Genomic DNA, 71,335 nt, shown 5'->3' with positions numbered 1-71,335 from the left:
CCTTGCCTCCAGAGCTACAGCTGAATGGAGATATGGACAGGGAAGAAGGAGGACCCCATCAAGTCTTGGATCCATGTGAAACCAAGCTCTATGGAATTCCAGCAAAATCCAAGAGAGACTATGACAGAATCTGCTAGTGCCTTGAGGCATGGAAGAGAGAGGGAGCTGGAGGGGAGCTGGACCATTACAAGCCACCTCAGCATTCCTGTGGGGCAGATGTGCCTTCTTTGACTCCAGAACTGCAGCTGAATGGAGAGATGGACCCCAGGTAGAAGGAGTGTGGCATTTCTATTTGGATCAATGTGGACCCCAGCTCCATGGAATTCCAGCAAGATACAAGAGAGAGTTTGGAAGATATCTCCTAGTGCCTTGAGGCATGGCAGAGAGATGGAGATGGAGGGGAGCTGGACCATTACAAGCCACCTTAGTAGTCTCAAGGGGCAGATGTGCCTTCCTTTCCCACTGCGCTGCAGCTGAATGGAGAGATGGTTCCCAGTCAGAAGGAGGACGGCATCATCTCTTGGATCCATGTGCACCCCAGCTCTATGGAATTCCAGCAAAATGCAAGAGAGAGTATGAAAGAATCTCCTAGCCCTTTGAGGAATTCAGTAGAGAGGGACCTGGAGGGGAGCTGGACCATTACAAGCCACCTCAGCATTCCTGTGGGGCAGATGAGCCTTCCTTGACTCCAGAACTGCAGCTGAATCGAGAGATGGACCTCAGGTAGAAGGAGGACGGCATTGTCATTTGGATCCATGTGCACCCCGGCTCCATGGAATTCTAACAAGATCCAAGAGCGAGTATGGAAGAAATCTCCTAGTGCCTTGAGGCATGGAAGAGAGAGGGAGCTGGAGGGGAGCTGGACCATTACCAGCCACCTCAGCATTCCTGTGGGGAAGATGTGCCTTCCTTGACTCCAGTACTGCAGCTGAATCGAGAGATGGCCCCCAGGTAGAAGGAGGACGGCATTGTCATTTGGATCAATGTGGACCCCAGCTCCATGGAATTCCAGCAAGATACCAGAGAGAGTTTGGAAGATATCTCCTAGTGCCTTGAGGCATGGCAGAGAGACGGAGCTGGAGGGGAGCTGGACCATTACCAGCCACCTCAGCATTCCTGTGGGGAAGATGTGCCTTCCTTGACTCCAGTACTGCAGCTGACTGGAGAGATGGACCCCAGGTAGAAGGAGGATGGCATTTCTATTTTGATCCATGTGGACCCCAGCTCCATGGAATTCCAGAAATATACCAGAGAGAGTATGAAAGAATGGCGTAGCGCCTTGAGGCATGCAGTATATAGGGAGATGGAGATGGACCATTAGGAGCCACCTCAGCACTCCTTTGGGCAGAGGTGCCTTCCTTGCCTCCAGAACTGGAGCTGAATGGAGAGATGGACCCCAGGTAGGAGGAGGATGGCATTGTCATTTGGATCCATGTGCACCCCAGCTCTACAGAATTCCAGCAAACTCTAGTAGAGACTATTCAAAGAATCTCCTAGTGCCTTGAGGGATGGAAGAGAGGGAGCTGGAGGGGAGCTGGACCATTAGAAGCCACCTCAGCATTCCTGTGGGGCAGATGTGCCTTCCTTTACTCCAGTACTGCAGCTGAATGGAGAGATGGACCCCAGGTAGAAGGAGGACGGCATTGTCATTTGGATCCATTTGTACCCCGGCTCCATGGAATTCTAACAAGATCCAAGAGCGAGTATGGAAGAAATCTCCTAGTGCTTTGAGGCATGGAAGAGAGAGGGAGCTGGATGGGAGCTGGAGCATGACGAGCCACCTCAGCACTCCTGTGGGGCCGATGTACCTTCCTTGCATCCACGGTTGCAGCAGAACGTAGAGATGGACGCCAGGTGGAAGGAGGACAGCATCATGATTTGGATCCATGGAGACCCCAGCTCGAAGCCACCTCAGCATTCCTGTGGGGCAGATGTGCCTTCCTTGACTCCAGAACTGCAGATGAATGGAGAGATAGACACCAGGTAGAAGGAGGACGGCATTGTCATTTGGATCCATTTGTACCCCAGCTCCATGGAATTCCAGCAAGATCCAAGACAGAATATGAAAAAATCTCCTAGCACCTTGAGGCATGCAGGAGATAGGGAGCTGGAGGGGAGTTGGACCCTGACAAGCCAACTCAGAATTCCTGTGGGGCAGATGAGCCGTCTTTGACTCCAGAACTGAAGCTGAATGGAGAGATGTACCCCAGGTAGAAGGAGGATGGCATTGTCATTTGCATCCATGTGGACCCCATCTCCATGGGTTTCCAGCTAGATCCAAGAGCAAGTATGGAAGAAATCCCCTAGTGCCTTGAGGCATGGAAGAGAGAAGGAGCTGGAGGGGAGCTGGACCATTACGAGCCACCTCAGCACTTCTTTGGGCAGATGTGCCTTCCTTCCTCCAGAACCGCTGATGAATGGAGTGAAGGACCCCAGGAAGAAGGAGGACGGCATTGTCATTTGTATCCGTGTGCAACCCAGCTCCATAGAATTCCAGCAAACTCCAGTAGAGACTATGAAAAGAATCCTCTAGTGCCTTGAGGGATGGAAGAGAGAGGGAGCTGGAGGGGAGCTGGACCATGACGAGCCACCTCAGCACTCCTGTGGGGCCCATGTTCCTTCCTTGCATCCACGGTTGCAGCAGAACGTAGAGATGGACGCCAGGTGGAAGGAGGACAGCATCATGATTTGGATCCATGGAGACCCCAGCTCAATGCCATTCCAGAAAATTGAAAGAGAGAGTATGAAAGAATCTCCTAGAACCTTGAGGGGTAGAAGAGACAGAGAGCTGGAGGGGAGCTGGAACATTACAAGCTACCTCAGCATTTCTGTGGTGCAGATGTTCCTTCCTTGCCTCCAGAGCTACAGCTGAATGGAGACATGGACAGGTAAGAAGGAGGACCCCATCAAGTCTTGGATCCATGTGCACCCCAGCTCTATGGAATTCCAGCAAACTCCAATAGAGAGTATGCAAAGAATCTCCAGTGCCTTGAGGCATGGAAGAGAGAGGGAGCTGGAGGGGAGCTGGACCATTACAAGCCACCTCAGCATTCCTGTGGGGCAGATGTGCCTTCTTTGACTCCAGAACTGCAGCTGAATGGAGAGATGGAGCCCAGGTAGAAGGAGTGTGGCATTTCTATTTGGATCAATATGGACCCCAGCTCCATGGAATTCCAGCAAGATACAAGAGAGAGTTTGGAAGATATCTCCTAGTGCCTTGAGGCATGGAAGAGAGAGGGAGCTGGAGGGGAGCTGGACCATTACAAGCCACCTCAGCACTCCTTTGGGCAGATGTGCCTTCCTTGCCTCCAGAACTGAAGGTGAATGGAGAGATGTACCCCAGGTAGAAGGAGGACGGCATTGTCATTTGGATCCATGTGCACCCCAGCTCCTAGATTTCCAGCAAACTGCAGTAGAGATTATGCAAAGAATCTGCTAGTGCCTTGAGGCATGGAAGAGAGAGGGAGCTGGAGGGGAGCTGGACCATTACAAGCCACCTCAGCATTCCTGTGGGGCAGATGAGCCTTCCTTGACTCCAGAACTGCAGCTGAATCGAGAGATGGACCTCAGGTAGAAGGAGGACGGCATTGTCATTTGGATCCATGTGCACCCCAGCTCCATGGAATTCTAACAAGATCCAAGAGCGAGTATGGAAGAAATCTCCTAGTGCCTTGAGGCATGGAAGAGAGAGGGAGCTGGAGGGGAGCTGGACCATTACAAGCCACCTCAGCATTCCTGTGGGGAAGATGTGCCTTCCTTGACTCCAGTACTGCAGCTGACTGGAGAGATGGACCCCAGGTAGAAGGAGGACAGCATTGTCATTTGGATCCATTTGTACCCCAGCTCCATGGAATTCCAGCAATATCCAAGAGAGAATATGAAAAAATCTCCTAGCACCTTGAGGCATGCAGGAGATAGGGAGCTGGAGGGGAGTTGGACCCTTACAAGCCACCTCAGCATTCCTGTGGGGCAGATGAGCCGTCTTTGACTCCTGAACTGCAGCTGAATGGAGAGATGGACCCCAGATAGAAGGAGTGTGGCATTTTTATTTGGATCAATGTGGACCCCAGCTCCATGGAATTCCAGCAAGATACAAGAGAGAGTATGGAAGATATCTCCTAGTGCCTTGAGGCATGGAAGAGTGACGGAGCTGGAGGGGAGCTGGACCATTACGAGCCACCTCAGCACTCTTGTAGGGCAGATGTGCCTTCCTTGCCTCCAGAACTGCAGCTGAATGGAGAGATGGACCCCAGATAGAAGGAGGTCGGCATTATCTCTAGGATCCATGTGCACCTCAGCTCTGTAGAATTCCAGCAAACTCCAGTAGAGGGTATGCAAAGAATCTCCTAGTGCATTGAGGCATGGAAGAGAGAGGGAGCTGGAGGGGAGCTGGATCATTACAAGCCACCACAGCATTCCTGTGGGGCAGATGTGCCTTCTTTACTCCAGAACTGCAGCTGAATGGAGAGATGGACCCCAGATAGAAGGAGTGTGGCATTTCTATTTGGATCAATGTGGACCCCATCTCCATGGGTTTCCAGCTAGATCCAAGAGCAAGTATGGAAGATATCTCCTAGTGCCTTGAGGCATGGAAGAGTGACGGAGCTGGAGGGGAGCTGGACCATTACAAGCCACCTTAGTAGTCCCGTGGGGCAGATGTGCCTTCCTTTCCCCCAGCGCTGCAGCTGAATGGAGAGATGGTTCCCAGGCAGAAGGAGGTCAGCATTATCTCTAGGATCCATGTGCACCCCAGCTCTATGGAATTCCCGTAAAATCCAAGAGAGAGTATGAAAGAATCTCCTAGCACCTTGAGGCATGCAGTAGAGAGGGAGCTGGAGATGGACCATTTGGAGCCACCTTAGCACTCGTTTGGGCAGATGTGCCTTCCTTGCCTCCAGAACTGCAGCTGAATGGAGAGATGGACCCCAGGTAGGAGGAGGACGGCATTGTCATTTGGATCCATGTGCACCCCAGCTCCATAGAATTCCAGCAAACTCCAGTAGAGACTATTCAAAGAATCTCCTAGTGCCTTGAGGCATGAAAGAGAGAGGGAGCTGGAGGGGAGCTGGACCATTACGAGCCACCTCAGCACTTTTGTAGGGCAGATGTGCCTTCCTTGCCTCCAGAACTGCAGCCGACCGGAGAGATGGATCCAAAGCAGAAGGATGACAGCATTGTGATTTGGATCCAGGTGGACCCTAGCTCCATGGAATTCCAGGAAAGTCCAAGAGAGTATGGAAGAAATCTCCTAGTGCCTTGAGGCATGGAAGAGAGAGGGATCTGGAGGGGATCTGGACCATTACGAGCCACCTCAGCATTCCTGTGGGGCAGATGTGCCTTCTTTGACTCCAGAACTGCACCTGAATGGAGAGATGGACCCCAGGTAGAAGGAGGATGGCATTGTCGTTTGGATCCATGTGGACCCCAGCTCCATGAAATTCCTGCAAGATCCAAGAGAGAGTATGGAAGAAATCTCCTAGTGCCTTGAGGCATGGAAGAGAGAGGGAGCTGGAGGGGAGCTGGACCATTACAAGCCACCTCAGCACTCTTGTAGGGCAGATGTGACTTCCTTGCCTCCAGAACTGCAGCTGAATGGAGCAAAGGACCCCAGGTAGAAGGAGGACGGCATTGTCATTTGGATCCATGTGAACCCCAGCTCTATAGAATTCCAGAAAACTCCAGTAGAAAGTATGCAAAGAATCTCCTAGTGTCTTGAGGGATGGAAGAGAGAGGGAGCCGGAGGGGAGCGGGACCATTACAAGCCACCTCAGCATTCCTGTGGGGCAGATGTGCCTTCCTTGACTCCAGAACTGCAGATGAATGGAGAGATGGACCCCAGGTAGAAGGAGGACGGCATTGTCATTTGGATCCATGTGGAACCCAGCTCCATGGAATTCCAGCAATATCCAAGAGAGAATATGCAAAAATCTCCTAGCACCTTGAGGTATGCAGGAGATAGGGAGCTGGAGGGGATTTGGACCCGTACAAGCCACCTCAGCATTCCTGTGGGGCAGATGAGCCGTCTTTGACTCCAGAACTGCAGCTGAATGGAGAGATGGACCCCAGGTAGAAGGAGGATGGCATTGTCATTTGGATCCATGTGGAACCCAGCTCCATGGGATTCTAGCAAGATCCAAGAGAGAGTATGGAAGAAACCTCCTAGTGCCTTGAGGCATGTAAGAGAGAGGAAGCTGGAGGGGAGCTGGACCATTACGAGCCACCTCAGCACTCTTGTAGGGCAGATGCGCCTTCCTTGCCTCCAGAACTGCAGATGAATGGAGATATAGACCCCAGGTAGAAGGAGGACGGCATTGTCATTTGGATCCATGTGGACCCTGGCTCCATAGAATTCTAGCAAGATGCAAGAGAGAGTATGGAAGAAATCTCCTAGTTCCTGGAGGCATGGAAGAGAGAGGGAGCTGGAGGGGAGATGGACCATTATGAGCCACCTCAGCATTCCTGTGGGGCAGATTTGCCTTCTTTGACTCCAGAACTGCAGCTGAATGGAGAGATGGACCCCAGGTAGTCGGAGGACGGCATTGTCATTTGGATCCATGTGCTCCCCAGCTCTATAGAATTCCAGCAAACTCCACTAGAGACTCTTCAAAGAATCTCCTAGTGCCTTGAGGCATGGAAGAGAGAGGCAGCTGGAGGGGAGCTGGACCATTACAAGCCACCTCAGCACTCTTGTAGGGCAGATGTGACTTTCTTGCCTCCAGAACTGCAGCTGAATGGAGCAAAGGACCCCAGGTAGAAGGAGGACGGCATTGTCATTTGGATCCATGTGAACCCCAGCTCTATAGAATTCCAGAAAACTCCAGTAGAAAGTATGCAAAGAATCTCCTAGTGTCTTGAGGGATGGAAGAGAGAGGGAGCTGGAGGGGAGCGGGACCATTACAAGCCACCTCAGCATTCCTGTGGGGCAGATGTGCCTTCCTTGACTCCAGTACTGCAGATGAATGGAGAGATGGACCCCAGGTAGAAGGAGAACGGCATTGTCTTTTGGATCCATGTGGAACCCAGCTCCATGGAATTCCAGCAATATCCAAGAGAGAATATGCAAAAATCTCCTAGCACCTTGAGGCATGCAGGAGATAGGGAGCTGGAGGGGATTTGGACCCGTACAAGCCACCTCAGCATTCCTGTGGGGCAGATGAGCCGTCTTTGACTCCAGAACTGCAGCTGAATGGAGAGATGGACCCCAGGTAGAAGGAGGATGGCATTGTCATTTGGATCCATGTGGAACCCAGCTCCATGGGATTCTAGCAAGATCCAAGAGAGAGTATGGAAGAAACCTCCTAGTGCCTTGAGGCATGTAAGAGAGAGGAAGCTGGAGGGGAGCTGGACCATTACGAGCCACCTCAGCACTCTTGTAGGGCAGATGCGCCTTCCTTGCCTCCAGAACTGCAGATGAATGGAGATATAGACCCCAGGTAGAAGGAGGACGGCATTGTCATTTGGATCCATGTGGACCCTGGCTCCATAGAATTCTAGCAAGATGCAAGAGAGAGTATGGAAGAAAGCTCCTAGTTCCTGGAGGCATGGAAGAGAGAGGGAGCTGGAGGGGAGATGGACCATTATGAGCCACCTCAGCATTCCTGTGGGGCAGATTTGCCTTCTTTGACTCCAGAACTGCAGCTGAATGGAGAGATGGACCCCAGGTAGAAGGAGGACGGCATTGTCATTTGGATCCATGTGCTCCCCAGCTCTATAGAATTCCAGCAAACTCCACTAGAGACTCTTCAAAGAATCTCCTAGTGCCTTGAGGCATGGAAGAGAGAGGCAGCTGGAGGGGAGCTGGAACATTACAAGCCACCTCAGCATTCCTGTGGGGCAGATGTGCCTTCCTTAACTCCAGAACTGCAGATGAATGGAGAGATAGACACCAGGTAGAAGGAGGACGGAATTGTCGTTTGGATCCATGTGGACCCCAGCTCCATGGAATTCTAACAAGATCCAAGAGAGAGTATGGAAGAAATCTCCTAGTGCTTTGAGGCATGGAAGAGAGAGGGAGCTGGAGGGGAGCTGGACCATTACGAGCCACCTCAGCACTCTTGTAGGGCATATGTGCCTTCCTTGCCTCCAGAACTGCAGCTGAATGGAGCGAAGGACCCCAGGTAGAAGGAGGACGGCATTGTCATTTGGATCCATGTGCACCCCAGCTCCATGGAATTCCAGCAAGATCCAAGACAGAATATGAAAAAATCTCCTAGCACCTTGAGGCATGCAGGAGATAGGGAGCTGGAGGGGAGTTGGACCCTGACAAGCCAACTCAGAATTCCTGTGGGGCAGATGAGCCGTCTTTGACTCCAGAACTGAAGCTGAATGGAGAGATGGACCCCAGGTAGAAGGAGGATGGCATTGTCATTTGCATCCATGTGGACCCCATCTCCATGGGTTTCCAGCTAGATCCAAGAGCGAGTATGGAAGAAATCCCCTAGTGCCTTGAGGCATGGAAGAGAGAAGGAGCTGGAGGGGAGCTGGACCATTACGAGCCACCTCAGCACTTCTTTGGGCAGATGTGCCTTCCTTCCTCCAGAACCGCAGCTGAATGGAGTGAAGGACCCCAGGAAGAAGGAGGACGGCATTGTCATTTGTATCCGTGTGCAACCCAGCTCCATAGAATTCCAGCAAACTGCAGTAGAGACTATGAAAAGAATCCTCTAGTGTCTTGAGGGATGGAAGAGAGAGGGAGCTGGAGGGGGGCTGGACCATGACGAGCCACCTCAGCTCTCCTGTGGGGCCGATGTTCCTTCCTTGCATCCACGGTTGCAGTAGAACGTAGAGATGGACGCCAGGTGGAAGGAGGACAGCATCATGATTTGGATCCATGGAGACCCCAGCTTGATGCCATTCCAGAAAATTGAAAGAGAGAGTATGAAAGAATCTCCTAGAACCTTGAGGCGTAGAAGAGACAGAGAGCTGGAGGGGAGCTGGAACATTACAAGCTACCTCAGCATTTCTGTGGTGCAGATGTTCCTTCCTTGCCTCCAGAGCTACAGCTGAATGGAGACATGGACAGGGAAGAAGGAGGACCCCATCAAGTCTTGGATCCATGTGCACCCCAGCCCCTAGATTTCCAGCAAACTCCAGTAGAGACTGTTCAAAGAATCTGCTAGTGCCTTGAGGCATGGAAGAGAGAGGGAGCTGGAGGGGAGCTGGACCATTACAAGCCACCTCAGCATTCCTGTGGGGAAGATGTGCCTTCCTTGACTCCAGTACTGCAGCTGACTGGAGAGATGGATCCCAGGTAGAAGGAGGACGGCATTGTCATTTGGATCCATTTGTACCCCAGCTCCATGGAATTCCAGCAATATCCAAGAGAGAATATGAAAAAATCTCCTAGCACCTTGAGGCATGCAGGAGATAGGGAGCTGGAGGGGAGTTGGACCCTTACAAGCTACCTCAGCATTCCTGTGGGGCAGATGAGCCGTCTTTGACTCCAGAACTGCAGCTGACTGGAGAGATGGACCCCAGGTAGAAGGAGGACGGCATTGTCATTTGGATCCATGTGGACCCCGTCTCCATGGAATTCTGGCAAGATCCAAGAGAGAGTATGGAAGAAATCTCCTAGTGCCTTGAGGCATGGAAGAGTGACGGAGCTGGAGGGGAGCTGGACCATTACGAGCCACCTCAGCACTCTTGTAGGGCAGATGTGCCTTCCTTGCCTCCAGAACTGCAGCTGAATGGAGAGATGGACCCCAGATAGAAGGAGGTCGGCATTATCTCTAGGATCCATGTGCACCTCAGCTCTGTAGAATTCCAGCAAACTCCAGTAGAGGGTATGCAAAGAATCTCCTAGTGCATTGAGGCATGGAAGAGAGAGGGAGCTGGAGGGGAGCTGGATCATTACAAGCCACCACAGCATTCCTGTGGGGCAGATGTGCCTTCTTTACTCCAGAACTGCAGCTGAATGGAGAGATGGACCCCAGATAGAAGGAGTGTGGCATTTCTATTTGGATCAATGTGGACCCCATCTCCATGGGTTTCCAGCTAGATCCAAGAGCAAGTATGGAAGATATCTCCTAGTGCCTTGAGGCATGGAAGAGTGACGGAGCTGGAGGGGAGCTGGACCATTACAAGCCACCTTAGTAGTCCCGTGGGGCAGATGTGCCTTCCTTTCCCCCAGCGCTGCAGCTGAATGGAGAGATGGTTCCCAGGCAGAAGGAGGTCAGCATTATCTCTAGGATCCATGTGCACCCCAGCTCTATGGAATTCCCGTAAAATCCAAGAGAGAGTATGAAAGAATCTCCTAGCACCTTGAGGCATGCAGTAGAGAGGGAGCTGGAGATGGACCATTTGGAGCCACCTTAGCACTCGTTTGGGCAGATGTGCCTTCCTTGCCTCCAGAACTGCAGCTGAATGGAGAGATGGACCCCAGGTAGGAGGAGGACGGCATTGTCATTTGGATCCATGTGCACCCCAGCTCCATAGAATTCCAGCAAACTCCAGTAGAGACTATTCAAAGAATCTCCTAGTGCCTTGAGGCATGAAAGAGAGAGGGAGCTGGAGGGGAGCTGGACCATTACGAGCCACCTCAGCACTTTTATAGGGCAGATGTGCCTTCCTTGCCTCCAGAACTGCAGCCGACCGGAGAGATGGATCCAAAGCAGAAGGATGACAGCATTGTGATTTGGATCCAGGTGGACCCTAGCTCCATGGAATTCCAGGAAAGTCCAAGAGAGTATGGAAGAAATCTCCTAGTGCCTTGAGGCATGGAAGAGAGAGGGAGCTGGAGGGGAGATGGACCATTACGAGCCACCTCAGCATTCCTGTGGGGCAGATGTGCCTTCTTTGACTCCAGAACTGCACCTGAATGGAGAGATGGACCCCAGGTAGAAGGAGGATGGCATTGTCGTTTGGATCCATGTGGACCCCAGCTCCATGAAATTCCTGCAAGATCCAAGAGAGAGTATGGAAGAAATCTCCTAGTGCCTTGAGGCATGGAAGAGAGAGGGAGCTGGAGGGGAGCTGGACCATTACAAGCCACCTCAGCACTCTTGTAGGGCAGATGTGACTTCCTTGCCTCAAGAACTGCAGCTGAATGGAGCAAAGGACCCCAGGTAGAAGGAGGACGGCATTGTCATTTGGATCCATGTGAACCCCAGCTCTATAGAATTCCAGAAAACTCCAGTAGAAAGTATGCAAAGAATCTCCTAGTGTCTTGAGGGATGGAAGAGAGAGGGAGCCGGAGGGGAGCGGGACCATTACAAGCCACCTCAGCATTCCTGTGGGGCAGATGTGCCTTCCTTGACTCCAGTACTGCAGATGAATGGAGAGATGGACCCCAGGTAGAAGGAGGACGGCATTGTCATTTGGATCCATGTGGAACCCAGCTCCATGGAATTCCAGCAATATCCAAGAGAGAATATGCAAAAATCTCCTAGCACCTTGAGGTATGCAGGAGATAGGGAGCTGGAGGGGATTTGGACCCGTACAACCCACCTCAGCATTCCTGTGGGGCAGATGAGCCGTCTTTGACTCCAGAACTGCAGCTGAATGGAGAGATGGACCCCAGGTAGAAGGAGGATGGCATTGTCATTTGGATCCATGTGGAACCCAGCTCCATGGGATTCTAGCAAGATCCAAGAGAGAGTATGGAAGAAACCTCCTAGTGCCTTGAGGCATGTAAGAGAGAGGAAGCTGGAGGGGAGCTGGACCATTACGAGCCACCTCAGCACTCTTGTAGGGCAGATGCGCCTTCCTTGCCTCCAGAACTGCAGATGAATGGAGATATAGACCCCAGGTAGAAGGAGGACGGCATTGTCATTTGGATCCATGTGGACCCTGGCTCCATAGAATTCTAGCAAGATGCAAGAGAGAGTATGGAAGAAATCTCCTAGTTCCTGGAGGCATGGAAGAGAGAGGGAGCTGGAGGGGAGATGGACCATTATGAGCCACCTCAGCATTCCTGTGGGGCAGATTTGCCTTCTTTGACTCCAGAACTGCAGCTGAATGGAGAGATGGACCCCAGGTAGTCGGAGGACGGCATTGTCATTTGGATCCATGTGCTCCCCAGCTCTATAGAATTCCAGCAAACTCCACTAGAGACTCTTCAAAGAATCTCCTAGTGCCTTGAGGCATGGAAGAGAGAGGCAGCTGGAGGGGAGCTGGACCATTACAAGCCACCTCAGCACTCTTGTAGGGCAGATGTGACTTTCTTGCCTCCAGAACTGCAGCTGAATGGAGCAAAGGACCCCAGGTAGAAGGAGGACGGCATTGTCATTTGGATCCATGTGAACCCCAGCTCTATAGAATTCCAGAAAACTCCAGTAGAAAGTATGCAAAGAATCTCCTAGTGTCTTGAGGGATGGAAGAGAGAGGGAGCTGGAGGGGAGCGGGACCATTACAAGCCACCTCAGCATTCCTGTGGGGCAGATGTGCCTTCCTTGACTCCAGTACTGCAGATGAATGGAGAGATGGACCCCAGGTAGAAGGAGAACGGCATTGTCTTTTGGATCCATGTGGAACCCAGCTCCATGGAATTCCAGCAATATCCAAGAGAGAATATGCAAAAATCTCCTAGCACCTTGAGGCATGCAGGAGATAGGGAGCTGGAGGGGATTTGGACCCGTACAAGCCACCTCAGCATTCCTGTGGGGCAGATGAGCCGTCTTTGACTCCAGAACTGCAGCTGAATGGAGAGATGGACCCCAGGTAGAAGGAGGATGGCATTGTCATTTGGATCCATGTGGAACCCAGCTCCATGGGATTCTAGCAAGATCCAAGAGAGAGTATGGAAGAAACCTCCTAGTGCCTTGAGGCATGTAAGAGAGAGGAAGCTGGAGGGGAGCTGGACCATTACGAGCCACCTCAGCACTCTTGTAGGGCAGATGCGCCTTCCTTGCCTCCAGAACTGCAGATGAATGGAGATATAGACCCCAGGTAGAAGGAGGACGGCATTGTCATTTGGATCCATGTGGACCCTGGCTCCATAGAATTCTAGCAAGATGCAAGAGAGAGTATGGAAGAAAGCTCCTAGTTCCTGGAGGCATGGAAGAGAGAGGGAGCTGGAGGGGAGATGGACCATTATGAGCCACCTCAGCATTCCTGTGGGGCAGATTTGCCTTCTTTGACTCCAGAACTGCAGCTGAATGGAGAGATGGACCCCAGGTAGAAGGAGGACGGCATTGTCATTTGGATCCATGTGCTCCCCAGCTCTATAGAATTCCAGCAAACTCCACTAGAGACTCTTCAAAGAATCTCCTAGTGCCTTGAGGCATGGAAGAGAGAGGCAGCTGGAGGGGAGCTGGAACATTACAAGCCACCTCAGCATTCCTGTGGGGCAGATGTGCCTTCCTTAACTCCAGAACTGCAGATGAATGGAGAGATAGACACCAGGTAGAAGGAGGACGGAATTGTCGTTTGGATCCATGTGGACCCCAGCTCCATGGAATTCTAACAAGATCCAAGAGAGAGTATGGAAGAAATCTCCTAGTGCTTTGAGGCATGGAAGAGAGAGGGAGCTGGAGGGGAGCTGGACCATTACGAGCCACCTCAGCACTCTTGTAGGGCATATGTGCCTTCCTTGCCTCCAGAACTGCAGCTGAATGGAGCGAAGGACCCCAGGTAGAAGGAGGACGGCATTGTCATTTGGATCCATGTGCACCCCAGCTCCATGGAATTCCAGCAAGATCCAAGACAGAATATGAAAAAATCTCCTAGCACCTTGAGGCATGCAGGAGATAGGGAGCTGGAGGGGAGTTGGACCCTGACAAGCCAACTCAGAATTCCTGTGGGGCAGATGAGCCGTCTTTGACTCCAGAACTGAAGCTGAATGGAGAGATGGACCCCAGGTAGAAGGAGGATGGCATTGTCATTTGCATCCATGTGGACCCCATCTCCATGGGTTTCCAGCTAGATCCAAGAGCGAGTATGGAAGAAATCCCCTAGTGCCTTGAGGCATGGAAGAGAGAAGGAGCTGGAGGGGAGCTGGACCATTACGAGCCACCTCAGCACTTCTTTGGGCAGATGTGCCTTCCTTCCTCCAGAACCGCAGCTGAATGGAGTGAAGGACCCCAGGAAGAAGGAGGACGGCATTGTCATTTGTATCCGTGTGCAACCCAGCTCCATAGAATTCCAGCAAACTGCAGTAGAGACTATGAAAAGAATCCTCTAGTGCCTTGAGGGATGGAAGAGAGAGGGAGCTGGAGGGGGGCTGGACCATGACGAGCCACCTCAGCTCTCCTGTGGGGCCGATGTTCCTTCCTTGCATCCACGGTTGCAGTAGAACGTAGAGATGGACGCCAGGTGGAAGGAGGACAGCATCATGATTTGGATCCATGGAGACCCCAGCTTGATGCCATTCCAGAAAATTGAAAGAGAGAGTATGAAAGAATCTCCTAGAACCTTGAGGCGTAGAAGAGACAGAGAGCTGGAGGGGAGCTGGAACATTACAAGCTACCTCAGCATTTCTGTGGTGCAGATGTTCCTTCCTTGCCTCCAGAGCTACAGCTGAATGGAGACATGGACAGGGAAGAAGGAGGACCCCATCAAGTCTTGGATCCATGTGCACCCCAGCCCCTAGATTTCCAGCAAACTCCAGTAGAGACTGTTCAAAGAATCTGCTAGTGCCTTGAGGCATGGAAGAGAGAGGGAGCTGGAGGGGAGCTGGACCATTACAAGCCACCTCAGCATTCCTGTGGGGAAGATGTGCCTTCCTTGACTCCAGTACTGCAGCTGACTGGAGAGATGGATCCCAGGTAGAAGGAGGACGGCATTGTCATTTGGATCCATTTGTACCCCAGCTCCATGGAATTCTAACAAGATCCAAGAGCGAGTATGGAAGAAATCTCCTAGTGCCTTGAGGCATGGAAGAGAGAGGGAGCTGGAGGGGAGCTGGACCATTACAAGCCACCTCAGCATTCCTGTGGGGAAGATGTGCCTTCCTTGACTCCAGTACTGCAGCTGACTGGAGAGATGGATCCCAGGTAGAAGGAGGACGGCATTGTCATTTGGATCCATTTGTACCCCAGCTCCATGGAATTCCAGCAATATCCAAGAGAGAATATGAAAAAATCTCCTAGCACCTTGAGGCATGCAGGAGATAGGGAGCTGGAGGGGAGTTGGACCCTTACAAGCTACCTCAGCATTCCTGTGGGGCAGATGAGCCGTCTTTGACTCCAGAACTGCAGCTGACTGGAGAGATGGACCCCAGGTAGAAGGAGGACGGCATTGTCATTTGGATCCATGTGGACCCCGTCTCCATGGAATTCTGGCAAGATCCAAGAGAGAGTATGGAAGAAATCTCCTAGTGCCTTGAGTCATGGAAGAGAGAGGGAGCTGGAGGGGAGATGGACCATTACGAGCCACCTCAGCATTCCTGCGGGGCAGATGTGCCTTCTTTGACTCCAGAACTGCAGCTGAATGGAGAGATGGACCCCAGGTAGAAGGAGGATGGCATTGTCATTTGGATCCATGTGCACCTCAGCTCTGTAGAATTCCAGCAAACTCCAGTAGAGAGTATGCAAAGAATCTCCTAGTGCATTGAGGCATGGAAGAGAGAGGGAGCTGGAGGGGAGCTGGATCATTACAAGCCACCACAGCATTCCTGTGGGGCAGATGTGCCTTCTTTACTCCAGAACTGCAGCTGAATGGAGAGATGGACCCCAGGTAGAAGGAGTGTGGCATTTCTATTTGGATCAATGTGGACCCCAGCTCCATGGAATTCCAGCAAGATACAAGAGAGAGTATGGAAGATATCTCCTAGTGCCTTGAGGCATGGAAGAGTGACGGAGCTGGAGGGGAGCTGGACCATTACAAGCCACCTTAGTAGTCCCGTGGGGCAGATGTGCCTTCCTTTCCCCCAGCGCTGCAGCTGAATGGAGAGATGGTTCCCAGGCAGAAGGAGGTCGGCATTATCTCTAGGATCCATGTGCACCCCAGGTCTATGGAATTACCGTAAAATCCAAGAGAGAGTATGAAAGAATCTCCTAGCACCTTGAGGCATGCAGTAGAGAGGGAGCTGGAGATGGACCATTTGGAGCCACCTTAGCACTCGTTTGGGCAGATGTGCCTTCCTTGCCTCCAGAACTGCAGCTGAATGGAGAGATGGACCCCAGGTAGGAGGAGGACAGTATTGTCATTTGGATCCATGTGCACCCCAGCTCCATAGAATTCCAGCAAACTCCAGTAGAGACTATTCAAAGAATCTCCTAGTGCCTTGAGGCATGAAAGAGAGAGGGAGCTGGAGGGGAGCTGGACCATTACGAGCCACCTCAGCACTTTTGTAGGGCAGATGTGCCTTCCTTGCCTCCAGAACTGCAGCCGACCGGAGAGATGGATCCAAAGCAGAAGGAGGACAGCATTGTGATTAGGATCCAGGTGGACCCTAGCTCCATGGAATTCCAGGAAAGTCCAAGAGAGTATGGAAGAAATCTCCTAGTGCCTTGAGGCATGGAAGAGAGAGGGAGCTGGAGGGGAGCTGGAAGATTACGAGCCACCTCAGCACTCCTGTGGGGAGATGTGCCTTACTCGCCTCTACCATTGCAGCCTATTGGAGAGATGGACACCAGGTAGAAGGAGGACGGCATTGTTATTTGTATCCATGTGAACCCCAGCTCTATGGAATTCCAGCAAACACCAGTAGAGACTATTCAAAGAATCTCCTAGTGCCTTGAGGAATGGAAGCGAGAGGGAGCTGGAGGGAGCTGGACCATTACGAGCCACCTCAGCACTCTTGTAGGGCAGATGTGCCTTCCTTGCCTCCAGACCTGCAGCCGAACGTAGGGATGGATGCAAAGCAGAAGGAGGACGGCATTGTGATTTGGATCCAGGTGGACCCTAGCTCCATGGAATTCCAGAAAACTCCAAGAGAGAGTATGGAAGAAATGTCCTAGTGCCTTGAGGCATGGAAGAGAGAGGGAGCTGGAGGGGAATTGGACCATTTCAAGCCACCTCAGCATTCCTGTGGGGCAGATGTGCCTTCCTTGACTCCAGAACTGCAGCTGAATGGAGAGATGGACCCCAGGTAGAAGGAGGACGGCATTGTCATTTGGATCCATGTGGAACCCAGCTCCATCAAAATCCATCAAGATCCAAGAAGGAGCATGAAAGAATCCCCTAGTGCCTTGAGTCATGCAGTAGAGAGGGAGCTGGAGGGGAGATGGACCATTACAAGCCACCTCTCCATTCCTGTGGGGCAGATGTGCCTTCCTTGACTCCAGAACTGCAGCTGAATCGAGAGATGGACCCCAGGTAGAAGGAGGACGGCATTGTCATTTGTATCCATGTGCACCCCAGCTCCATAGAAATCCAGCAAACTCCAGTAGAGACTATTCAAAGAATCTCCTAGTGCCTTGAGGCATGGAAGAGAGAGGGAGCTGGAGGGGAGATGGACCATTACGAGCCACCTCAGCATTGCTGTGGGGCAGATGTGCCTTCTTTGACTCCAGAACTGCAGCTGAATGGAGAGATGGACACCAGGTAGAAGGAGGATGGCATTGTCATTTGGATCCATGTTCACCCCAGGTCTCTAGAATTCCAGCAAACTCCAGTAGAGAGTATGCAAAGAATCTCCTAGCGCCTTGAGGCATGGAAGAGAGAGGGAGCTGGAGGGGAATTGGACCATTACAAGCCACCTCAGCATTCCTGTGGGGCAGATGTGTCTTCCTTGACTCCAGAACTGCAGATGAATGTAGAGATAGACCCCAGGTAGAAGGAGGATGGCTTTGTCATTTGTATCCATGTGGACCCCAGCTCCATGAAATGCTAGCAAGATCCAAGAGAGAGTATAGAAGAAATCTCCTAGTGCCTTGAGGCATGGAAGCGAGAGGGAGCTGGAGGGGAGCTGGATCATTACAAGCCACCTCAGCACTCCTTTGGGCAGATGTGCCTTCCTTGCCTCCACAACTGCAGCTGAATAGAGTGAAGGACCCCAGGTAGAAGGAGGACAGCATTGTCATTTGTATCCATCTGCACCCCAGCTCCATAGAATTCCAGCAAACTGCAGTAGAGATTATGCAAAGAATCTCCAGTGCCTTGAGGCATGGAAGAGAGAGGGAGCTGGAGGGGAGCTGGACCATTACAAGCCACCTCAGCATTCCTGTGGGGCAGATGTGCCTTCTTTGACTCCAGAACTGCAGCTGAATGGAGAGATGGACCCCAGGTAGAAGGAGCGTGGCATTTCTATTTGGATCCATGTGGACTCCAGCTCCATGGAATTCCAGCAAGATACAGGAGAGAGTATGGAAGATATCTCCTAGTTTCTTGAGGCATGGAAGAGAGACGGAGCTGGAGGGGAGCTGGACCATTGCAAGCCACCTTAGTAGTCCCATGGGGCAGATGTTCCTTCCTTTCCCCCTGCACTGCAGCTTTATGTAGAGATGGTTCCCAGTCAAAAGGAGGACGGCATCATCTCTTGGATCCATGTGCACCCCAGCTCTTTGGAATTCCAGCAAAATCCAAGATATAGTATGAAAGAATCTTCTAGCCCTTTGAGGCATGCAGTATAGAGGGAGCTGGAGGGGAGCTGGACCAGTACGAGTTACCTCAGCACTCCTGTGGGGCAGATGTGCTTTCCTTGCCTTCAGAACTGCAGCTGAATGCAGTGATGGACAGGGAAGAAGGAGGATGGGATCGTCATTTGGATCCATGTGGACTCCAGCTCCAGGGAATTCTAGCTAGCTCCAAGAGACTATGGAAACAATCTCCTTGGCCTTTGAGGCATGGAAGAGACAGGGAGCTGGAGGGGAGATGGACCATTATGAGCCACCTCAGCACCATTGTAGGGCAGATGTGCCTTCCCTGCCTCCAGAACTGCAGCCGAATGGATAGATGGATCCAAAGCAGACAGAGGACGGCATTGTCATTTGGATCCATGTGGACCCCAGCTCCATGGAATTCCAGCAAACTCCAAGAGAGAGTATGGAATAAATCTCATAGTGCCTTGAGGCATGGAAGAGAGAGGGAGCCGAAGGGGAGCTGGACCATTATGAGCCACCTCAGCACTCCTTTGAGGCAGATGTGCCTTCTCTTCCTCCAGGGATACAGCTGAATGGAGAGATGGGGATGGGCGGACATGGACCACATCGTCATTCGTCCTTCCTTGCCTCCACCGCTGCACCCGAACGGAGAGATGGACGCCAGGTAGAAAGAGGACAGCGTCATGATTTGCATCCATGTGGACCCCAGCTCGATGCAATTCCAGCAAATTTAAAGACAGAGTATGAAAGAATCTCCTAGTGCCTTGAGGCGTTGAAGAGACAGAGGGCTGGAGGGGAGCTGGACCATTACGAACCACTTCAGTACTCCTGTGGGGCAGATGTGCCTCCCCTTTCTCCACCGCTGCAGCAGACTGGATAGATGGACCCCAGGCAGACGTAGGATTGTATTGTCTTTTAGATCCATGTGGACCACAGCTCCATGGAATTCCAGAAAACTCCAACAGAGAGTATGGAAAGAATCTCCCAGTGCCACGAGGCATGGAAGAGAGAGAGGGTATGGGGGGGGGGGAGATGGACCAGTATGAACCACCTCACCACTGCCTTGTTGGAAATGTTGTACTACAGACCTCTGAAAGGAAGGAGTTCTGAAAAAAGGAGGACATCATCACTTAGTTAGTCTTCCTTGTTGGAAGACAGACCCCTAAAGAGTGTATGGAAGCATTCTCCAACTGCCTCATGACATCGAAGAGAGAATGAACTGGAGCGGAGATGGATATGACTTAATCTTGTTATAAGGAAGAGAGTGCGTGGAACGCCATCCATGAATCATCACAGTGCGTGTTTCATTGCCTCAGCACACAAGCGGGTTAAGCATCCATGTGATGGGAAGGTATGTGTCATTTACGTATTTATGCATTAAGTCGGGGGTCGGACTCGATGGCCTTGTAGGCCCCTTCCAACCTTACTATTCTATGAAGTCCCAGAAGGGAAACCCTTTGCACACTCACATTTGGGAGCTAAATCTTAGGGGAACCCAGCAGTAACTTTGCATTCTTGCAGCCCTGCTCTTCCAGAGGTTCCTCAGTGGGTTGAAGACAACCTCAGCCATGTACTTCAATTAAACCCAAGTTTGGAAACCGGCATAGCTCTGTTCTGACTAGGGGCATTGTACAGAAATGGCTAGTGGAGGAAACTGCTTTTAAACAAAAAAAAAAGTGTAGACTGCCTTCTGTTTGGCCTCAGGTTTTATGTCCTATAGAGCATCTCAGAAGCTAAGTTCAGAAACAGGATCTTCCCAAGTTTGAGAGTTCAGCTTTTCATTTTGGTTAATACACACGCAATTCCCTTGTAAACCACATCCCTTCCCACTGTCTATTGTCCTCTCCGATGACCCATTGATTGTTGTCCTCTCCTTTACAAAGAACATCTCCACCCCCAGGGGTCTCACCTGACCTTCATCCCCACTCCCTGATAGCTGGTGACAACCAGTCGTTGAGCTGCATCCTCCCTTGCTTTTTACAGGAGGCCCTTTAATTGGACTGGCTGCAGGAGCAGTTGGGGTAAGCGACCTGGAGCCATATCAGAAGGCGGGCGGCAAAACGAGCCAGGTCTTGGGGTGCGTGGAGCCCCAGTGATGACACGTCTCAGCCCCAGTGATAAAGCATTGGCACGCAAGTGAGTTAAGCACCTGCAGAAGTAGAAGATAAGTGCTATTTACATATTTATGTATTAAATTACCACAGGGGATCATTTAAAACTCATTTGAACTCATAAGTCATCAGCTGCTACCAAAACAAGGTCACAGAAAAGGGAACTGAATTCCAGAAGGGAAACCCTTTACAAGCTAAATCGGGGGGGGGGGGGGAATCCGCCAGAAACTTAAGAGTTCTTGCAGCCCAACTCCAATAGAGATTCCTGAGTGGTTGAAGACTCGCAGCCCCAGTGACAAAGTAACAGCATACAAGCAAGTTAAGCACCCATGCGAGTTCAGCAATGGGGTGAGGAGGCCAGGGCAGTTGACTCTTTGGTGCCTTCTACTAGTAAGTAACTTTCAGGAAGTAACTTTAAAGAAAGTCTCCACCTTCTCCTAGCAAAGAACTTAGTTTTCCAGGTAAACAAACCAAACGACAACAACTTAAAAAACAGTTATGATGGTAGAAAGCTAGTAGGGACGTAGGTGCTAGCCAATGTGTTGCACTGAGTGCCACATGTATGGTTATATGCCAGCTGGACAGATGTTGAAGATTCGTGTAATGAGTTCTTGGCTCTCCGGGAACACGTTCATTCCCTTGAAGCCAAGACTGCTGACCTAGAGAAGCTGAGAGAGGCAGAGAGGTTGCTGGATGAGACCTTCGGGGACCTAATAGCAGAGTCCCAATCCCTGAGTGAGAGCTTCTCGGCTGTCACAGATAAATGGGATCTCGGGAAAGGAGGGAGTCATGCTGAGGATGAGGGAAATGATCCTTTAGAAGGGATCCATTCCTGGGGGAGGGGGGAATCATCTCATCCTGAAGATGTGCCTCCAGGGAGTGGGGGATCTATGGTAGTGGGAGATTCAATCATTAGACGCATAGACAGCTGGGACTGTGATGGGCATGAAGACTGCATGGTAAATTGCCTGCCTGATTGCAGGTATCACATGCCATCTAGGTAGCATTTGTAGTTAGTGCTGGGGTGGAGCCAGTGGTCGTGGTCCATGTTGATATCAGTGACATGGGGAAATGTAGTTGTGAGGTCCTGGAAGCCAAATTAGGTTCCTAGGTAGGAGGCTGAAATCAGTACCGCCAAGGTGGCTTTCCCTGAAATGCTGCCTGTTCCACTTGCAGGACCAGGCAGAAACTGTTTGGCAAGAAAAAACCAATGCAGGCGAGGATGAGTTCTAGGCAATGAAAGATGTTGCTACCAGCAATGCTTTTCTGCTGGTGTATCAGCTTATAAACAGGGGAGTGGTTGCTGTGTGGGATCAAAACCCAAGTACGTTACGAAGACCTGTGGACTCGCCAGGTATGCTGTCTCCCGGCAGGATGGATTAGAGACGGGACTGAAGGGTTGCCTGCACTCATAAAGCCCACTGACAGGTATCCCTTTCTTCTCATCCATGTGGGAACAAATGATACCACCAAGCAGAGCTACAAAGAAATCACATCAGACTTCAAAGCTTTGGGAAGGAAACTCAAGAACTTTGGGACCCAGATCGTTTTCTCATCCATTCTTCTAGTGGTTAGAAGAGGGATATAAAGGGAAAGAAAAATACTCCAGGTGAATGACTGGCTATGAAGGTGGTTCCAATGAGAGAGATCTAGTTTCTGGGACCACGGGCTATAGAGAGCCAGTGTGGTGTAGTGGCAAGAGTGTTGGACTAGGAGCTGGGAGATCCAGGTTCTAGTCCCCACTCGGCCATGGAAGCTCACTGGGTGACTTTGGGCCAGTCACAGACTCTCAGCCCAACCCACCTCACAGGGTTGTTGTTGTGAGAATAAAATGGAGAAGAGGAGGATAATGTAAGCCACCTTGGGTACCTTGCAAGAGGAAAAAAGGCAGGGTATAAATGCAATAAATAAATAAATAAATAAATAAATAAATAAATAAATAGCTCCTGGAAGATTTACTGTTGACAAGGGACAGGTTGCACCTCACAAAGGCTGGGAAGAATGTGCTTGGCCACAGCATGAAGAACTTCATCAGGAGGGCTTTAAATTGAATTCTACAGGGAAGGGAGACATAAAGTTGGGGGTAACAATGGACAAAGGCTCATGCACCACAACGGAGAGAACAGCTCTACTAGCGCCCAATAATAGTCTTCACAAACATATAGGAAGAAAGTCAGACCATGAAGCACATGGTCTTCGATGTCTGTATACTAATGCGCAGAGCCTGGGAAACAAACAGAATGAACTTGAACTCTTAATACAGGAGGGAAATTATGACTTGATAGGTGTAACTGAGACTTGGTGGGGTGACTCTCATGACGGGAATACAGCAACTGAAGGATATAACTTGTTCTAAAAGAACAGGAGGAACAAAAAGGGAGGTGGGGTTGCACTGTATGTGAAAAATACATATATCTTCACAGAAATACAGGAGGAGGAGCTTGGTAGCCCCATTGAGAGCATCTGGGTTAATTTTTTTATTTATTATTAAATTTATTAAAATAAATGCAGCAAAAAATAAAAGGAACCTGGTGGTCGGAGTCTACTACCGGCTGCCCAATCCAGGAGAAGACGAGGATGAAACTTTTGAAAAGCAAATAGCCAGTGTTTCAAGGAAGCATGATGTAGCAAGAATGGGGGACTTCAATTTCCCCAGTATTTGTTGGGAGACTATTTCTGCAAAACATGACCCCTCCAAGTAATTCTTGACTTGTGTTGCAGATAACTTCCTCCTACAGAAAGTAGAGGAAGGAACTAGAGGATCAGCTATCCTTGACTTGATCCTAACCAACAGAGATGACTTAGTGGATCAAGTAGCAGTTACAGGAACTCTGGGGGAAAGCGACCATGTTATACTTGAGTTCTTGGTTTTAAAGGAAGCATAAGCCGAGTGTAGCCAAACGTGTACTCTGGATTTTAGGAAAGACAATTTTAATAAGCTCAGAGCAATGATAAGTAAAGTCCCATGGCAAGCGAGTTTTAAAAAAAGGAAATTCCAAAGGCACAAGTAGAAACAATTTCAACAAGGAAAAAAGGTGGAAGGCAACCGAAGAAGCCAATGTGGCTTCACAAAAAGCTTAGAGATGACCTGAAAAAAAAAGGACACATACAGGAAGTGGAAGGAAGGCCAAGCAACAAAGGAAGAGTACAGACAGGTAGCACAGAGTGGCAGGGATGGCATCAGGAAGGCTAAAGCCCAGAATGAGCTGAGGTTAGCGAGGGATGCTAAAAGCAACAAAAAGGCTTTCTTCAGATACGTGCAGAGTAAAAGACAGAGGAAAGAAATGGTGGTTCAACTATTAAACAAGGCTGGCAAAATGATAACAGATGACAAAGAAAAGGCAGAGGTGCTCAATTCCTACTTTGGCTCAGTCTTCTCCCAAAAGAGGGTCTAGACCCCCCCCCCCCCGGCAAAGGCGAAGTACAGGCTGAAGGGGTAGGATTGCAGCTTGAGACTGATAGGCATATGATCAAGAAACTCCTAATGACTTCGAATGAGTTCAAATTTGCAGGGCCAGATGAACTGCAGCCTAGAGTAATAAAGGAACTGGCAGAAGAGCTCTCAGAACCGCTGTCTATTATCTTTGAGCAATCATCTGGTGAAGTGCCAGATGACTGGAGGAGGGCTAATGTTGTCCCTATCTTCAAGAAGGGTAAAAAGGAGGAACCTGGGAACTACAGACCAGTCAGTCTGGGAAAATCCTGGAGCAGATGATGAAGCAATCCATCTGGAAGCACCTTGCAAACAATGCAGTGATGACTCGAAGCCAACATGGATTTGTCAAGAACAAGTCCTGCCAGACGAATCTGATCTCATGTTGTGATCAGGTCACCTGCCTTGGGGACTGTGGGAACGCCGGTCATGACTCAGAAATCAGCTCATGGCCGAAACGCGGCTCTTTCGTACGGTCTACTTACTCTGCTGGATCTTATCCCTCTTTCTCTTCACCCATAACTAGCTGAGAAATTGAACAGTGACATGCTCCCATGGCAGTGACCTTCCCAGCTGTACCAGACTCTACATTATCCTTCCTAAAATCTGAAGCAGACTGTGGTTCAGAGGCCGCGAGACCTACTGGAATGGGACAAATCCTGACATAGATGCTCCCTGACTTTAGCACCGACTCCAACAGTGGAGATGGTGGAACGCTGATGAACTCTGGAGATTGCCATGCACTGCATGCCCAGAGCTGGTGAGAAGCTTTTCTGCATGAGTCTGCCTATTGCTGTATCCACCTTTGGTTTCATCGCAGAACTGAGATCTCCACACGAAGAGCTTTTCCTTTTCTGCTTTTCCACTACAAAACCTCGAGGTGGAGCTGTGCTATAGTGGAATGGCGTAAATACACCAGCAGAAATGGCACGTTCAGAAATAATACCCCATTTTCTCTGTTCTGAAGAAAACTGGGAAAGTGCTCTGAAAAAGCAGAAGCAAAACGGGAGGATCACGGCATCCAGCTAACAACCATGAGTAAGGAACCATGAGCGCAGAATGAAGGCCTCATGTAGAAAAGCTCATTACTGTGCCTGAGTAGTCAACAGAAGGGATGGACCAAGGAGCTGCAGTCTGTCTCCTTCCATAGCCTTTGCTTGTGGAATATCTCATTCTTGGCTAGGTTGTGTATCTGGTGTCCTATCTGAGGCTGATACTGTTCTTGCTTCTTTCCCCCAGTCCCCCAAATCCCACCACTTGATGAAGATGGCCTGAAAAGTAAGGAAGCAGCCAGTCCTGCAACTTTGCCTTGAGGAGAGAAAGGAAGAGACACACATGCAAACGGTGCCTGTGCCTGTGAGGCTCGAATGACTTGCATTCTATCAATAAACTGGCTCTGCCGTTGGCGGGTTTCTTTTTCCTAACATCTCTCCTTTCAGCTCCAAAGGTGCCTCACCTTGGCTTACAATGATGGGTAGATACCAGCAGAGATTGGCATAAGGACAGATTTCAGGGTTAAAGCAGAGCCACTTTTCAACGGACAATGAATATTACTCTCCAGCCGGCAACACAGCTTGAGTTTTAATCGATCCTGGGTGTGTCTTTAGTTACGACTGACTGCTCAAAGTTGTTTCTAGTTATATGTTGTTTGTGTACATTGTCTGCTTGCTTTTAAACTGTGTATATTGTATTTTAATGTTTTCACTTCTGTTAGCCACCCAGAGAGCTTTGGCTATGGGGCGGTATAGAAATGTAATAAATAACAACAACAACAACAACAACAACACATCGGAAGGGCAGCCACAACAGTTAGAGCAGATGAGGCAAGAAACCTATTGCTTGACTCCATGGTAGGGCACTGTGTTTATTAGGGCCAACCAAAATGTTGCACGCTTTTGAGTTTTCCAGAAGTCTTCACCAGACTAAGAAGCTTGAAAGGCATTCTAAGCTTGTTTAAGGCAGAAGTCTATATGAACCCGCCATAAGGTGTTTGCTTACCTATAAGAGCAGCATAGGTAGCATAAGACAGGTACAGGATGGGGCAGGATGGGGCAGGATGGGGCAGGATGGGAAAGCTAAGAGAACCAAAGATTTGTCGGCTGATAAAAGGTTGGTTCTGTGGGCCTAGTTGAAGCCAGAGCAAATTTCGGGAAGTGCTTGTTTGGGTAGCAGAGTCCTTTGATTTTGCTAAAGAGAGACGTTTATGGGGAAGAGCTTGTGGCTGATGCACCTTAGTCTTAGATACGTTGCCGACTGCAGGTGCAGAGCCAGGATGCTGAAAGAGAATCTGGAGACATTTTGAGTTTCTCTGGAATTGACAAAGACGTCCACAATGACCTTAGGAGCTGGGGGTCACGCAGAGCAAGGGGCTCAGAGGGACTAGACCACCCTGTAGCAATCAAGCAGTAAGCTCAGAACAGAATAGTCACCAAGTGTGGTATGAGGCACATCGGTGGCATTGTGGGAAGTTTCACCTTGTGGGAGAGGCCCTGCCATCCCTCCTGGCTCTAGGAATACTTCTTCGCAGAGGAACATGGCAGATTGAATGGAAATCTGACCCTTTTCTCTCTGTTTCTGTACACGCTGGACGTATGTGTGTAAGTGATCTTTCTTTCCCTTTACCGTAGAAGTACTTCATTGCATTGTGAACTGTTGTCAGTGTGAATATCGTCTAGGAGTGTGTGAAATCTGCGCTTTTCGGAGCCAAGGCAGCCACTTCTGCTTCCTGCGCCAAATTTTAGTGGACAGGAAATGGGAGCCGGACATCCATTTGCACAGGCGGTGTGAGATAACGCCATGGATGAATGCTCACTTTCCAGTGAGGCACAGGGGCTCCCAGCAGAGAACACCCCTGTTGCCTTGAGCCCCGGGAGCGGCGGGCAAGGGCCCCTGTCACATCCGTCTCCCCGCTCCCAGCACCCCGGGGAAGGCGAACCGCCGTGGACCTGAGGGGGCCTCTTGGCACCTCTTAGCAGAGAACAGGCCTGATCCACCCCAGACGCACGAGCCACACGGCTCAAGTGGGATGGCTGCCCTGTATGATGGAAACATTTCCCCTTCCTGGGGCTGGGGCCATGTTTCGCCAGGCCCAGCAGGAGCCCTGCGCAGCCTTTCCCAGGCCACCGCTCTGCCCCCCTCCCTCCCTCTCCATGCAGTCACACTTTTTCACAAATAATGTAGAGAAAGATTTCCCCCTATACCGGCACACCATAAACGACGGTGATATAGGGGGTGTGCGCGTGAAATCTGACGGCCCCCCGAGAGAAGGGGAAATGGCTCGAGAATAAAGTGCCTGAGGCAGATTCGGCCCAGAGACGAGGCCTCAGGCGCTTGAGCTACACAATGACGGCTGCTCCTTGCTTCCAAGACATCTCTCCTTCCCTTGTGGGAAGGGGCAGATCTCAGCGGTCCTGACAGAAGCCAGCTACGTCCAGGGCGAAATCTGCTCCCAAGGGAAGGGGAAATGGCTTGAAAATAAAGCATCCGAGCTAGATTAGGCCTGTTTTCTGCTACGAGACGAGGCCTATGTGTGGAACAGGCCTGATCTACCTCCAGGTACAGCACTGAGTCACATCACATTTGAGTTACATGGCTGCCCTTTATTTTCAGGACATTCCTCCTTTTTCTCAGCTCTTTCCAGGGCTAAAGACAGAAAGGCTGTGAGCACTGACCAGCATTGACCAGCCACTGTTCACCCTGCTCCCTGTTCCACGCAGTCGCTCCTTTTGTAAAAGGGGGAGACAAAGGAAATATTTCCCCCATGTGCATGCCACATAAGAGGGTGATTTGCGGGTGGGAGTATGGATTTGATCTAATACTAATCCACTGCCCTTATCTCCTCTCCTATGTAATCTTCATCGCCAGCAAAGAAAGATGCTACCATACAGGGAAATGCAATGCCTGACGGAGCGCCTCTCCTGACGTGAAGCTACCCAGACACTACGATAAACATCTGAGGCCTTCCTCCAAGCGCCTCCTCCGAGGGGGGTTCATAAGATGGCAACCACTTCTCAGTGGTGGCTCCTGATTCTGGAATACTGGCCCACTGAGGTCCACCTGGCATCATCATTGCCATCTTTCTGGCGCCAGGTTAAGACGGGCCTGTACTCCCAGCCATTAGACAGCATATGATGGGGCATTTCCGTCAGTTGTTTTTATCAGGTCCAGTATCTTACTTCAAGTGTTTTAGCTGTTTGAAATTTTGCATGTTACAGATAGTTGTATATTATGTTTTTTTTATCTTGTATTTGTGCCTGGAATTTTTGTGAACTGCCCAGACCGCTTTGTCTATTTGACAGTAAAGAAATGAAATAAACAAATACGAATAATAAACAAATGGTAGATTTCCTGAATTTTCTTTAACAAATCCATTTTCAGTCATTTTAATGAAGCAGTGCAAAACGAACACATATAAAATTAGGACATTTTATGCAGATCTGTGTCCTCTTTTGTTCCCTTATATGGTGATTGCCCACCAAAGTGGGAGCATATGAACCCCCCCAAAACACCAGTTACTTGAGCCTTGGTTAACTTCCTGCATCCTGGCTCTTTCAGTTTAAGCATTGCAAGAAATGTCCGTTCACATGAATGGCTTCCAGTCCATGACCCTTCCAAAGACGTGTTCGTGTTTTGCTCGATATCCTTGAACGGCTGAAAGGCCAGCACTCACACTGCCCCTTTGTCCCCTGTAACACCCCAACTCAGCAATATGTGCTTCTGGGCAAACACCCATAGGACTGAGCTGGGATGGTGTTCGTTTATTTTGATATTCTGGGGACAGACCTGGTTGGGTGGACATGGGGCTGGCATCAGGCAAGGCCGGCCCTGCCATGAGGCAGCATGAAGCGGTCACGTCAGGCAGCAGTTGCTGGCAGGCAGCAAGCAGCGGTCGGAGGAGAGAGCCGTGTGCCAGGCAGCCTGCTCCGTGCCCCCTAAGCTAGCCTGCTGCCTTCAGGGGCAGTGGAGGGTGCTGGCCCATTGCCAGTGTCAAAGAAACAGCCCAGTTGGCCTCAGGCCTCTGAGGAAGGGGAGAGATCAGCAGGTGGGTGCTGGTTATCTCTGGCTGGACTCTTTCTCCATAGGCCTGCCCAGCTTTGTGTTCCCCAAGCAGATGTTTCTCCTGGCTAAATGTCACCCTCTTGGGAGAAACGACAAGAAAAAAAAACACGGCGTGATAGGCTACATAAATCTTTACGTAGCCTATCACGTCAGAGTTAAAAAAAAAAAAAAAGCGCGTACGCAAATGGCGGCGGCTACAGCCGCCGCCATTTGCGTTCCTTATTTTGGCCCGTCTTAGTCTACATAAATATTTACGTAGATTAATACGGCAAAAATAAGGGGGAACGCAAATAGCGTCTGCTACACTATTTGTGTTCCCCTTATTTTCGCCGTCTTAGTCTACGTAAATATTTACGTAGACTAAGATTGGCCAAAATAAGGAACGCAAATGGCGGCGGCTGTAGCCGCCGCCATTTGTGTACGTGCATTTTTTTTTTAAAGTCAGCCGTGATAGGCTACGTAAAGATTTATGTAGCCTATCACAGCTGACTACAGGGACGCAAACGGCGGCGGCTACGGCTGCCGCCATTTGCGTCCCTGCTAGCCAGCAGCCGGATGTCCGGCTGCTGGCGGAACTGGCCGGTGGCTCCACAGAATCCCCGCGGAGCGGAGTGGAGCCGGCCAGACAGGATTCTGGGGGGGAGGCGCAGAGCGCCTCCCCCCCCCAGCAAGGATTCTGCAGGGAGGGATGGAGCGCTTCGTACATCCCTAAACCTGAAGAGAGGTTGGTGGAGTGGGATGTGGGTCTGCTCTCAGCTTCTGCCATCTGTCTTTCCTTTAGGGGTTCTCACCTGGCAGCAGAGGTCTGGCTGTGAGCTGCACGAGGACAGGAGCAAAAGAGGGATTGTCCGATATGGCTAAAATGGGAGGGATTTCCTCACCTTTGACTTTGAGACCCTCATCTGGACTGCAGCTAATGTGGCTGCAGAAGTGATCAAGAGGGAGTGGGAAGCTGAGCCTTCTCCCACATCAGGATTGCATTGCTTCAAAACTGCTCTCAGTGGCTGCAGAAATTTTGGGAGTACAGGAAGGAAACTCTGCTGAGGAATGGTGAGGATGGGATATGGGGGGGGGGATCTTTGTTCAAGGGAAAGGTAGCATTCTCTTCCCCCACCCACTCATTCCTGCGCAAACCATGGAATGAAAACTTGATCATCTCATGATTGTGGTGTGTGTGTCATGTTAATTTGGTGTCAGGTTTCCCGATCCCCCCAGTGCACACGCTCAGGCAATCTGACACTGGACACCTCAATCAGTGAGATTTCTTTATTGCAGGGAATCCCACAGCAAAAGCTTAATGGTTACACTCTTCAGAAATCCTATGGCTGATGGTCAGTAGTTATAGGCTCTATGAAATTCCAGAACAGTCCAAAGCTAAGCTGGAAACAAAGCCCTATGAGGAGAGACTGAAAGAACTGGGCATGTTTAGCCTTGAGAACAGAAGGCTAAGGGGAGATATGATAGCGCTCTTCAAGTACTTGAAAGGTTGTCCCAAAGAGAAAGGCCAGGAACTCTTCTTGATCCTCCCAGAGTGCAGGACATGGAATAATGGTCTCAAGTGACAGGAAGCCAGATTCCGGATGAACATCAGGAAAAACTTCCTGACTGTCAGAGCAATACGACAATGGAACCCATTCCCTAGGGAGGTGGTGGGCTCTCCCACACTGGAGGCCTTCAAGACGAGGCTGGACAGCCATCTGTCAGGGATTCTCTGACTTGGATTCCTGCACTGAGCAGGGGGTTGGACTCGATGGCCTTGTAGGCCCCTTCCAACCCTACTATCCTATGATTCTATGATTCTATGATTCTATGATTCCATGATAAGCACTACTACCATGACTGAGATCCTCATCAATGTGGTACTCCGTTTCCATCTCCATAGTTCTGAACACAAAGGAAGGGACACTGGATTCCTGGGTACCTAACCCCGACAATCCTTTACGGGGTTCCAACCCTGGACATGGAAAGGGAATGATTCCTGGAATGAACCCATCAGGCAATCAAGGGAAAAGCCTAAACAACCCACACCCATAGAGAGTCCAACTTTGAATCTTTTGTTGATAATTCCAGGCTACATGGTCATGGCCCACCAGGATCAAGGGGAGGGCATACCCACACACGCAAGGAGTTCCAGGCCACCACTTTCACATTGGCAACTCCATGCTGCATGAGTTCTGGCAGAAGGAAGTCCAAAAGTCGTAGATCAAACCCAGCCTGCGTACACTGAGCTGACTACAAACACAGACACACAATCCACAGCAATGAGAGTTCAAGTCTATGAAAAGCCTCACGGTACTTTTCATGGCAGGTCCTTAACAATCCAAAGTTCCAGTCCATGTGCAGAGTGTCTCTAAAAGCCCAGACAATGATGGATCCAAACATAGAAGGCTTCAGGCAATGAAGTCTAGATGTTCCTAGCAAAGGCTCTTCACCTTTGCATCAGCTTAAAAGGGAAGGTGTGACTGTAGGACACCCCCTCCGGATCCCTTGACAGACAAGGGCCTTTAGCCTTTCAGCAAGGCCCCTCTCTGAACAGGGTGACACTGCTCAGCCCTCCAGCATTGTTGCTTCAACCTGAGCAACCCTTCTGCAAACCCTACCCCTCTGTCAGGTTGTCACGGGCAGCTTCCAGCTTCCCTGCCTGCCAAGGCCAGACCAGCAGGCGGACAGGGCGTTGGGTGACTCCCCTTGGCTCTGCTCTGAGAACATTGACAGAGAGAAGCTCACACAGACTCTGACACTCCAGAAACTGAATAGGCCCCAGCCCTTCCAGGCTACTTCTGATCAAATCCTGGCTATAACCTACAAAGCCCACTGCAGTACTGAAGTCGGGCCCTGACATTTCGTCTTGTTCAGCTTCAGAGCGTAAATTAATTAGGTTCTAGAATGGTTCTAGAACCATTAATGGTAAATTAATTAGGTTCTAGGGATGGACAGACTCACCTCCATCTGGGTTGACCAGAGGCTCGATGAGCTGCTGCCCCCACTTGTGTGGCCCAGACCCGCTTGTTGAGCCTCCGTGCCCGCTGACATGCACGAGCCACCCTACCTGTGCTAGTTTCCGTTGTATGTAAAAATGGCAACTCGCTATTTTCTGTCAATTAAATCTTGTGCGCACTGGCCGGCCTTTTAAGGCCAGCCATCGTGCACAAGATTTAATTTACGAAAAAGAGCAAGTCGCCATTTCTACGTCCAATGGCAACTCGCACGGAGGAAGGTCAGCTGCAGGCGCACAGCTCGGCGGGTAGGGGTGATGCTGCTTTCTCCCCCTCCCACCCTGGCTACCGCGAAGGCAGCACTTTGACAGGAGGAAGATGAGAGGGGCTTCCCTCTTATCCTCCTCCTGTCAAGGTCCTGCTACCATGGTAGCTGTCCCAGGATGGGACAGGGAGAAAAGAGCATCGCCCCTGCCCACCAAGCTGGGTACCCACAACCGCCCCTTCTCTGTGCCATGATGGCAAGAGTGGTTGGCACACGCCTGTGATGAGTACTCTGGCTGTCAAGCCCTTGTGCGCATGAAGCCCTTTGGAGGCATTATGCACACGAGGGCCTAAGTGCCAGAGGAGAGGAGGCTGTGGGCGCACAGCTCAGTGGGCAGGGGCGGCACTCCGTGCAAGGAGGAGAGCAGTTGGTGTGACTGAGCTGCTTCGGGCTGCTTGCTGAGCTCTGGGGCACTCGCCAACCAGGTCCATCAGCGCTCCATGGCTCAGGAGCAGGGACCAGGTGGGGGCAGGGGTGGGGGAGTCCACCGGCCCGCCTGGACCCAGCTGGGCCCTCACAACATCCCTGCTAGAAAGCGTAGTGGGTCACTAAACCAAGTCCAAACAGGCAAACGTTAAAAAGACACCAAAAAGCCAATTGGAATCCATTGAATGCTTTATTTAAGAAAATTACCGAAATTAAGAAAATTAGCACGGTGTTTGTACAAGGATTAGAAGTTTTCTCTGTGATCATGTTATTGGCAGTGAAAGAGAACGTAACATAAAGATGAGATTAACTAAAAGAATGGCAATTGACAAAACTGGCACTACAAACATAGCGGGCGAGATAAGACCCTCCTCACTGCCCGCCTGCATTCTACTTGCAGATCAAGTCTAAACTAAAGCTAAATTTGTTAACTCTCTCTCCCTCCTTCACATGACCTGAATGCAAAAAGCTAAGCTAAAGCCTTACTAAGTTTCTCTAGGCATGTGAAGATTTAGCAGTTGACTGGAGAAGCCAGACAGGATCTAAATAAAATTGTTTCTGTTATCGAAAGGGTTAACCAATTTTTTTTCCCAATACTTTTTATTCTACTTTATGTTTATAAATGAACCAAAGAACACCAACATCATAATCATCTTCTACGCTTTCCAACATTACAGTATTCTTAAGAGGAACCATCAATAATGAAATAGAGAAAAAAAGAGAGAAAGAAAGGGGGTAATATAAAAAGGAGAGAGAAGGGGTTAATCAAATTTAGATGAAAAGGGTTAATCAGGTTGGTTATAAGGCAGCTTCAAGTTTGGAAATGAGGCCCATTTTTAGACAAGGAATAGTTGTTTGCAAGTTCTAGAGGCTAAGAGTCTAAAGAGGTCCATCGATACCCAAATGCTTAGGTCCAGTGGTCCAGAGCCGATCAGAGGCAAAGCAGCATGAACATCAGGAGAACTTCCTGATAGAGGTTAGAGCAATACGACAATGGAACCAATTACCTAGAGAGGTGGTGGGCTCTCCCATGCTGGAGGCATTCAAGATGAAGCTGGACAGCCATCTGTCAGGGATGATCTGACTTGGATTCCTGCACTGAGCAGGGGGTTGGACTCGATGGCCTTGTAGGCCCCTTCCAACCCTACTACTCTATGATGCTATGATTCTATGAAGTGAAGCAGCAGAAGAAAAAGAGCTGTCATTTACTGTGCTTGTCCTGGCCAGAGGTGGGGGCCCAATGGGTGATGAGACAACCATCTTCTAATCAAAAATTGGGTGCATGGGTAGTTAGAGCACCTGCTCACCAATTAGTAGTGAGGTGTCTATCTGTTTCCTAGCAATTCGAGCTTGTATACCCCATGTTTTGGGAACATCTCTGGCATTATCCCTAACAGGTGAATGTGGAACTTCCTAAAATATTGCTAAAGGTCTACCATCTGGCGTGTTATCTTGATCGACACTTTTCTTCCCGGTACATCTTTCTCGAAGCTTGGACAAATCCAGCAACATCTGCCGTAACTATTCTCTTTGCGCTTGTTGTTATGGTTTCTTAAACAATCGGGCATGTGTCAGCTTTTTCCTCTTCGTTGGTATCTGAGATTGCATCAGTTCCCCGGTTCCACCAATAATATCAGCATCTCTGCCAGCACAGTTCACCTGTGACCTTGCTATTGCTCTGCAGAAGCCGCTTGTAAAAGGCAATCCCATTCCCCCCACCCTCTCCTTTCAAAGCCAGTCTGAAGAAGCCTTTGTTGTTGTTCAGTCGTGTCCGACTCTTTGTGACCCCATGGACCACAGCACGCCAGGCCTTCCTGTCCTCCGCTCTCTCCCAGAGTGTGCTCAAATCCATATTCATTGCATCGGTGATGCTATCTAGCCATCTCATCCTCTGCCGTCCCCTTCTCCTTTTGCCTTCAGTCTTTCCCAGCATCAGGGTCTTTTCCAGGGGGTTTTCTCTTCGCATTAGGTGGCCAAAATATTTGAGCTTCAGCTTCAGGATCTGTCCTTCCAATGAGCACTCAGGGTTGATTTCCTGTAGGATTGAGTGATTTGACCTCCTTGCAGTCCAGGGGACTTGTAAGAGTCTTCTCCAGCACCACAGTTCAAAAGCATCAATTCTTTGGCTCTCAGCCTTCCTTATAGTCCAGCTCTCACAGCCATACATTACTACTGGGAAAACCATAGCTTTGATGAGACGGACCTTTGTCGGCAAGGTGATGTCTCTGCTTCTTACTATGCTGTCTAGGTTTGCCATAGCTTTCCTCCCAAGGAGCAAGCGTCTTTTAATTTCATGGCTACAGTCACAATCTGTGGTGATCTTGGAGCCCAAGAAAATAAAATTTGTCACTGCTGAAGAAGCCTTAGGTAGAGGTATTTGAATGCCATAACTGTTGCAGAACCCAGAGTCAGAGAGACCACGGAGTGAAGGAAAAAGAGATTCTTTATTTAACGTGCGGGCTTAAGGCTGGAATCATTTCCAAAGAGCCAGAAGCCCCGAAATACATCAGCACATTGTTTTTATAGACATTGTGACACATATGAAATGGCTCCTCCTCCCCCTCCCGCGTGGGGTTGCAGTCCTCAACATTTCTTTTCCCAGCACCATTGTTTATAATACAAGAACTGGGTTATAGGGTAGCCATGATAAGGAGAGAACAGAAGAGAACAGCAGAGAACAAGATATACAGTTGTATGACCTTTGACAAGATAAGGAATTCCTGTGTCTCGTCAGCTTACAACAATATATTCAAGGGAGAAAGAGCTCAGCAAGAACATGAAGCATGAGACTGCATGAGGCTACTTAGTCTGACCCCCGATATGGCTGCTACATAACATTAACTAGCATAGAATCCAAATTTCAGGGTCTTCTTGTCCATGGGTCAGTGGTCTGGAATATAAATATGGGGTCTTCTTAAATATGAGTCAGGGGTCATCCTGTAGGTCTCCCGAAAACTCTCATTCAGACCGTTCAACCATTCCAGATCAAATTAGCCATTGTTGATTTGAAGTAGCCTCTTCAGTCTTTTGTTAGCAAAATTATTTAACCTTTTCAGTGCTAGATTAAAATTGTGGACTGCACCATTTCAGGTTAGAGTTACTCGGGTCTCTCTTAGTCCCTTGAGACTGGGGATCTCTTGGTAGCTGGATGTGTTATGGTTCTGGACACTGGCTCCCCTCCTGACACCGAGGTGGCAGTATGTGAGGCCTTCCCTGGTGATTTTTGTGGGGGAGTAAGTTTGGAGTCTGTGCAGATAGTTTAAAAGGTTAGATTTATTTTTCTCTTCACCTCTGTTCTCCTTTTTTCCCCTCTTTAAAAGCATTTTTGATAAACATTCTGTTCCTTCTTTTTTCTAATTTGGATGAGAAGTGTGTGACTGAGGTGTCTGAATGAGTTCATTTAGAGAGGTTTTTCACTCCCCATGTGGCTTAACTAGTTAGGAACACTACCAAGGCATTTGATCTGGGCCGTAGAAGAGGGGTGTTGTAGCATGAAGGGGCTTGAATAATCTCTAGCTCTGTTACAACCACACTGTTCTCTATACCCCAAGCTGCTGTGACCCTATGTATTACCCCTGCAGTAGGCGTCCTAATTTAGAGGGGCCAAGAGAGTGATAAGTCAGATAGTGATAAGTCAATTATTTAGTCTATGCTGGGAAAAGTTGTAGATAAATGCTAAATAACGCTTGCTGTTGTCAGGCTGCCTCATTGCTAACATGTATGGTATAAAACCCATTGTACCCCTTGGCTCTGTGTTCAGAGAAGCTGTCTGATCCAACCATTGGGTACGCCTGTATGCTGTAAGTACTCAATAAAGGCTCCTTGTAAGCAAACCTGGATCTGACTTATCACTATCTTGGCACCTCTAAATTAGGAGGCCTACTGCAGGGGCAATACACCCTATCTATCTATCATCTATCTGTCTGTCTGTCTATCTATCTATCTATCTATCTATCTATCTATCTATCTATCTATCTATCTATCTATCTATCTATTATTGCATTTATATCCTGACTAGGGATGTACGAAAGTGACTTACCTGTTCACGGCTTCTGTTCGCGGTGAGGGGGGGGTGCTCCGTCCCTCCCCCCGGAATCCTCAATGGGGGGGGAGGCGATCCGGTCCTCCCCCCGGGATCCTCGATGGCCGTCTCCACTCTGTGGCCAGGGCTGTCCACAGCTGGATTTCCGGCCGCGGACGGGCTGCTGCGGACGCAAATGGCAGTTGCCGTAGCAGCCGCCATTTGCATCCAGCCAAGTAGCCATGATAGGCTATGTAAGAATTTACGTAGCCTATCACGGCTAACCCCCCCCCAAAAAACAGCGTATGCAAATGGTGGCGGCTACGGCAGCCGCCATTTGCGTTCTCTATTTTTTGCTGTTCTAGCCGACGTAAATATTTACATAGGCAATTACGGCGAAAAAAAGGGAACCGCAAATAGCGTAGTGGGCACTATTTACGTTTCTCTTTTTTTCGCCATAAAAGCCTACGTAAATATTTACATAGGCTAGAACGGTGAAAAAAAAAGGATGCAAATAGCGCCCACTATGCTATTTGAGGTTCCCTTTTTATCGCCGTAATTGCCTACGTAAATATTTACGTAGGCTAGAATGGCGAAAAATAGAGAATGCAAATGGCGGCCGCCGTGGCCGCTGCCATTTGCGTATGCTGTTTTTTTTTTTTTAGGGGTTAGCTGTGATAGGTTACGTAAATTCTTATGTAGCCTATCACAGCTTGAAGGATGGCAATGGTGGCTGCAGCAGCCCGGCCGCGGCTGGCCAGGAGACCAGCTGCCGCCGCCGCCAAAGCCGCTGCTGCCGCCACCGGTACATCCGCTGCCGCATCCACTGCATCTGCCCCAGGTAAGTTCCATCCCGGGGGATTCCACGGTGGGGGGGCGGGGGGGCAGGAGGCCGTTCCGCCATGGATTCCAGGGGATTCTTTAGAATCCGGCCTCGCTGGAATCCGTGGTGGAATTCTCTGCCATCCCTAATCCTGACTTTTTCTCTCTTTCTCTTTCCTCCTCCTCTCCATTTTATCCTCGCAACAACAATTGCGAGGATAAAATGCCCAATAGCCGAAGCTCTCTGCACCGTTTGTCATTTTGTATTTCATTTTATTATATTCTTTTAAAGACTTGCATTCTTTTAACTGTTTGTAATCTGCCCACTGAATGCTAGTTATGGTGGTGGTGGTGAGGGGGTTAACAATATTATCGACATACACATCACTCATGGTCAGGTTTTTGCCATTTCCGATGCTAAGTGGGGAGTGTTTTGCATGTCTGAATACTCCTGCATAGGGAGCAGCATCTATTCTCCATCATCTGTTTCTGCTTTGAATGAACCCCCTGCCCCCCGGTCTTTCCTGTGTCCCCTTCTATCTCCCTATGCTAAGTAGTAACTCCTCCATTTGGGGTGGGGCTGGGTAGGGTTGCCGGATGAATCCGGTTTGGGGGTCAACTAGGGGAGTTTTCACCAGCTCAGCCCCCTGGATGCTAGCTTGAAGTTCCCCGAGCTTGCCCAAGTTGAGCATGGTCATGGTTTCCTGCTTGTCCATGAGCCACCATTTTGCGCAAAATTGCACATTATGGAAATCGCCATTTTGTGCAAAGTGGTGGCTGTAAATGGCATGCTTTACGCAAAGATAATTTACTCCTTCAGTTTTGCGTAAATTACGGTATTTACAACCATCATTTTGCGCAAAATGGAGATTTCCCTAAAGAGCGCAAAATGGCAGGACAGACAAGCAGAACGCCATGTGCTCTCACTGGGCACCCATGGACCATTCAGTGGGTTGTACCGTGTGCCCGCTAGGGTTCGGCAAGCTGCGTACAAGGTGGGCACGAGGGACTTCACCCATCCTTCCAGAGGAATCGCTTGCTCAGCCCAGCACATTTCCCCTTATTGGCAAAGGTCTCTAATATTTTAGGGAAGAGGGGAGAACTCCATTCTTCCTTCATGCAGAGGCTTCTCTGCAAGTATTTTACCCTTGAGCTTGGCCCAGGTTGCCATGTTTTTTGTTAATTCTTGCGTGCCAGGCTGTGGGCATCTGAGGATGTGCAGGCTGCTTTACCTCCAGCAAATTGAAGGGTGGTTTTATTCTTCAGGATCCAACAGCAAAGCAGCTCTGAAGATACACTCAGTGTTTCTCCTTTTTGATAGGAAACAGCTTTAAGGAAAAAAAAATACTAGTACCATCTTCTCATTTATAGAATAGGGAAATAATGAAACCATGGGCTTTCCTTTTGTTTTGCTTCCTCTTCAGTGTCTGTCCAGTGTTATCTGCAATGTTCCCCCCATCTATGTAAAGACCTTCATTGCCCTTTCCACAGAGCCACTGACAGTGAAGGTGACACACAAGGTGAGCTCTGATGGCCTGGAGACCCTCACCTGCCGTGCCCACTGCTTCTATCCCAAGGAGATCAATGCCATCTGGAGGAAGGATGGGATGCCCTGGGAGCAGGAGACCTTTTATGGGGGTGTCGTCCCCAACTCAGATGGGACCTACCACACTTGAATCAGCGTCAAGATTGACCCCAAGGACAGGGACAGGGACCAGTGCCAAGTGGAACATGCTGGCCTGATGGAACCTCTAGACCTGGCCTGGCAGGAGTCTAGTGAGAGAATGTATAGGTGGGAAGTGGCTCCCATGAGCATTTAGGGGGTGGATTTTGGGACGTGGGGAGGGACAGACTCAAAAAAGCCAGTCAGGCCAAAAGAACGAGGGCTGTGCACCACTTCGGCCCACATCCTGATTCCTGAAGCAGGTCAGGGTGATTTAGACCACAACAGTCTGGTTCCGGATCGGGTTTGGAATGGACTGAAGTGTCCTGAAGTGGGTTGGACCACTCCTGAAGCACTTCGGGCAGCTTCAGCCTGATCTGGAAGGTGCCTGCCCAGCCACGTGAGCCCCCTACTCCTTTCCTAGACCATGGGGAGCACCCCCAGCTGTCGCCATCTTGGAGGGATTCACCATGGCAGCTCTACTTCTTCTGCTAAGTAAATGCTGCATATATTGAGGCCATAAAGGGGCCATCTGTGCAGTATTATAGGCATAAATGGGACATTTACTTCTGTAATGATGCATTGATAGCCCCATTATGGCCACAATCTTCGCACCATTTACTTAATGGAAGAAGAAGAGTTTCCAGAATGGTGGCTCACTCCAAGATGGTTGTGGCTGTGAGCACTCCCCATGGGTCCAGGTAAGGAGGAGCTGGGGGTTGCGTGGCTGGGTGGGGAGTGGGTGCAGGGCTCATGCAGCTGGGCAGTTCAGAGGTGCTTTGGCTATCTGGAGCTCACTTTTGTTCCAGAGGCTGAAGCTCGTTGGCCCAGCTCCGGATCGGCCCGAGACGGGTCAGGGGGTCCCCACATAGCTCTAAAAAGAACTATTAGAAACATGTCCATGCTTTTCAATGCAGAACAGGTGACGTGCCCTCGTGTTGAAGGTAAGCTGGGGAGGGGATGTGACTGCTTTCAGGGTCAATCAACCTTAGGCGAGAGTTGATTGTTTTGGCTCTGAGAGAGTAGAATCTTCATTCAAAACCCTCTGCCATTGCAATGAAAGAAAAAAAAAACACGCCCCCTGATAGGCTACGTGACGATTCACGTAGCCTATCACGGCTAGATTTGCAAAGTCAACCGTGATAGGCTATGTGAATCGTCACGTAGCCTATCACGGGTGACTTTAAAAAAAAAAAGTGTGTACGGATAATGGCGGCCCCCATAGGGAGCCGCCATTCCCCTTCCTTATTTGGTCGCTGTAGTCTATTTGCGTTGCCCTTATTTTCGCCGTAGTCTACGTAAACATTTACGTAGACTACAGCGACTAAATAAGGAATGCGAATGGCGGCTCCCTATGGGGGCCGCCATTAGCGTACGCGCTTTGTTTTTTTAAAGTCACCCGTGATAGGCTACGTGATGATTCATGTAGCCTATCACGGCTGACTTTGCAGATCTAGCCATGATAGGCTACGCGAATCGTCACGTAGCCTATCAGGGGGCGTTTTTTTTTTTTTTTTAACTTTCGCGTTCGCGGCCGGGCGAGGCGGGAAGCCTCCCCCCTGGCCTGAATTTCGGCCGGGGCGAGGCGGGAAGCCTCCCCCCCCCAGCTTGAACTTCGCGGGGGGACCAGCGAAGCGCTTCCCCCCCACCGTGAACATCCTTCGAGGACAGGTAAGTGACTTTTGTCCACCCCTACATGAAACAAAGAAAAATGATACGAAGAGCAGCAGACCTAATATTTTTATGTATGTATGTATGTATTTATTATGTTTATGTCCCACCTTTTTTCCTCAAGGAACCCAAGGCAGTGTACATAATCCTCCTCCTCTCCATTTTATCCTCACAACAACAACCCTGTGAGGTAGGTTGGGCTGAGAGTCTGTGACTGGCTGAAAGTCACCCAGTGAGCTTCCGTGGCTGAGTGGGGACTAGAACCCAGTTCTCCTGACTCCCAGTCCAACCCTCTAGCCACTACACCATACTGGCTCTCCAACACCACACTGGCTCTCTCCACAGTACGCAGAACACACGTTCTAGGGAAGGGAAATGCTCAACAGTGATGAAAGTAGACCGCAGATTCTATAAGATCTCCTCCCTGACCTCCTGAAATGAAGTCATTTCCTGCCGGCTTTGCATGATGTTTTGCCAAATACCAAAGGTAAACATTTCCCTTCTGAAAGTCACTCCTCAATCAAATTGCACAGACTGTGAGATGCATTTGACCATCCATCTAGGAGATTTTTAAGATCAATTCTGCAGTTGTGGGCGTGGGGGGGGGGATTCCAAAAGGCTCCTTCCATCCACGTCTGGGCCTCGTGCTGCTTTTGCATAGCTGTGCTGTGCTCATTTTGCACTGCCAAGAGGGAACTAGGCAGTGTCAGGAACGGATGAGGAGAAATGCATTTCCTCATTTTTGCCTGTGGTTGCTGGAAGCACGCTGGATGTGCTCACCCCCCTCCCCACATTAGGCTGGGAGGAAATGATGTCTTCCCTCGAACTAGGGGTGCCTGACTTTCCCCTACCCACCAGTGCTCACCACAGCATCCCCCCAGAAGCAGAAGAACAGATTCCCACAGAGGGGAGAGGCGTCTCCAGAGTGCACAACCAGTTTGCGTGGCTTTTTGTACGGGGTCCGTTTCTGTAGCTGACCTCTCGTCTGGCTCCTCTGGAAGCTGTTGAGCGGTGCTGGGCCCAATCCAAGAAGACATTCAGAACAGGGGCCTCCTGAAGTGTGGGACTGGCCAAGAGGAAACTAATCTACCAACAGGAAAAAAAAATGCATTTTAGCAGTTGCAGGGTAGATCTTTCCTGAGCAGGTTGAGACTCTGTGATAGATCATCTGTGTTTTGATCTCTCAGTGACTGTCACCATCACCCTGGCTTGGGGAGAGAGGAATAATCAAAGGCGGAAAACAGGGTGTGATGGGGGATCCAGGAAAGGTTGGAGGGGCTCATGTGACTGGAGTTAGCTCGATGGTGTGGGAAGCCCACCAGGAAAGGGAATCACACGGCCTCTTCTATGTTCTCTACAGGGTCTTGAACACAGATGGCAGCACTGGTGCTAAACCATTGTGGTTTGCGTGGCAAATGAAAGCCACACTGATCTGGGATGATAATTTGATACAGAAATGCAGGTGTGAGGGATTGCCTAGTGATTTTATAGAGAGGTAAATGATCCCTTTTCAGTAATTAGAAATACCGAGACCAGGTTAACACATTAGTGCCCTTGTTCCACAGTTCAGCAGCATTTCTCACAGTCTACAGGCAGGGCCGGCCCAAGGATTTCACCACCTGAGGGAAAGCCGCAAATTCCCCACACCCAGAAACTGAATGATTCGTGAGACAGGACTTCCTTTTGCAGAAGCCATGCTGATTCTCCTTCAGAAAGACTTGTTCTTCTATACTGTGACATAGTCAGAGGATCCGAGCTTGTGGGGATTAACGTTTCAGGTACTCAAGTAGCTTCAGTGGCCTTGGGCATCATGCATCTTGATTGTGTGTGTACAGAGTTTTTTCAGAGTGTGAGGGCTGTAGCTCATTGTGACAGAGCACATGCTTTGCATGCAGAAGGCCCCAGGTTTGATCCCCGGCTTCTCCAGGTAGGGCAAGGAAAGAATCCTGCCTGAAACACTGGAGAGTCACTGCCAGTCAGTGTCGACAATACTGGGCTAGATGGGCCAATGTTCTGAGGCAGCTTCCTAGGTTCCTATGACAAGCACATGGATAGAGGTGCCTTCGATGGATATCGTGACAAAAAAATTGAAACTTCACGTGTACACATATATGCTGCTTTATTTATTTGTTTGTTTTATGTCCTCCCAAGTAGCTCAAAGCAGGATATATAGTTTTCCCTCCTTCTCATTTTATCTTCACAACAACCCTGTGTCATAAGTGAGGATGAGAGATAGCGGCTCTAGTCTGACTCTCTAACATGGCCATTGTCCATGCTGGCTGAGAATGATGGGAGTTGCAGCCCAGCACATCTGGAGGGCACCAGGTTGAGGAGGACTGCTCTAACCACTATACTGTAGTGGCTCCGAACTGGAGGTGACCAGCCAGTCAAGACATGTTAGGGCCATGAGGAGCAACTAAATGAAAACCTCAACCCAGTATGTGGCAGCTGTGAACAAGGAAGAATTCCATTCTAGGGATTATTAGGAAAGGATTGGAAGCAGGGATGGTGCAGCTGATTCCGTCTGGGAATCCGGCAGGACCCCCCCACCCCGCATCCCCGGGCCCTGTTTGCCAAGTCCCTGCCCCCGCTCAGCAAGTGGCCCACCTGCACCCCCGCAGCCTCACCGAGCTCTGTGGTTGCCATTTCTTGAAAAATGAAATGGCAATCACAAACATGCGCATATTTGCGTGTGTGAAAATGGGGGACTGGAGAGCGGGGGCAGGGGCTGGACGGGCACCCAGAGAACCCAGATGAGGGTGGGTTCGCACATCCCTAGTTGGAAGAGAAATCTGACCAAATTAATGGTGCCACGACACTTTAAATACTTTTCAAGTACTTGAAAGGTTGTCACAGAGAGGAAGGACAATCATCATTGCCTTCTCAGGGAAGGACAATCATCTTCTCAATCATTGCAGAGTGGAGGACACGGAATCATGGGCTCAAGTGACAGGAAGCAGGGATGGCAGAGAATTCCACCATGGATCTCGAACACCCGAACTCCGTGGCGGGACGGCGTGCCACCCCCCTGCCCCCCCGCGGATCCCCCCCGGGATGAGACTTACCTGGGGTGGATCTTCCAGGGGGCAGCGGCTCCATCGGCGGCAACAGCGGTGGCGGCTGCGGCGGCCAGTCTTCCGACTGGCTGCCGCTGCCGCCATTTCCAGTGTTAAAAAAGAAAAGAAAAAAGACGTGATAGGCTACGTAAAGATTTACGTAGCCTATCATGGCTAGGTTAAAAAAAAAATGACGTGATAGGCTACGTAAAGGTTTACGTAGCCTATCACGTCTGATTTTTTAAAAAAACACACGTGCATAGGCAAATGGCGGCAGCTACGGCCGCCGCCATTTGCATTCCTTATTTTGGCCCGTCTTAGTCTACGTAAATATTTACGTAGACTAAGATGGCGAAAATAAGGGGGAATGCAAATAGCGTCTGCTACGCTATTTGCATTCCCCTTATTTTTGCCTTCTTAGTCTACGTAAATATTTACGTAGACTAAGGCGGGCCAAAATAAGGAATGCAAATGGCGGCGGCCGTAGCATCCCTTCTAGCCAGCGGCCGGATGTCCGGCTGCTGGCAGAGCCGGCCAGCAGTTCCGTGGAATCCCCGCGGAGCGGAGCCGGCCGGCAAGGATTCCAGGGGGAGGTACGGAGCGCCTCCCCCCCCAGCGGAACCCGGCGGAGCCAGGTAAAGCCAATTTTGTACATCCCTAACAGGAAGCCAGATTCCAGCTACTGTTAAAAACGTACTGTTAAAAAACGTCCTGACTGTTAGAGCAACACAACAATGGAACCAATGACATAGGGAGGTGGTGGGCTGTCCCACACTGGAGGCAGTCAAGACGAGGCTGGACAGCCATCTGTCAGGGATGCTCTGACTTGGATTCCTGCATCGAACAGGGGGTTGGACTTGACGGTCTTATGGGCCCCTTCCAACCATACTACTCTATGATTCTATGGTTGCTACACCTTAAAAAGGACATTGTGGACAAAGTGATAGTATTTCAGAAACCACAGAATTATGGAATTCTCTGCCATGAGATGTGGTTATGGCTACTGTCTTAGAAGGCTTCCTGAAGGATATGTATAAGTGGAGAATGCTAGTATGATGCCTATTTTGAACCTCAGTGTTTCAGATGAATATTCAATGCCACAGGTACTAGATGAATTAAATGCCACGGAATGCAAGCCTGCAGTTAACTGACCTTGGGTTTCATCCAGCAGGGCTTTTCTTAGATTTTTATGTCCTATTGCTTCTGTGGTGAAATGGTATATAAATTTAGATGACAATGATGACAGTGATGATTTCAACAACAACCATTTTTTTTAAAAAAAATCTCCACATCTAAACATGTATCTCAGCTTGCTAGAGTAGCCATCCTCTACAGTTGCAGTCAAAGGCACACCACGTTCTTGCCACTATGGTTGGACAATGGAAAAAGTAGTGAAAGCTCTGAGCAACTCCTATTACATCACCTTGCTAAAGATAATTACTCCCATGCTTACCAATTCCTCATGTGTTAAAATGATCACATCAGAGAGAGAGAGAGAGAGAGAGAGAGAGAGACTCTGCGAGTGATGCCAGCTCTTTGGGGGGCACCTCAGAGGGACTTTCTAGCCTAACTCAGATATTATTTACTGGGCAAGAAGAGGAAAGGCACCACTTTTGTCCGGAAGAACTGCTTCCCATCAAATGTTGGCACCAGAACTGTCACTCCTGACCGGAAATTTGAGTAGAGCCCATTTTTTCCTCTGGGCAATTTAAGTCCCAAGTTTTTTCTTGTGGCGTAAATGTGTCTTGGGCCTGGATGAGTCAGAAAGCAATGCCAAGTCCACCCAAGCATCAAACAGTCAGTAAAGATGAACACAACTAGCTTGTTGGGAATGAAGAAGACGTTCCCAAAGGGCACAGAAGGATCCAGAGATCAGGAGGATCCACTCTGCCTCTCTCTCCTCGCACCGGGGCACCGACGGGCTCTAAGGTCCGCTGACAGCAGGGGTCTTCATGCTGCACAAAGACAAAGACAAACAGAGGGAGAGTCCATCTGGGGTGAAATCTACACAAGGAAACCACAGGAGTCAAACTCTGGTTCTGGACAGTCCTCTGTGTATCAGAGGGGTTTCCTACAAATCTGATGGCCGGAGCTGGGCTCTCCCTCTGGAGATCTGGGTCATTTCCTGACCTTCCAGATCATTCCTCACCCACCCATCTCTCCCTCTAGTTTTAGATCTGCTACCTGGGCAGGCTACTCTGTGCTTCAAAGGGACCTCTGGGGCTTTGCATGGCCCTCGATCCTCCTGCAAGGGATCCTGAGATGAGCCCATCCACCACCACATGGAACACCTCCAACTGTGGGCTCAACAGCTTCTCGAAGAGCAGCTCTACACCAGCCTAAAATCCCGCATTTAAAATGGGGCTTTCTGCTTCCATTTTAAATGCAGCATCATGATGGACTCCCTTTATACATGCTTCCTCTGCCCGCCCTTTCCCCCCCTCATCTGAGTCTTCCATATGTTTCATTATACAAGCACCGCGGTCCAGTTGTTCTTATAGCGGGTTTTCCTTTTGCATGAAGGAACTCAAGCGGAACTCAAGCATGGTTTGGGGGTTGGACTTGATGGCCTTGTAGGCCCCTTCCAACCCTACTATTCTATGATGGTAATTTGACAGCTCATTATCTCCAATCTTTTAGAACACGGAATAAAGGGCATTTAGCACGGGAGACGCCCTGGAGGTTGACGACATCATGTAAAGGACCCTCAAACTTCCGTGAGTGAGCTATCTCAACAGCAAGATAAAAGCTCCATGCGAAGAAGCCCTAACTCTTCTGGGCACACACATTCTGGATGTGCTTCAGCCCAAACATGGCTGAGAAGGACCAGAGGGTACTTGGCATCTCCAGGACTGCCTTCTCCTGGCAATAAATGATCCAATATGGGAGAAGAAGGTTCCAGCCATCTCCACACCAACAGAGGAAGAGACGTGCTGTCTGGGCATGTTTGATTTGTGAGTTTTTATATGTGTGAATTAAATCCTCAAAGGGCTTGAGGAGGCATTTAACTTGAGGAGGTGGTCTCTCTCATCACCCACAGTCTCCACCAGATGCAGAAATCCTCTAACGGTCTGGGACAGGATTCTCTCGCACTTACCCCTGCCATAGCTGTCTGACCATGATGTTGTTGGTCACGTCCTGGAAGGAGAGAAATGAGATGAAGTCAGTTGCTTTGGCATGGGGAGGATTCAGCAGTGTGTGTGTGGGGGTGATTCTCGCCCTCTCCCTCTCCCCCCCCCTCTCTCTCTCTCTCACACACACACACATAGAGTTGTTATATGCCCCAAAGGCATGGCAAGAGCTGGAGTATATCAAAGAGAAATGGGGGAGGTCACTCACTTGACACTGCTTTGCAGCCATCCTGCCGTTTCTCTGCAGAGACAGAACCAGAGAGGCCACGTTGAAAGGTACCTCCAAAGATCATCCGGTCCCTCCCTCTGCAGTGAGGCAGGGCACTCAGTCCCTCAACCCTCCCAGGCACATGCCCCTCCCGTGTCTTCCAAATGGTGTGTGGGGGGTCTCCCCCAAGCTTCCCAGGGAAGCCTTGTTCCCATTTGCTGACTGTTGAATACTGTTTTTAAGCTGTGCTGTTTTTATTGTTGGGTTTTTTTTCTTAAATTGTTTTTGGTTCAGCATTGTTTTTAGTTACATGTTGTTGGCATATATTGTCTGTGTGCTTTTATGTAAATTGCTTTTCAAACTGATGAATATTAACACCTGATGAGCAGATTTTCCTGGTGACATTTTGGAGCCTTGCTGTAAATTGAAAATACGATCAAAGGAGGGTAAGAGGTCAAGGGATCAAGTCTGAAGAATCATGGTCCTGCCAGGGGGGAGCGATGGCTTTGTACTCCATTCTGCCCTGAGGCCTGGGTTTTGGAATGGCAGACTTCTCCCATGCTTTCCTCTTCTCGATCATCCCAGAGTGTGGGACACAGAAGAATGGGCTGAAGTTCCAGGACACGGAATAATGGGCTCAAGTTACAGGAAGCCAGATTCCGACTGAACATCAGGAAACACTTCCTGACTGTTAGAGCAATATTGCAATAGAACCAATGACCTAGGGAGGTGGTGGGCTCTCCCACACTGGAGGCATTCAAGACAAGGCTGGACAGCCATCTGTCAGGGATGCTCTGACTTGGATTCCTGCATTGAGCAGGGGGTTGGACTCGATGGCCTTGTAGGCCCCTTCCAACCCTACTATTCTATGATTCTATGAAGATGGAAAGGAACCTTCCTTTCTATGTCAATATCAGCAGGATATTGAGGTGTCTGGCAACACCGCTTCAGATCCACCCACTTACAGGTGAGTAGAGACAGCTTCCCATGTGACCCCCTCCCAGACATAATATGACCACACCCTACCAATACAGCTGGTCCATATGTGCTTGCAAAATCAGATCCTTGCTCTGCAACAGACTAAGGATGTGTCCCCACCCACCTGGCGAGATGCTGATGTCACACTCCCCAAGGAGAGTCCAAAATTGACTGCATCCCTACAATCCCTGAGACCACTACGCCACTGTCTTTCCCTCTGGCGTGACACTGGTGGAAAGTCAGGGCAGCATGAGAAGATGCAATTTGGGTGGGGTAGGAAAGGTTCTGAAAGGCATGGAAAGAAGTGAAAAACCCACTTCTCAAGCAGTGAGAAAGGCAGGAAAGAAGTGGAAAACCTGCTTCTCAAGCAGAAGCGTGGGGTAGGAAAGGTTCTCAAAGGCATGGAAAGAAGTGGAAAACCCACTTCTCAAGCAGTGACTTGAGCCATGACTGAGCAGTGACTTGAGACATGACATCTTGGCAAGAGATCAATATATTTGGGGCTTCAGGTATGCTTGCTACGGGCTGCCAGGAGAAAGGGATGCATGTTCCATGCCATGGAGGTCACTTGGGCCTCTCAAGAGAAAATGAGATTAAGGAGCACAACTAGGCTGTGGACCTGATCCCTGCAAGGGAGTGGAAGGCCCCTTTAAATCTGGAATATAAGTAGGGGGTCTTCTTCAATATTGGTCTGGGATCTTTTAGGGGGTTTTCTTGTAGGTCTCCCCAAAACCCTGATTCGGACCATTCCAGATCAAATTAGCCATCTGCAGCTTGAGGTAGCCTCTTAAGTCTTTTGTTAGCAAAATCATTTAGCAGATCAACACAGATCAGGATGAACATCATCTCCCCAAACTCAGAAACCAAACATCTTATGGATCTCACCCCACATCAGGAGAAACCGGTTCCCCATGACACTTTGCAACAACTTACTTACTGATGTAGAATATGATGCCAGCCACCATTAGCACGGCAGCCGCAATCCCGAAGGTGACTCCCACAAGGCGACCCACTGAGGCTGAAATGAAAAAAGAACAAAATAGTTGAAGGAAACCCAAGACATTTTCTTCCTCAGTCCCATTGCAAGCCCATCCTATGCAGGGGCAGCAGAGAAGGAGCAAGCAGGAAGTCCCTGCAGTAGCTCAACAGAAATGCTTGTTTTTTCTTCAAATACAAGAGCGGTCTTGTCCAATACGGTTCATGCCCTAGACAGGTCTAAATCCTAGAGAACACGTTGGGACCTTTGCGTAGAACTGTAGAAGTAAGATGTAGAGCTGTGCACAAATGGCCTCTCAAAATTCCCCAGCCTATTTGTGGGCAGAGAAATTGGGGGAACAATTTCACCGAATTTCTCCTAGGGGAGGAGAAATTCTCCAACAGTTTCTCACAGATAGGGTTCACTATTGGCTAGGGATGTATGAAAGTCACTTACCTTTTCGAAGGGTGACATTCGTGGGGGGGGCGCTCCGTCCCTCCCCCCCGAAATTCTGGCCGGGGGAGAGGCGCTCCATCCCTCCCCCCCGAAATTCTGGCCAGCCGGCTCCACTCCGCAGGGATTCTGCGGAGCCGCTGGCTGGCACGGCCAGCAGCCGGACATCCACCTGCTGGCTAGCAGGGACGCAAATGGCGATTTTTTTGTTTTTGTTTTTTTTAACTGGAAATGGCGGTGGTGGCAGCCGGTCGGAAGACTGGCTGCCGCAGCCGCCACCGAACCGCCGCCGAACCGCTACCGGAGCCGCCGCTGCCAGGAAGATCCGTCCAAGGTAAGTCCCGTCCCGGGGGGGCGGGGGGGCAGACCGTTCTGCCACCGATTTCGGGGGGCCGAATGCGCTGGCATTCAGCCTCCCCGAGATTCGTGGCGAAATTCTCTGACATCCCTACTGAGGGGTTGAAGCACAGCGTCTTTCTTTTTTCCTCAGGGTTTTTGGCTCATTGCACTGCTTCTGTAGGCGGCAAAACCCTCAACTGTGGTCAGGCGTCCCCTTTTCTGAGGCAGAATTTTGAATTTCTTTTGGGTTTTGAGCTTACCTAATCACTGTGAGGTGGCCGAGGGGGCTGTGTGTGTTTTCTCTCTCTGTTGCACATCTTTCCACTGCTCTGCAGCCTCCCAGGTGACCTGCACTTCCTGACCTGAAAAAGCCCCGTGGGAGGAATTACCTCTTGATAATCTTCCTCATGAGAGCTTAAATTGAAGTGTGGGAAGCTGAGGAGGCTACAGACTGCCACAAATATTTGAATCTGCTGCCACCTCATAAGTAAATTAAGCCCCACGGCCACCTCTTAAGAAAAGTAAGCACAAGGACCCCAAACCCGACCCATGAGAATTCCCCCGAAATTCCTTCACCATTGAATTTCTTTTCGAAAGCAGTTTCTTTTCTATCAAATTGAATGAAAATGGTCGGGAAAAAATGTGAGAGAAATTGTCAGCACAGCACTAGTCAAAAAGAAGAAGTGAGCAAATATGAGTAAGTATGAAAGGGTGGGAAATAAAAGAGTACAGTACCCACTCAAAGTACAGTAAACAATTACTTCAGCTATCATGTTGAAATGTAAAATTATAACAGCAAAGGGGCAGATATTGTGCTGGGTCGTGCCCGGCAGAGAGTAACATCTGGGAGCAGAAAGATGCGTTGGTAATGTCACGCACTCTTTTCGTAGTTGGCCCTCCTCAACTAACACCATGGTATTGATTTCTTTTTATACTTTCCTTACATACGTTTTCGTGTTGTTAATGCATGTTTTAAAATATAGTCTATGAGCATCTACTTATGAAGTGTCTGTGCCATCTATAAATGACTCAGTCCTTCTCGCTCTCAGACAAACCATATATTTCTGAACCCAGATACAGCCTGGAAGTAAAAACCTGTTCCAACTAAACCAGAGGTCTGCTTAGCGAAATTTATTACCCTTAAATGTTTTCTCCTACACCAGGTCAGCTTAGCCAACGCCCCCCCCCCCCGCCTCTCTTCAGCACAAGGAGATATTACCTGCATGCTTGAGCACCCATAGGTAAGTACTGAAAGAGTCTTGGCTATTGGGAGAAATGGAAATACAGCAAATAAATGCAAAATAAATAAAAATATTGTGTTACGAGGCTTTCCTTTGTGTTTCTCTTCCCTCCATTTCTGAAAACTGCCAAATACACACACAGAGAAGCCAGCCTCCTCCACCACCACCCCTCTTCTCACCGGATTCCTCCCAGGCCAGGTCCAGAGGCTCCAGCAGGCCTGCATGTTCCACCTGGCACCGGTAGCGGTCCCTGTCCTTGGGGTCAACCTTGACACTGATCCAAGTGTGGTAGGTCTGATCTGAGTTGGGGACGAGACCCCCAAAGAAGGTCTCCTGCTCCCAGAGCCTCCCGTCCCTCGTCCAGGTGGCGTTGATCTCCTTGGGATAGAAGCCGTGGGCACGGCAGGTGAGGGTCTCCAGGCCATCAGAGCTCACCTTCCGTGACACCTTCACTGTTGGGGGCTCTGTGGAAAGGGCAATGAAGGTCTTTACATGCACAGATGGGAACCTGACAAGATAAGACTGGACAGATGTTCAAGAGGAAGCAAATGTAAAGGAAAGCCGGTGATTTCATTACTTCTCTACTTGCCAAAAGAAAAGATGGTACCCACGGATGTCCTTTGGTTAAAGCTGTTTCCTATCATAAAGCAGAAGCATTGAGTGTACCGTCAGAGTTGCCTTGCATTCTTTGCCTCCAGTTTGCTCAAGGTTAAAGCAGTCTGCACATGCTCAGATGCCCACAGCCTGCAAGAACTGGCAAGAGAAGATGGCAACCCCTCCCAACCTCCAGGGTAGAACATTTGCAGAAAATCCTCTATGTGAGAGAAGAGTGAAGACTCACCGCATCTCCTCAAAATATTAGAGACCCTTGCCTGGTGTGTGTGCGCTGGGCTGCACAAGGGAGTCCTTTGGAGGGCTGCAAGGGATCCTGCCCCCACCCCAAAGGGAGGAATTGCTGCTTATCATGGGGAGGTGGAAGGGGACAGAGGAAAGACCAAGGCAGGTTTTCATTTAGAGCAGAGATGGACGGCACAGAGTAGATGCCGCTTCCTATGGGGGAGCATTCACACAAGCAACCCACTCCCCAGCTGGAGTCTGAAATGATCCAGCCCAGCACAAACTTTGCCTGGTGTCAAAAAGATAGGTACCAGGTGAGCCTCCTCGGGGAAGCATTCCATCAATGAGGTGCCACAACTGAGGAGGCCCTCGCTCTTGTAGCCGCCCACATCACTTCCTACTCTGGGGCCACTCTGAGGAGATGTCCCTTGATATGCCCTGGCCCCAAGCCATTTAGGGCTTTGAGAGTTAGTACCGACACTTTGGACTGGAAGCCAGGATGAAGCACTGGTTACCCATGACTGGCCAGCCCCAGTTCCAACACGCCAAATATCTCAAAAAGGGCTGCATAGAAGAACCCAGGTGTGGGGAGCAGGGATGTTGGAGGAACCCATCAGGGGGTGAAGTTCCTCAGTGTTTAGTCAGCTCTGCTTCCCCGACTTTGGCTCACTTTCCTGTGTGCTGGCCCGACTGAAAACCCATCATCCCCTCTGCACTTCAGCTGCCCCGCATTCATGCCTAGACAGACAATTTCAGCTGTCCAGCCGCAGAATGTCAGAGCGGGGGTGGGGGACACACCAGATGACACATAGGAAGTGTTGGAATGGCACTTCTGCCCTCCCCACCCGGCCTGCCCCAGGAACGCCCTGTTTTCGCTAGGGATGGCAGAGAATTCCGCCACGGATTCCAGTGAATCTGCCATGGATTCCAGGCCCCCCAGAATCTGTGGCGGAATGGCCTCCTGCCCCCCTCCCCCCGTGGAATTCCCCCGGGATGGCACTTACCTGGGGCAGATGCGGCAGATTCGGCGGCGGCGGCTGGTCTCCTGGCCGGCCGCGGCTGGGCTGCTGCTGCCACCATTGCCATCCTTGCAGCCGTGATAGGCTACGTAAGAATTTACGTAGCCTATCACAGCTAACCCCCCCTCCCAAAAAATGCAGAGTACACAAATGGCGGCAGCTACAGCGGCCACCATTTGCATTCCCTATTTTTCTCTGATTTATCTTACGTAAATATTTACCTAAGATAAAACGGCGAAAAAAAGGGGAACACAAATAGCGTGGCAGACGCTATTTGCATTCCTTTATTTTTTGCCATTCTAGCCTACATAAATATTTACGTAGGCTAGAACAGCGAAAAATAAAGGAACGCAAATAGCGCCCACTATGCTATTTGCATTCCCCTTTTTTTGCCGTTTTATCTTACGTAAATATTTACGTAAGATAAATCGGAGAAAAATAGGGAACGCAAATGGCGGCCGCCGTAGCCGCAGCCATTTGCGTATGCTGCGTGGGGGGGGGGGTTGTAGTTAGCCATGATAGGCTACGTAAATTCTTACATAGCCTATTACGGCTGCAAGGATGGCAATGGCGGTGGCAACAGCCCGGCCATGGCCGGACAGGAGACTAGCCGCCGCCCCCGGAGCAGCCGCTGGCGGAACCGCCGGCGGAACCGCCACCGCCACCACCGAATCTGCCAGCCGTCGAGGATTCCGGGGGGAGGGATGGAGTGCCTCCCCCCCACCGCGAAAGATTCCACGAAAAGGTGAGTTTCATACATCCCTAGTTTTCGCTGCTCCGTGCCGCTCTTACCACAGCAGAGCACGGGGCCAATCCGTGCTGCCTGCAAGGCAGTACGGGAGGGGGTGGAGGTCAGTTCTCAGGGAACCGACCTATCCTATGGCTGTCTAGCTGCTGACTAGCGGCCATAGGATTGTGTCCTAAAGGACTGGCTTTAAAAGAAGAGGGGGGAAATGCAGCTGCCTTTTGAAAATGGCTTCTCTAGAGCAAGAGCGAAGTCAGGGGTGAACTGTGCTGGCAGAGGTACTCATATGAGTGTTGGAACCGGGGAACTGATGCCTGCTAAAGCAGACGGTGTGGTGCGCCTGCATGATGAGAGATGTTGAAGGGTGTCCTTACTCAGTGCCTATTGTTAAAGACAGCATAACAATAAGTAGGAATGGGAGTGTGAATGCAGATGTGACGAAATATGACCAAGAATGACCTTAAGTTGAAACACGTCAACTGAGACAACAGTCAAGGCAGGTGGTAGACCCTTAGTAACATTTCAAGAAGTTTGAGATTCACCAATTAGTGCTAAAGCCAAGATGTTCCCCAAACACATGGGCATAAAACCTTAGATTGTCGGGAGACACCTCACTATTAACTGGTGAGCAGGGGGTGAGCACTAACTACCCATGCACCCCATTTCTGATTGGAAGGTGGTTGTCTAATCACTCATTGAGGAGCCACAGGTAATGAGAGCTGTTTCCATGGAGGAGAAGGCTATCAATAGCTACCAGTCCTAATGCCCATATGCTCCAATATTAGAGGCAGTATGCCCATGTACACCAGTTACTGGGGAACATGGGCAGGAGGATGCCATTGCAATCATATACTGCATATGGGTTTCCCGTGGCAACTGGTGGCCGCTGCATGAACCAAATCCTGGATTAGATGGATGCTTGGTCTGATCCAGCAGGGCTCTTCTCATGTTCTTATGTTCTTCTACTGTTTTACTTTGCTTTCATGCTGCTTCACCTCTGATCTTCTCTGGACCTCTTTAGACTCTTAGCCTTTAGAACTTGCAAATAGTTTTAACACTTTACCTTCTGAAGTTAGAACTGAAGAATCAGAGAATCAGAGAATAGTAGGGTTGGAAGGGTCCTATAAGACCATTGAGTCCAACCCCCTGCTCAATGCAGGAATCTAAGTCAAAGCTCCCTGACAGACAGATGTCCAGCTTCATCTTGAGTTTTTTAAAATTATTAGTCATTGTTTTATACTGTTTAAAATGATTTTATCTGTACACCGCCCTGAGATCTTAATGATATAGGGTGGGATACAAATGTTTTGAATACATAAAACATAACACTTTTTATGTACTTTCCTGAAAATGGGATCTGGAATCATTTCCAAAGCTGAAGCTTTTCACCAAACCCAACATGATCTAACCTTTTAATCCAGATTTGGTTAACTCCTTAAATCCCAGAAACAATTTTATTTAGACGACTTAATTTCATCATTTGAACGTTGGTTTTCCCACTCTTGCTTCTCCTTTTACTACATAATCATATTAAGTTTCATTCTTCATGTGCCTAGAGAAACATAGCTTAGCTTAGATTTAGATTTAGCTTAGATTTAGCTTAGCTTTTTGGATTCAAGTAATGTGCCGAAGGAAGTAACAGGGAGAGTTGGCCATTTTAGCATGTTTTAATTTAGCTTTAAACTGCAAGGAAAGTGCAGGAGGGTTCTCATGTTAGAACAATAATGTTAGAAGCTCAGTTTGTTATCTTGCTTCCTACATTTGTGGTGCCAGGTTTGTCGACTGTAATTCTTTTAGTTAATCTTATATTTATGTTACATTCTCCTTCACTGCCGCTAACATAACCACCAGGCTACCTTTCTTATTTATATCTTCTTTTTTTCAAATAAAGCATTTAATGGCTTTCAAGATATTCTTTAGCTGTGGTGAAGCTGCCTGTTTGGAATTAGCAAAGTTACCCACCAGGGTGTCTAGAACATGAGTAGTTTAACTTCTGAAGCTAAACTGGACCAAATTAACATGACACACACACACATCCCACAATCATGAGAAGATCACATCCTCGGTCCAGGCTTTGTGCAGGAATGGGAGATGAAGAGAATGCTACCCTTCCCGTGAATAAATATGACCCCCCTGAACATTTCGCATCCTCACCTTTCCTCAGCAGAGCTTCCTTCGCATATTCCAAGAACTTTGGCAGCCCCTGATTACAGGACTCTTGGAATGATATACTGTCGTCGGCAAAGGATGGGTTAGCTTCCCACTCCCTCTTGATCACTTCTGCATCCACATCAGCTGCAGTCCAGGTGAGGGTCTCAAAGTCAAAGGTGAGGAAATCCCTCCCATTGTAGCCGTACCGGTCAATCCCTCTTTTGCTCCCGTCCTCGTGCAGCTCACACACATACCTCTCCTGCCAGATGAAAACCCCTAAAAGAAAGACAGATGGCAGGAGCTCAGAGCAGTCTCACCCTACACCCCACCCAACACTGTTCAGGTTTTTGGTTTTTTTACAGGGTGGGCTTCTTTTCCCCAATCACCCACCTCTGATGTTAGGCATAATTAGAAAAGGAATTGGGAATAAAACTGCCAAGATCACACTGCCCCTATGCAAATGTATGGTGCGACCACACTTGGAATAGTGTGTCCAGTTGTGGTCACCACACCGAAAAAAAGATATTGTAGAGCTGGAAAAGGTGCAGAAAAGGGCAACAAAAATGATCAAGGGGCTGGAGCATCTCCCCTACGAGAGAGGGTTGCAACAGCTGGGATTGCTGAGCTTGGAAAAAAAAAGGGGAAGGGGAGATATGATAGAGGTCTACAAAATTATGCATGGTGTGGAGAATGTGGAGGGGGAGATAGAAAAGTCACTGGAAAAGACCCTGATGCTGGGAAAGATTGAAGGCAAAAGGAGAAGGGGACGGCAGAGGATGAGATGGCTAGATAGCATCACCGATGCAATGAATATGGACTTGAGCACACTCCGGGAAAGAGCGCAGGACAGGAAGGCCTGGCGTGCTATGGTCCACGGGATCACGAAGAGTCAGACATGACTGAACGATGAACAACAACAACAACAACAACTCAAAAGAACCCAGGGTCATCCTCTGAAGCTGATTGGTGGGTGAACTTGCAGAGGCTTCAGCACTTACTCAGACTTCAGTTTCCTGGAAGGAGGGCACTGGAGACTGGTGCTGTTTCTTTTCTAAAGGTTTATTTACACTGTGCTCAGGATGAAGGCCGACAACATCACAACCCCAAGCAATCCTTGCTTGCTCTCTGCTGCCCAGAGATCTTCTGCAAGACAAAAGCCACTCTCCACCTTTGCCTGAGATTCACCCTTCCCCCAGATTCATTTCCTCTTATCCCCGGCCCCAGGACTCGTAGAACAAAGGTTACCAATTCAAGATAACCTTTCGGTAACTTGCCCAAAAGACTGCATTGGGGGAAATCCTCACTCTCCTTGTACTCAGCACCACTGAATTGTAAGGGACACCTGGAAGTAATATAGACTGACTACAAACATATAACAACACACTGTGGCTGCCTGAACACATCTCCTGGAAGGAACCTAGAAGGATCCTTGCATCTTCTGCTCTCTACTCACCTTCACTTTGGTTGAAGAAATGCTTCTTCAGCAACATCACATCATCTTGGAACTTCTGCTGTGTGAGTGATACAACCTCACTAGTCCGATCCCAAAAGAAGGGCAAGTCCTCATCAACTTTCTTCACCCAGGAGACCCGAGGCAGGAGCCTCCTCATGCTGCTGTCATAATGACCCCAGAGCAGGTCATCCATGTATGCCAAAAACAGGAATGGTTGCAAGCCTTGGCCAGAGTCCCACATTAAATGGGAAAAATGCAAGGAATGTAAAGAGACGCCTGCAAGGGACGAGAGGAGGACAGAGATAAGGAGCTCCAGTCAAGAGCACTGAAAACCATCTCCACTTACTGTGATCCTTCCCCCTCCATGAAGGCAGGAAGAGACTCCTTTGACCCACCAGTTGATGGAAATACACCTAGAAGATCCCATTAATCTCTGGAAATATAACATGTGTAAACCAGTCCCCCACCCACCCACCCCAAAAAACCACCTAGCAGCCTTATCCGCTTGTGAACTATGCAGAAAAATAGCACTAATATGGCAACCTTCTGCCAGTTACTCTGTGTTTGCTGTGCTCCTGCCAAGAAGGAGGCATCTCTTCCAACAACAAGGCTTGAAGGTCTGTCCTGGTTGCCACCAGTTCCGAACTGAAAACAGAGCTGCAGGGGCAGTTGGAAGAAGGAACGGGAGATTCTAGACCCCCACCTCTCTCCTCTCTCATGCCTGCATTGCTGTCTCTGTGTGTCTGAGCATGCTGGGGACCCCTGGGGCAGGATGCTGTGGTTTCATCTCCCTGCTTTTGCTGTTCTTCAGTTACATGAACGTAGAATGAATGCAAAGTGTGAGAAGGAGCACCTGCAGGAGAAAAATAACGGTCCCCAACGAACTGGGTGAGTTCATCATGTTTGCTGAAATGCCTCCTTCTTTCTTCGGCTAGGCCCCATGGGCTTTGGCCATGGCCCTTTGCCAGCAATGCCTCGGCTGAACGTACTCTGACTCTATGCAGTGCTAGCACCAAAGTGATGCACTTTGCACACACTCAGCAGCACTCCCCACAGGGTGATTTTGTGAATCGCCTGGATCACAAGCCTGCCTTCGTTCCAGCATAGCCTCCCCCAATGCATATCCATAACACATATAATGCAAGCTAATTTACTAAACTACCTGAACAACTAAAACACTTTGAGTGTGATCCTGTGGCTCCAGAAGGCATCCGAGGGGTCACAGGATAGTCCAGATTCCCAGCTCCGAGGTTAGAGACAGCAATCCAAAGTTGGAGACAGCGCTCCGACCTCAGAGGGAGGAACCAGAGATCTCCCCCCCACCCTTCGCAACTGTCAGGAGTGCCCTTGCTGCCTTCTGAAATCCTCAAGTAGCCAGAATCAACACGCAGACGATAGGGCTCTTTTCCAAGGCTTTATTTCCATTCAACCAAATGGCGCTTACAGATGCTAATTGCCTGAGCCTAATGAGGGAAACTTTAGAGAGCTGCCTACCAGGGGTTTCTAGCCATAGTGAATCAGTTGGTCTCCGTTTGGAGGGAAAAGGTGGGAAACCTCTGAACTTAAGGGCTAGGAGGGGAAAGTCCACCCCTTTCCCATGGGGCATCGGGGTGCAGCTGTTGACATTGCGCCAAGCAGGCTGAGCACCTCCTGTCGGAGCCCTCCATCTCCTGCTTGTCCCTGCACTGGCGCCTAGTGTCCCAAAGCTCAAGTTGTCCTTCCCCCTGCCTGCCAGGGTCACTGCCACTCTCAGGAATGTGAGCAGGGAGGGGCTTTCCCTCTGGCGGCGCCTCTGAAGAGCACGCGGGTTCCTCTCCCACAGTTTCTATCTCTTCCTCAGAATCAGAACTGCTTTGGGGCTGTATGGGCTCTGATCCAACCCTGACATCAACTAGCAAGGAAACACCACACCAGCTGGCATCTGAGGTCTGGAGCTCAACCTCCAAGTGCAAGAAAAGGGGACAAGTTCCAGCTGGGTGGGAAGGGAGGCAACTGGAGAGGCAGGATACAAGCGAACCTTAGCCTCCCCCAGCCTCCTCCCCTCCCCCTCGGAAACACCTTTGCTAGATGGGCAAAAAAGCCTGTCTAGCAAAAAAAGAAGAGATTGCTTCCAGAGTCCAATGTGTAGGACTCCACAAAGTCCAGATAGGAAAAATAACCCACGTGGAAAGAAGGGAAGATGTTCTCGCCACTACATGTGGTATAGGGGCTAGAGTGTCAGGCTGGGAGACCGGAGATCTGGGTTCCAGTCCCCACTCGGCCACAGAAACTCACTGGGTGACTTTGGGCCAGTCACAGACTCTCAGCCCAAACTCCCTTGCAGGGTTGTTGTTGAGAGGATAAAATGGAGGAGAAAGAATTATGTACACCTCCTTGGGTTCCTTGAGGAGGAAAAAAGGGCAGGATAGGAATGTAAGAATTAAATGAATGAATGAATGAATGAATAGGAGTAGTGAAGTCTGAGCCTCACTAGTGGGTAAAATAGAATAGTAGGGGAAAACTGACTCAAGCTGCACAGGAGCTAGGCATCTAGCCCCAAAAGGCTAGTCCAGAAACGATGGCCAGCTGCAGCCTTAAAACCTGAAGAAGAGACATGGTCAAAGTAAAGAAACCTTTGTTCTCTCAAAAAGAAGATATGCCTGCAAATTATGGTCCAACAGGCTCCAAATTAGCAAAAATCTGTTAGCAATCTCAGAGCAATACAAAACTGGGGGGGGGGGGGGAGAGAGAAAGAAAGAACTGAGCAAAATCCTTCTCCTAGGGTTCAGTCATTTTTTGATTCACTGACTCCTCTAAACTTTGTCACCTTCTGATTCGCCTTTGTCCTTCCTTTCATTTGCCAGCTAGAAATCTGGTCCTCGATAGGGATGTCAGAGAATTTCTCCACAAATCTCCAGGAGGCCGAATGCCAATGCATTCGCCCCCCCGAAATTGATGGAGAAACAGTCCGCCCCCCCCTGGGATGGGACTTACCTTGCATGAATGTCCCGGGCGGTGGTGGCTCCCGGCGGTGGTGCGGCGGTGGTGCAGCGGCGGCGGCGCGGCGGCGGCGGCCGGTCTTCCAACCGGCTGCCGCTACCGCCATTCCCAAGTAAAAACAACAACAACAACAACAAACGTGATAGGCTACGTAAAGATTTACGTAGCCTATCACAGCTAGATTTTCAAAAAACACCGTGATAGGCTATGTAAATGTTTACGTAGCCTATCACGGCTGACTTTGGGGGGGAAAAAAGCACGTACTCAAATGGTGGCGCCCATGGGCGCCGCCATTTGCGTTCCTTATTTGGGCACGTGTAGTCTATGTAAACATTTACGTAGACTACGGCGAAAATAAGGGCAACACAAATAGCGTTGCCCTTATTTTCGCCGTAGTCTACATAAATGTTTACATAGACTACACGTGCCCAAATAAGGAACGCAAATGGCGGCGCCCATGGGCGCCACCATTTGAGTACATGCTTTTTTCCCCCCCAAAGTCAGCCGTGATAGGCTATGTAAACATTTACATAGCCTATCATGGCTGACTGCAGGGACGCAAACGGCAGCGGCTACGGCCGCCGCCATTTGCGTCCCAGCAGAAGACGAGGTTTCGCGGCCGGAGGGACGGGGCGCCTCCCCACCGGCCAGATTTTCGGGGGGAGGGACGGAGCGCCTCCCCCCACCGCGAAGCAAGCTGCGGGACCAGGTAAGGGACTTTCGTCCATCCCTAAAATCTGGGTCAAAGACATATTGGGTGGGCAGAAACCTGCACAAACAGTCTTTTTTCCCGTAATTTTAGGCTGCTGATGTTATCTTAGGCCTTATCAGAGTAGATGGGGGCATTCCAGACTCAAGAAACTGCCATCTCTGAGGAGTAACAAACATTGTAACTTCTCATATGGGATTAGTGTTGTCAGATTCCCAAGATCTTTTGCCACTCCATGTAGGTTTCTACATGTTATCAAACTGGATGACAGGAAAGAAAGCGCAAGAAAACATGGGCATACCACTTTGGAAAGTACCATGGACGATTTAGAAAGAAAGACAAAAATGATCATAAGAAGATGAGCAGCGGACTTAACACATGGCTCACACCTTCCGGGGAAGTGGAATGTGCACGGCGATGGAAGCAGAACTGCAGATTCTGTGAGATCTCTGCTCAAACCTCCTGAAATGAAGTCTTTTGCTGCTGGCTCTGCATAATTGTTTTGCCAAATACAAAGGGTGAACATTTCCCCCTTGAAAGTCATTCCTCACTCAAATTACACAGAAAAATAGATAGCCTGACAGTCAGAGCACATCCAACTGATTTCTAAGATCAGGCCGGTTCTCTTGGGGGAGGGGGGTCCGAAAGGCTCCTTCCCTCTAAGTCTGGCCTCATTTTTGCATGCATCTGCTGAAAGCACACTGCATGCACCAGACCATCATTAGGACGGGGGCACAAAATGTCTTCTCTGGAAATAGGGGTGCTTAGCTTTCCCCACCAGAGCATCTCCGCAGCACCAGCAGAGCAGGCGTCCACAGAGTAGTACTCACCAGAGCATGTCCGCAGCACCAGGAGAGCAGGCGTCCACAGAGGCAAGAGGAGCCCCCAGAGCATACAACCAGTTTGCATGGCTTTCTGCGTGGAGTCTGTTCCTGTAGCTGAGCTCTCGCCGTGATCCTCCGGCAGCTGCTGAGCAGTGCTGGGACCCAGGCAAGGAGAACTTGAGAGCAGGAAACCCCTGAGGGCTGGCATTGGCTTAAAAGGCGACTAGTCTACCAATAGGAAAATGCATTCTTGCAGTTGCTGGGTAGATCTTGCCTGAGTAGGGTGAGACTCTGTGAAACATAACCAGCTGGCCACATGCAACCACCGTTCATGGAGGAAAAGCAAATCTAAGAAAAGGTTTAACTTAACTAACTGAGGTTATCGAAACAGTCAAAGCCTTACATATGTTCTCTTGACAAAACTTCATCAAGTGCAATGTTCTTGGTGTCAACTCCAGGGCAGCCCCTGAAACATCCTTGCTCTGGTCCATCGAGGACTTGAAACTTGAGGTTTGCCAGTGAGCGCACATGACTCCTGGCACTGTAGAGTCGCCCATGGCAGAAGGCAGGTGTAGGCAGAGAGATGCCAGCTGTCCCTGGCTCTTGTTGATGCTAATGGCAAAGGCCAGATGAATGAGGAACTGGTGAGCCTTGAATTGGAAGGGGAGAGATGAGTTGGAAGGTGTGAGGCTGATCCTTGGCAGGAAGGTCTGCTTGCCCTGAGCCTTTCCAGCCAGGGCTTCCTGATGCAGCCAGTTGTTGTGCATGGCAAGCGCGATGAACCTTGTGCCATTGATAAGACCCTGAGTCACGTCCAGGTTCCTTAGCAGGATGACCACAGTGCCCTTCTTCAGAGTCAACTTGTTTGGTGGCAAACCACTTCAGCTGAGAGTGTTTAAGAACTCCAAAGGGTATTGCACATCATGCCTGGCATCATCATAAGAACATAAGAAGAGCCATGCTGGATCATACCAAGGGTCCATCTAGTCCAGCATTCTCTTCACATATTGGCCAACCAGCTGTTGACCACAAACCCACAAGCAGGGCATGAGAGCAACAGCACCCTCCCACCCATGTTCCCCAGCAACTGGTATACATTGGCTCACTGCCCTGATACTGTAAGTAGCAGAGAGCTGTCAGCACTTGAGCACGCTCCGGGAGAGAGCGCAGGAAAGGAAGGCCTGGCGTGCTATGGTCCATGGGGTCACGAAGAGTCGGACACAACTGAACGACTGAACAACAACAAAAGCCATCCAAATTGGTGGCCATTGGGGTCTTGAACACAGATGGCAGCCCTGGGTGTTATTCTATGATGAAAAACCATTTTTGTTTGTGTGGCAAGTGAAAGCCACACTGTTATGGGATGATAATTTGAAACACAATTGCTGGTGTAGCAGGTTACCTAATGACTTTATATAGAGGTCAGTAATTTCTCTTCAATAATTTTGTAAGAAGGAGACCAGGCTGGCAAATGCTTGCCCTTGTTCCACCATTCAGCAGCATTTCTCACAGCGTATAGGCAAGGCCAGCCCAAAAAATTTGGCTGCCTAAGGGAAAGCAGTGAATTCCCCACTCCCACAAACAAAAAACATTAGTGAGTCAGGACTTACTTTTTGCAGAAGCCATGCTGATTTTTCTTCAGAAAGACTTGTTCTTCTAATGTTATATCTAGGGATGTCAGAGAATTCCACCACGGATCTCAGGGAGGCCGAATGCCAGTGCATTCAGCCCCCCAAAATCGGTGGCGGAACGGTCTGCTACTCCCCCCCGCCACCCTCCGGGATGGGACTTACCTTGGGCGGATCTTCCTGGCAGCGGCGGCTCCGGCGGCGGCGGTTCGGCGGCAGCGGCGGCCAGTCTTCTGACCGGCTGCCGCCGCCGCCATTTCCAGTTAAAAAAAAACAAAAACAAAAAAAGTGATAGGCTACGTAAAGGTTTACGTAGCCTATCATGGCTGGATTTTTAAAAAACACTGTGATAGGCGACGTAAATGTTTACATAGCCTATCACGGCTGATTTAGAAACAAAACAAAACGTGCGTATGCAAATGGTGGCGCCCATGGGCGCCACCATTTACGTTCCTTATTTTGGAACGTCTTAGTCTGCGTAAACATTTACGTAGACTAAGATGGCGAAAATAAGGGGAACGCAAATAGCGTAGCGTCTACGCTATTTGCCATTTGCACTAATTGCTATTTGCATCTACGCTATTTGTGTTCCCCTTATTTCCGTCGTCTTAGTCTACATAAATGTTCATGTAGACTAAGACGCGGCAAAGTAAGGAACGCAAATGGCTGCACCCATGGGCGCCGCCATTTGCGTACGCGCGTTTTTTGGGGTTTTTCTAAATCAGCCGTGATAGGCTACGTAAACATTTATGTAGCCTATCACAGCTGACTGCAGGGACGCAAACGGCGGCAGCTATGGCCTTGCTAGCCAGTGGCTGGATGTCCGGCCGCTGGCAGAGCCGGCCAGCGGCTCCGCAGAATCCCTGTGGAGCGGAGCCAGCCGGCCAGAATTTCGGGGGGGAGGGATGGAGCGCCTCCCCCCCCAGCCAGAATTTCTGGGGGGAGGGATGGAGCACCTCCCCCCCACCACGAATGTCACCCTTCAAAAAGGTAAGTGACTTTCGTACATCCCTATTTGCGTCCGTACCAGCCCGGTAGCGGCTGGAGTCCCCACTGAGGAAGGCCAGGATCTCTTTTTGATCATCCCAGAATGCAGGACATGGAAGAATGGGCTCAAGTTACGGGAAGCCAGATTCCAGCTGAACATCAGGAAAAACTTCCTGACTGTAAGAGCAATACAACAATGGAACCAATTACCTGGGGAGGTGGTGGGCTCTCCCACACTGGAGGCCTTCAAGACTAGGGGTGGATGAAAGTCACTTACCTTTTCTCGCAGCTTGTTCGCGGTGGGGGGGAGCGCTTCGCTGCTCCCCCCGCGAAGTTCAGGCCGGGGGGGGAGGCTTCCCGCCTCGCCCGGCCAAAATTCAACGCAAATAGCGTTGCCCTTATTTTCGCCGTAGTCTACGTAAACATTTACGTAGACTACAGCGACCAAATAAGGAACGGGAATGGCGGCTCCCTATGGGGGCCGCCATTATCCGTACACACTTTTTTTTTTTTAAAGTCACCCGTGATAGGCTACGTGATGATTGACGTAGCCTATCACGGCTGACTTTGCAAATCTAGCCGTGATAGGCTACGTGAATCGTCATGTAGCCTATCAGGGGACATTTTTTTTTCTTTGATTGCAATGGCGGGGGCGGCAGCCGGTCGAAAGACCGGCTGCCGCTCCCGCCCCGCTCGAACACCGGACGAACCGCCAGCCGGACCCGCCGCCGGGAGGGACATTCAGGGAAGGTAAGTCCCGTCCCGGGGGGGGGTGCGGAGGATTTCTCCCCGAAACTTGTTCGGGGGGCCGAACATGTTGGCTCTCGGCCCCCCGAAGTTTCGGGGAGAAATTCTCCGCCATCCCTATTCAAGACGAGACTGGACAGCCATTTGTCAGGGATGCTCTGACTTGGATTCCTGCATTGAGCAGGGGGTTGGACTCGATGGCCTTGTAGGCCCCTTCCAACCCTACTATTCTATGATTCTATGATATCTGAAACTCTGGGATGCAGGTGGCTGGGAAGCAGATGCTTTGCTTTGTGCTTGCTAAACGATACACTGGAGAAACAATTCCTACAAATTACACATTTATTTTATTATTCTTCATTAGGTGCTCCTTTGTATTCAGAGCAGGCCTCAGTATAATGATGTAGCACTTTGGAATAAAGATGCAGCCCAGCAACCCAGCACTGGAGGCCAAGATGGAGAAGACCTGCACGGCCACCATGTATTTCCCCTTTGTGCTCAAGTAGGTGGGCACAAAGGACACCCAAACACTGCAGAAGACCAGCATGCTGAAGGTGATCAGCTTGGCTTCATTGAAGGCCCCAGGCAGCTTCCTGGCTAGGAAAGCCACCATGAAGCAGATGGCAGCCAGGAAGCCCATGTAGCCAAGGGCAATATAGAACATGGCGACAGATCCTTCATTACATTGCAGGATGATCTGTCCAGGCTGCGAGTGCATGTCAGAGTCAGGGAAGGGTGGAGAGGTCTGCAGCCAGATGGTACAGATGACAACTTGGACACTGGAACAGGAAATCACAGTGGAGTTGGCCAGACTCTTCCCCAGCCATCTCCTCACTCTGTTCCCTGGCTTTGTGGCCAGGAAGGCCAGCACCACAGTGATCGTTTTTGCCAACAGAGCAGAGACAGCAACTGAGAAGATGATGCTGAAGGCTGTTTGTCGGAGGAGACAGGTTGCTTTCGTTGGCTGGCCAATGAAGAGAAAGGAGGACAGGAAGGAAAGCAGGAGAGAGGTGAGGAGAATGTAGGACAGGTCCCGATTGTTGGCTTTGACTATCGGAGTTTCTAAATATTTAATGAAGATTCCTAACACAAAGCCCATGGTTAAGGACAAGAATAGGGCAAAGGAAGCCATGATGATGCCCAAAGATTGTCCATAGGCGAGGTAAGTTATCACCTTGGGGATACATTGCTCTCGGTCCTTGTTTGGATGCTGATCTTCTGGACACTTGTTGCAATTGTCTGCATCTGCAAAAAAACAAGAAGAACTGCTTCCTAGAGATGTACGAAAGGTACTTACCTTTCCGTGGATTATGCTGATGCTGGGGGGGAGGCATTCCGTCCCACCCCCCGGAATCCTGGCCGGGGGGGTGAGGTGCTCCGTTCCTCCCCCCCGGAATCCTGGCTGGCCAGCTGTTCTCTGCAGCGATTCTGCGGAGCCTCCAGCTGGCTTCGCCAGCAGCCGGACATCCGGCCGCTGGCTAGCAGGGACGCAAATGGCGGTGGCTGTAGCTGCCGCCATTTGCGTCCCTGCAGTCAGCCGTGATAGGCGACGTAAGTGTTTACGTAGCTTATCACGGCTGATTAAAAAACACACACGCACGTACGCAAATGGCGGTGCCCATGGGCGCCGCCATTTGCGTTCCTTATTTTGGCACGTCTTAGTCTACGTAAACATTTACGTAGACTAAGACGGCGAAAATAAGGGGAACGCAAATAGCGTAGACGCTACGCTATTTGCATTCCCCTTATTTTCGCCGCCTTAGTCTACGTAAATGTTTACATAGACTAAGACGTGCCAAAATAAGGCACGCAAATGGCGGTGCCCATGGGCGCCGCCATTTGCGTACACGCTTTTTCCCCCCCCCCCAAAGTCAGCCGTGATAGGCTACGTAAACATTTACGTAGCCTATCATGGTGTTTTTTTAAAATCTAGCCGTGATAGGCTACATAAATCTTTCCATAGCCTATCATGTTTTGGGTTTTTTTACCTGGAAATGGCAGCGGCGGCAGCCGGTTGGAAGATAACTTGGACCCTGGAACAGGAAATCGCCCCTAATTGTTTATGAACATGATAAAAAGCACTGGTCCCAATACAGATCCTTGGGGGACCCCACTGTTTACATCCCTTTGTTGTGAGAACTGGCCATTCCTTCCAAGTCTTGCTTTCTTTTCTTAAACCTGTTACCAATCTATAAGAGGACCTCTTATAGATGTGCAGTCCAGAAGTAGTTGTAGGGCTTATTTATGACAGTTGGCTGTCAAGCATCTACTGACTGGCAAGTGGGGTGGAGGGAAGGCAGAACTGTTCTTCACAAGCTCTGGGTCCTTCTCTCTTCTCACAGTTCCTCCAGAAGAAATTTCCCTACAGTTGGTGATCAGGGTCAAAAATGGTTGAGATGCTGCTGCACTCACGCTCCAGTCTATCCCCCTGCCCCCAATCCTGCGAATAAAAGCTTATGAAATGCGACAGGCTAAAATGGGGTGAAAAATCATGCTTCTTCAAAACGTACGAACACCTTATACTTCTTTTGAGGCACAGCACATGCTACACCTTCCCCCTTACTTAATGAGATAAACGGTTTCCCAGATGGCGCTGTACAAACAGAGAAATGTTACTGCAAAGTAACCTCCATGTAGTTTGATCTGGTGATCTACAGCAAGCTAATGACAAAGCTGTGGCGGTGGCTACGTTTTGGCAGAGCAAAGTTTGATCTGGGCACGAAATAAATAAAACCTCCATGTACGTCTATGGAGTAAAGAAACAAACAGGCAATACTTGTCAAACTGCTGGAGGTCACTCATCAAATTTTAAACTCCTATATAGTAGTTATGTCTTGCCCTTTCTAACTCTAAACTAGCAAAGAACATCCCCATATCCTCCTTCTACCAAGTTTCAGATCAGTAGTGATGGCGGAGAATTCCGCCACGGACTCCAGTGAGGCCAGATTCTTTAGAATCCACCCCCCCAGAGTCCATGGCAGTACAGAACAATCCCCCCACCACCCCGCAAAACCTCCCCGGGACGGAACCTACCGTTTGTCGGCCGTCCGCGGGTGCGAATGGAGGCCCCGGTCTGTGGCCGCCATTTCCCTTGCTCCATTAGTCGTGATAGGCTACGTAAGTATTTATATAATTATATACATAGCCTATCATGGCTAACACAGGGACGCAAATGGCGGCCGCTACGTCATTTGTGTCCCTCCGTTGCCGTCATAGGTTACGTATATATTTACATAGCCTATCACGGCAAAGAGCAGGGACGCAAATGGTGTAGTGGACACGATTTGCGTCCCTGCTCTTTGCCGTGATAGGCTACATAAATATATACATAACTTATCACGGCAACGCATTTGAGGCCGTGGACCAGCAGAGGATGGCGGTCCGGCTGCGGGCAGCCCTGGCTGGTGGCTCCGCAGACTTGCTGCGGAGCAGAGCTGGCTGGGGAAGATTCCGGGGGGAGGGACGGATCACCTCCCCCCCACGCAGATCCCCAGAACGGAGCAGATAAGTGATCCGCCCACCCCTACAGATCAGTCTGTGGAGCCATTTGCTCAATAGAATCTATCCCCTCCCATTTTTGGTTATCATGGAAGAATGCAATTCAGCCACATCACTATTAACATAGCGCCATGATTTGTGGCTTTATAATAACACAGCCTAAAAGAATCAAAACCAAATTTCACTTACCAGACAAGCAAGCTGTCCGAAAATATCACTTACCACTCAACTACAACGAGTGCTCCTATCTAAGAAAGCAAGCTGTCTGAAAGCATCTTTTCACTTCACAAGGCCAAAGAAAGAATAAACCCACCCATTTTTTTTTCTCAACTTGAACTAGCCATAACAACCTTCATCTGAAAGGGATAATGTCTTAAACCTAGGGGTGGACGAAAGTCATTTACCTGTCCTCGAAGGACGTTCGTGGTGGGGGGGAGGCGCTTCGCTGCTCCCCCCGCGAAGTTCCGGGTGGGGGGGGAGGCTTTCCGCCTCGGCCCGGCCGAAATTCAGGCCGGGGGGGAGGCTTCCCGCCTCGGCCTGGCCGAAATTCAGGCCGGGGGGGAGGCTTCCCGCCTCGCCCGGCCGCGAACGCGAAAGTTTAAAAAAAACAAAACAAACGCCCCCTGATAGGCTACGTGACGATTCACGTAGCCTATCATGGCTAGATCTGCAAAGTCAGCCGTGATAGGCTACGTCAATCGTCACGTAGCCTATCACAGGTGACTTAAAAAAAAAAAAGCGCGTACGCTAATGGCGGCCCCCATAGGGAGCCGCCATTCGCATTCCTTATTTAGTTGCTGTAGTCTACGTAAATGTTTACGTAAATAAATCGCTACGTAAATAGCGTTGCCCTTATTTTCGCCGTAGTCTACGTAAACATTTACGTAGACTACAGCGACCAAATAAGGAACGGGAATGGTGGCTCCCTATGGGGGCCGCCATTATCTGTACACACTTTTTTTAATTTTTTTTTAAAGTCACCTGTGATAGGCTACGTGACGATTGACGTAGCCTATCACGGCTGACTTTGCAAATCTAGCCGTGATAGGCTACGTGAATCGTCACGTAGCCTATCAGGGGACGTTTTTTTTTTTTCCTTTTATTGCAATGGTGGCGGCGGCAGCTGGTCGAAAGACCGGCTGCCGCTCCCGCCCCACTCGAACACCCGCCGAACCGCCGGCCGGACCCGCCGCCCGGAGGGACATTCGGCGAAGGTAAGTCCCGTCCCGGGGGGGGGGTGCGGGGGGCAGGGGGGGTTCGGAGGATTTCTCCCCGAAACTTGTTTGGGGGGCCGAACACGTTGGCGCTCGGCCCCCCGAAGTTTCGGGGAGAAATTCTCCGCCAACCCTACTTAAACCTAAAATTTAAAGGAACACTTATCCAACTGCTCCAAATGGAAACAGACCTCAAATATGCTGGCAAATCAAAGATCTCATTCAAATCACTAGGGATGACTGTCTGCAATATAAAAATCCAATAAGTTTCCTGTGTAGAAAATACGATGTGGGGGTCTTGCCCTTTTTGAGTTGAAATATGAACTTACTCATTGCCATAAACTTTAAATCCTCAAGTGTGTGAGTATATTCCCCAAAAGTCACTGGGTGTTAGTCACATGAGTCCGAAGAGTGTTAGTTCTGATCATACATTAATGTTCACTGGGACCCAGTGCAGTGGTTAGAGCGTTGGACTGGGACTCAGGAGATCTGGGTCCTAGTCCCCACTCAGCTATGCAGCTCACTGGGTGACCCTGGGCCTGTCACTGACTCTCAGCCCAACCTACCTCACAGGGTTGATGTGAGAATGAAAATGGAGAGAAAGAGGATAGGCTGCCTTGGGCTCCTTGGAGGAAAGCAAATAAATGTAGCAGACAAGTGCATATAAATAATCTACATCATCACTGTCAACATCACCATCACCATCATTATTCTGCGATTCAGATTGCTCCTTCACGGAAGTTAGTGGGCTGTTTACATGACGCCTTGAAACTTCAACGCGTCTCCTGCACTAAATGCCCTTTGTTCCGTTTTTAATGAGATGGCAGATAGTGAGCTATCAAATTACCCCGTTGTCCTCTGCTTGAGTTCCCTCCGTGAAAGGAGGAAAAGTTTCAAGAAGAAGAGTCAGATCAATGACAGATAATGGAAGACTCCGATATGGGGAGAAGGAGCGGGTAAGGGGTAGGGGGAAAGGAAGTGCATGAAAAAGGGAGAAAGGGAAGCAGAAAGCCCCATTTTAAATGCAGGGTTTTAGGCAGGTGTAGAGATGCCCACTGTTTCAACACAATATGTTTAATAGAAAAGGGCATTCTATTATATTAGACAGAACATACATACATATATATATATATATATATATATATATATATATATATATATATTAACTAACCTCTTATCCTCCAATAACTCTCTTCTATGATACATCCCAGCTTGATCTCTAAGGTGCAATCCTATGAAGATAGTCTCTAGCCTCTGAACTCAGAGGCTGTTGT

At 49.7% G+C, this 71,335-nt stretch overlaps 1 protein-coding gene across 2 annotated transcripts; it reads right to left on the bottom strand.

Moving 5' to 3' along the window:
* Positions 1-45,173: 45,173 nt before the first annotated feature.
* LOC146356616 (major histocompatibility complex class I-related protein 1-like) lies at positions 45,174-69,421 on the bottom strand. Of its 2 annotated transcripts, none has more exons than XM_084841214.1 (8): positions 69,252-69,421; positions 57,476-57,751; positions 56,026-56,298; positions 51,450-51,734; positions 49,199-49,279; positions 47,284-47,316; positions 47,042-47,082; positions 45,174-45,899 (listed from the first exon to the last, which is right to left on the bottom strand). In XM_084841214.1, exons 2-8 carry the CDS (start codon positions 57,714-57,716, stop codon positions 45,762-45,764), a joined length of 1,092 nt encoding a protein of 363 aa, XP_084697340.1. In that variant the 5' UTR covers positions 57,717-57,751; positions 69,252-69,421; the 3' UTR covers positions 45,174-45,761. The 2 variants fall into 2 exon arrangements, with proteins under 2 accessions (XP_084697340.1, XP_084697339.1); XM_084841213.1 differs by lacking the exon at positions 69,252-69,421 and adding an exon at positions 61,994-62,144.
* Between the last annotated feature and the right edge of the window lie 1,914 nt (positions 69,422-71,335).

The sequence above is a fragment of the Heloderma suspectum genome, chromosome 2 (assembly GCF_057233095.1).
Source record: "Heloderma suspectum isolate Gila_16-S chromosome 2, 16-S_ref, whole genome shotgun sequence".
In the NCBI taxonomy this organism is placed as follows: domain Eukaryota; kingdom Metazoa; phylum Chordata; class Lepidosauria; order Squamata; family Helodermatidae; genus Heloderma; species Heloderma suspectum.
Note: the sequence above shows the minus strand (reverse complement) of the source record. Positions and strands in the feature narration are given on the sequence as shown.

Excerpts from the sequence above, each read along its gene's own strand:
- LOC146356616 (XM_084841213.1), bottom strand. The coding sequence starts at position 62,072 with ATGCAAACTGGTTGTATGCTCTGGGGGCTCCTCTTGCCTCTGTGGACG. Across the intron at positions 56,299-57,475 it reads TTTCTTCAACCAAAGTGAAG|GGGTTTTCATCTGGCAGGAG; the intron begins GTGAGTAGAGAG and ends TCTTTCTTTTAG. Across the intron at positions 47,083-47,283 it reads TGGCTGCAAAGCAGTGTCAA|GACGTGACCAACAACATCAT; the intron begins GTGAGTGACCTC and ends CTCTCCTTCCAG.